At 40.9% G+C, this 59189-nt stretch overlaps 1 protein-coding gene across 2 annotated transcripts; it reads right to left on the bottom strand.

The window, feature by feature from the left end:
• Positions 1–22221: 22221 nt before the first annotated feature.
• Positions 22222–53150, bottom strand: TMEM19 (transmembrane protein 19). 2 transcript variants are annotated; one of them, XM_030548730.1, is made up of 7 exons: positions 53026–53150; positions 52055–52202; positions 31587–31700; positions 29604–29741; positions 28987–29241; positions 27187–27396; positions 22222–25025 (listed from the first exon to the last, which is right to left on the bottom strand). In XM_030548730.1, exons 2-7 carry the CDS (start codon positions 52179–52181, stop codon positions 24862–24864), a joined length of 1008 nt encoding a protein of 335 aa, XP_030404590.1. In that variant the 5' UTR covers positions 52182–52202; positions 53026–53150; the 3' UTR covers positions 22222–24861. The 2 variants fall into 2 exon arrangements, with proteins under 2 accessions (XP_030404590.1, XP_030404591.1); XM_030548731.1 differs by lacking the exon at positions 53026–53150 and adding an exon at positions 52402–52582.
• Between the last annotated feature and the right edge of the window lie 6039 nt (positions 53151–59189).

The raw sequence follows: 59189 nt of genomic DNA on the forward strand, positions 1-59189 counted from the left end.
CAAGACTTTCATTGCAGCCTGTGGGCAGAAATACATTTACTGGTTTGCTCAGATACACTCATCCACAAGGTCCCTACCCTGTCTGTTTAAATGCTTGCCTACACAGGGCAATTTCCTTGGCATAGTTATACTGGTATCATTCTCAGTATGGGCACTCTTATTCTGGAATACAAGTGCCTTTTCTGATTTAGCTTATCTCTTAGGAAGCAGTATATGCTAAGCTGGAAAAGGCACTTTTCTTCTGGAATAAGTGTCCACATAGGGAAGTATACCTATGTAACTACTACAGTTTAATTATGCTGGAAAATTTTCCCCATGTGGACAAACATTTAGTCTCTCTCTTTCTCTCAAAACAAACAAAAAACCCTTCTGATGCACTGTTTACAGTGAATAGAGCTGATTTGTATATAAATTACCCGTTGTCATTCCCCTTCCCTTAACCTCTGTGTTCTTGTCTACCTGTTCTTTGACTGTGATTTCCCACCATTCATTTAACAATTGGAAAGCATCTAGCACACTGCAGGAAGTACTGCTAATCGCAATAATAGCAGTCACAGAACAGCAGTCACTTACCACCCACATACACATTGAAGTCCATCACTGTTCATTGCTACTTTTACAGATGCAGCCACTACCAAAATATCCTTTACAAGATAGCACGGGCACATGACAATGGAAAGACAATCATGTAAAGACAAGGTTTGGTACAGGGATCGGCAACCTTTGGTACACGGCTCGCCAGAGTAAGCACCCTGGTGGGCTGGGCCGGTTTGTTTACCTGCTGCGTCCGCGGGTTTGGTCGATCGTGGCTCCCTTCAGGCCAATGGGGGCTGCAGGAAGCGGTGCAGGCTGAGGGCTGTGCTTGCTGCTGCTTCCCACAGCCCCTATTGGCCTGAAGGGGCAAAGTGCAGCTAGTGGGACCCGCAATTGGCCGAACCTGCAGATGCGGCAGATAAACAAACCAGCCTGGCCCACCAGGGTGCTTACTCTGGTAAGCCGGTGCCAAAGGTTGCTGATCTCTGGTTTGCTATATGAAACCTGGAATTGATAACTGAGGCAGAGTTTGGTTGGAGAAAAGCTATAGTCTCTCCTTTTTGTCTTACCTTTCTGACTTTAAGATCAGGGCTATAGTGGTGAGAAGTTGGTATCTGATGACTACACAGGGACATGTGTGTAGTGAGTTGGTAGACTAGGTTCAAGTCCCGTTTAGTACTGCTAACACTAGTTTTGCTTTTGTCCTTGGAGTGACCATGACAGAGGACTGAAGTGAAGTGATGCTGCTGCTTTTAAAAGTGATGGCAAAGCTGTACCAGGAGGGTAGGATGACAATGGAGAACCAGTGCCACACAGCTTTTTTCAAATGGGCTTAGTGATTCAAGTACTGCCAATTGGCATAGTGGGTGAGGTAATGGCTCAGAGTACACAAGCTGTTTTTATTGCTAAAACTGGGGCATGCTTGTCATGCAATAGACAGGATGCTTATTGCAGGGATGATTCAGTTAGGAGATGGTTGCCAAGTTTCTGCTGAATTTTTATCACATCTGATTCTACTTGTGTTTGCATGCAGCTTGTCTTGTAAAATGATGCCAAACCACATGCCGAGTTTCAGCTCTCAAATGCTCACACATACACACCACATGACTAGCTCTCTTTGTACCGGGTACTGTTGCTTTCATGCTTTATTGTCCCATACTACCTGTAAGTGCTTCTGCTGGCTGTGGTATGGCTTTCTCACCAACCCTGTGCTTGTCAAAGGGATGGATTGATTAGTTATTCCAAGGGAGATAGCTTAAGGTCCAGCTGCTGTTCACCCTTACCCAGGGGAATTCTGTGCAGTCCTCAGATGGTGAAGGGACTGTGGAGGTTTCAAAAGGGAACAGGGTGGGACTGTCACTGTTTCTCAGGGCTTTAATGGAGCTGGGGGTGGAGGTAGAAATATTTTGAAGAATAAGAGATAACAGGACTTGAAGATGCACATAGTCCCAGGATTAAGAACGAAGCTTATGTAAATGTTTATATTTTACTTTAAAATCACCAGCTCAGAAGCAAATTTAGGGCCAAATAAATCCCTGCTGTATATTTCTTTGGAAATAGGAGAGTGACATTTGATTGATAAATCCACTTGTTGGTATTAATAGTTGAAATTAATATTCATATGGGAAAGACCAAACACTAATTGAATCATAAATTCCTTTATTAAATCCAAAGGCTGAAAGGCATGTTTACAACAACTGTATAAATACACCAAACTAATAAGCAATTTACTATGGCCAAAAAGTAACGAAATAGTTATAAGCATTTGATCAAGATACTCACAAATGGGCTAAACCCAGGGGGTACTTAAACCCATATTGATTGGCTCCAGTGTGGCCAGGCTGGTATTAGCAATGGACCCTTTAAGAGTTTTCCTTTTTAACAAGGAAATGATGTCATTGCCAATTAATCATTTTAGCTAAAACTCCATTGGAGACAATTCACCCTCTATTTCCAGTCTTAAACCACATCAGATTTACAGCCTCCTTTCTCCTCCAGGCCTTCCCACCCCTCCTTGCTGCCCAACAGTCTTTTTTCAGTTCCATTTGGGTTCACATAGTCTTTAACACTGGCATGTGGGTTGGGGAGGGCCATGTTGGCTCATTTTAAGACAGATTCTCTTTGTTTTACTTAAAACCATTTGCTCTCACCCGTATTAGTCAGAGGCCTTCTCTTTCGAAACTTCCCCTTATCTCATTAGCTACTCTTTGAATCAGACATCCTCCCTAAATTCATTACTGGCCTTATAACTTGTCAGTTTCAAGGCCTTCCTTCTAGTTGTTAGTTAGGGGCTTTCTTTACAGCCCATATACTTTCTTAAGATGACTCTAATTCAAACTTAATATTTATCCTACACCACTCAGACATAAGGTGTAAATTAACTGTAACTGCTAGGAAAGACCTGGGCATCATTGTGGAAAGCTCAGTGGAAATATCTACTCAAAGTGCAGCAGCCTTCCAAAAAAAAAAGGGGTGGTGGTGTCATAAACAGATAGTTAAGGGTTAATGTCTCTTTTACCTGTAAAGGGTTAACAAACAGGGAACCAACCAGGAGACAAGATATTTTCAAATCTCGGTGGAAGGAAGCCTTTGTTTGTGTTTTTTGGGTTTTGCTTTGTTCTCTCTGGGTCCTGGAAGGGACTGGACGTGCAACCAGCTTTCTTGCCAATCTCCCTGCTACAGTCTCTTATATATTCAGAATAGTGAGTAATTTAGTAAGAAAGGCGGTTATAGTCTTTTGATTGTTTCTGTATTTGCAAATGTGTAGTTTGTTGGAAGTATTTTAAATTGTATCTTGCTCGGGGGGAGGCTTCTTTCTAGTTTCTATAAGCTGACAGACCCTGTAACTTTTTACCATCTAAATTGCAGAGATAAACTTTTACCTTTTGTTCTTTCTTTTTATTAAAAGTTTTGCTTTTAAGACCTGTCTGATTTTTCCCCCTTGTTGAGACTCAAGGGAATTGAGTCTGTACTTAACAGGGAGGGAGGGGAGAAGGGGGAATCCCTTTGTTTTAGATTCACGGAGCTTGAATCTGTTTTGCCTCTGAGTGAGGGAGAAAGGGTGGGGGAAGGGACATTCCTCCCTGTTTTAAGATTCAAGGAGTTTGAATCACGGTAATCTTCCAGGGTAACCCAGGGAGGGAAATCCTAGGAAAGGCAACGGTGAGGAAAGGGGTTCACTTTCCTTGTGTTAAGGTCCAGGGGGTCTGGGTCTTGGGGGTCCCCAGGGAAGGTTTTGAGGGGACCAGAGTGTATCAGGCACTGGAATTCCTGATTGGTGGCAACTTATCAGATCTAAGCTGGTAATTAAGCTTAGGGGAATTCATGCTAGTACCCATATTTTGGACGCTAAGGTTCAGAACTGGGAATTATATTATGACAGGGGGCAAACACAACGTTAGGAGACACATAGAATGCAATGAAAAATATTACAAGGACATAAGTCAAATGGTATTTGCTCTTCGAATATTTGGTTCAGTTCTTTCAGCCCCTCTCAAACAAAGTTATAGCACATAAAGGCAGGTTCACTACTGAATAACCATTTAGAAGTTTTTCCATCTTCTAGTTTAAGAGTGTGATGTTGCACTCTATATGATTTTATGAAAATATGCTAATGTAACTGGAAAATGCTTCATGCAAAAGGTCTCTTGTAAAGTATCATTACAAACCTTATAATCTGCTGAGTGTGATCATCCCATTTGTATAAATGTATCACTTTTGAAACTAGAAATATGAAATATAACTCTGAGGGCCTATTGTAATTTTGCAAAGTGTGGGCCGTTAATGGTGGTTTGGAATCTTGATGGCTCCCATTAACCAGGACAATTGACTGCAGATGACTCTGTTTTACTTGTAAGTCTTCCTGTATATGGTGTGTGTGCTGGCAAGTGTGTAATGAAGTCTTACAGTGACATGTGATCATGTCACCTGAACTGGAATCCATCTTTACCGTGGTGCTTTTCCATTGAGAAGGGTGGGAGACCCAGAGGGACAAAGGATTCCCGCCTTTTGCAAAACATATATAAGTGGGTGGAACAGAGAAAAGGGAGAGCCAACATGATAGCTACCACCTGAGCTGGAACAAGAGCTGTACCAGGGGAAAGGATTGTGCCCAGACTAGGAAGGTGTCCAGTCTGTGAAAGAGACTTATTGAAACATCTTTCACAGTGAGATTTTATCTGTATTCAGTTGTATTACTGTACTGGGCTTAGATCTGCGTGTTTTATTTTATTTTACTTGGTAATTCATTTTGTTCTGTCTGTTACTACTGGGAACCACTTCAATCCTACTTTCCATATTTAATAAAATCACTTATTAATTAACCCGGAATATGTATTAATACCGGATTTATTTGGGTTTAGACCCCTTTGGGAGTTGGACATCTGAGTGTTAAAGACAGGAACACTTTTGTAAGCTGCTTTCAGTCAAATCTACAGCTGTTAGGGGACGTGGTTCAGATCTGGGTCTGGGTTTGCAGCAGGCTAGCGTCTGGCTCAAACCAGGCAGGGCACTGAAGTCTTAATCTGCCAGGGCAGGAAAGCAGGGGCAGAAGTAGTTTTGGCACATCAGTTGGCAGCCCCAAGGGGGTTTCTGTGATTCAACCCGTCACAGAAAGATTGAAAAATTTGGGGTGGTTTCACTTTATAGCGGGAACATAGTGAAGAGATGCACAATGAAGAGTGATAGAGAAGGTAAGTCATATGATCCTCTTTATACTTTCTCATAATAAAACAAGAGGGCATTCAATGAAATTGAATTAAACTGGATTTAACAAAAATCCTTTTAACACAATGTACAATCAACCTGTGGAATTCCTTGCACAGAGTGTGAGGGAACAGAGTTTAGTAGGATTCCCAATGTATTGGACATGTATATAGATCTAGGAACATCAAAAGTTACATTATAAAGGATTAAAGACACCATATAAACCCTCATGTTTCAGGGAATAGTTCAGCCACTAACCCATGGGTGTTGTTAGTAAACTTCCCGTATGAACAGATTACTATGTAAGGCCCATATTTTTAAAGGTATTTAGGCATTATAACGCCTAAGTCTCATTTTTCAAGAGATTTAGGCACTTTTACTGTCAATGGGATTTTGGCTTCTAAGTGTCAAAATCCCTTTTGAAAATGAGACTTAGTCTCCTAAGTCTGCTAGATGTTGCAATGTCTAAATACCTTTTAAAAATATGGGCTTTATTTCCCAGTGTAGAGTTTCTTGCACCTTCCTCTGAAGCATCTGATACTGCCTGTCTCCAGGACAGGATACTATATGAGATGGATTGCTAGTCTGATCTTATATTATGCAGTTACTATGTTCCTAGAAAAGTTGGTACAATACCTACAGTATGTTTAACAAACAAGCTCTAAAAGATCCAAGAAAGCACTGAATGGTAGCTGAGTAATTTCATATGTGAGAGCCAAGAGAGTTATGGGCACTGATCCAGTACCTTCCAGCATCAGGACCATTATGTTGCTCTGCCCAGTTCTGGGGTGATAGACCCCTCTATGGTCTGCTCAGGAAATGCTCTGTTACATCTCTAAATGTCACTTCTGCACAGGGACCTGCATCCCTCACTCTCAAAGGGAGATTAGATTTGCAGCCCTCCGGCCATTCAGTGTGATTTCCTAGCAGGTCTGACCTAGCTCAGCCCCTGTAACTTCATTCTCATTCTGCAAGGAGGGTTACAGGGGTTTTCCTGTCACCAAACTGCTTCACAAACCAGAATACCTTTATTTTAAGACAATGGCATTACAGAGACCATATAAAAAAATAAAAGGTCCGAACATGTACTTAAGCTTACAAGAGGTCCCTCATCTTTCCTATGGAGACCCAGGCAGGTTCCAGTCCTTCAAACCCTTTTAGCAGGATTTGCCCCCTTGGTCAGTTTGTTGGATCAAAGTGAGGGCCCTCAAGTCCACTTAAAACTCAGTCTCTATACTCCAAAGCCTCTCTTCTTCCTCATCTCCTGAAACAGGTAAAGCCAGTCGCTGCCCCTTTCCCCAGGGGTGAAGCTTCAGCGAATGGGAAGCTGCATAACTGGCACTGGGATTGTGCATTAACTACTCCTAGGGGATTGCAGATTCCACAGGAACACACACATACGCGCACACATATGCAACCCCTGCTTGTTTGTGGTATTTGGTCCCCCTCCAGTGATGGCAGCTAAGCCAGTCAGCACTTGATGAGCCTGCCAGAGCTCTGGCTAAGCAAGAGGTGTCTTTTAGCTCATTCAGTATATAGCTTGCAGTCCCAGGTTTGAAGCCTGCCAATGACATCAAGGTGGTCAGTGTTACACATATAACCTGTATTGATACAAAGTTCTGTGAATATTCTACAGCACATATCATCTGGCACATCTCAATACAATAGACTTTTAAGTTTTCATGCTTTTAAGGTCTGGCTCACAAAGAAGCAGATAAAATCTATAAAGTAGAAACAATAGTCTCAAACTGATGCCTATGTTCATATCTGACAGGCTCCATGTTTGGCTAAAACAGTGTGACTGTTTTAGGGGAAGAGATGCCAAGAAGCAGAAAATAATCTCATTTCAATTTGCCAGATCTGGAATACTCCAGAAAATCAGAGCCTCAAGGCACTGAGTAATGCCTGGGTTTCTCCACTGAACTGGAGTGGGGAGGCGGAGTGTTGGATTATCTAATACAATCTGAACAATTTCTTGGCTTCCTTTTTTCAGACAGTCTCATAATTTTAACGGCAGATGGAGTTGGGCCCCATCAGTGTCAACAGCTAATTTAAAAGGCAATTGCTGAAACTGGCTCAACCCCTAGATGAGTTGCTTTTCCTTTGACTGTATGCATTACTGTGAAGTACAAGTATACTTTAATTTCATAGACTTTCAACAAGTCTCCTCTGAGTTCCCTGAGACCTTAGAACATTTTTCACCACACACAGGCAGTTTTCAGGCTTCCTGTGTTTCCTGCAAGCAATACTAATCCCATAATTTAATCAGCAATAGTGCAGGGCCTCAGGGAAGTGGCTCATTGGGACAGCTCAAGGTCCAGGAACTCTGATTCAGCACATCTGGAATGGTAACTATGCAAAAATTCTGCAAACCCCACTGTTTGAGGTTTTCAGGGAATGCTGAAAGAAATCTGATCATGCAACTTTTCAGGCAACAGTTTATACTTCAGATAATACTTAGAATAGTTTTTCATCATTGTAAAGACTGGGATTGAAAACAGAATAACTGACAGCAGATGCACCTAAATGTGAGCAGCCAAGTTTGGAGGATCAACAGCCTACAGCGGCAAGAAGCCAGAAGATTCTGGAAGAGCTGGAGCAGTGGGGGAACACTATCTTGGCAGGAGTGGGAGCCTCAGTGGAAGGAAAGAGGACTCCGGTTGCTTTGCATGCAGTATGTGTGAGTCCAGGGAAAGAAGTGTGATGGGCAATGCTAGACAGGAGCTGGTGGTGAACACTCTGGACTCAGACTTGCATGTGTCCTCAGGACAGGTGAAGGCCAAGGAGCCACATATCCCACCAGGCAGAGGTCAAGACTGAGCAGCCAGCAAGCAGCTACCTCACCAGCCTAGTGCATCTCAGCTCTGTGTGTACCACTGGTGGGATTAGAGCCCTTGGAGGTGAAAGTGGTAAAAGGTTTTGGGCACCACCAGAGTTTGGGGAAAGGATTGTGCTTAGTTTTTTTAAAATAGTGTTTCATGGTTGCTGTGAATTCCCGTCAGTCTCCCATTCCCTTTCGACCCATTGGTCTGTACCATCCCCTTGCTTAATATTTGTTTTATATAAATGGTCTCAGAACATCTCTGTGCGCACTTGGGTCTTTGTGTCAGGAGTTTCTGGCTCCGTGTAAGCAAAGGGTGGGGGGAGAGAGGGAAAGGCTGTGCCCACCCTGAAAAGAAAGAGGTGCAGGCTCACTACCTTAGGACATCTACCAGCAGCTGTGTCAGCATGGGTCAGGAGTTGGTACAATATTTATATAGCTAATTTCACTAAAGTGTCTAAAGCTGTCTACAGTATTCAATTTACACTTCTTTACAACAATCATGTATATTAACCAATTTTCCCACCAGTGACATTCAGACACCATTAAGGTATAGTAGATGCTAGTACCAGTTTAATATTCTACACAGTTAACTAATTCTACACAGTTAACTAACTACAGAAAAGCTTGTAGCAGTGTTGTTCATTTTCTATCCTAGGTTCCAAATATGGGAACAATTTGAGGTAATGATCCATCTGGAATTTGTTCAGGAACTGGAGCTAATACCCTGTCTTTTCACAAAGTGCTATGGGATTTTTAATTACAACAATTTGCATATACCATCTCTACAACACATTGCTTTATAGTGTGCAACTCTCTCATGTCCATGGTTCACTCAGCATAGGAGAACGAAGGTGCTATTGCAAATCTATTCATGGCATCAGTCCTGTCTGGGTCCTAGTATCAGTTACAGCAGCCCACACCAGTGGGAATCAGCATAGCAGAGCTCTCTGACCTGCTCTCTCCTTCAGCATGCCCTTTATACTGGGAGGATCACCTGGTATAGGGGCCACACTTCCACCAGATTTATTGAGGAGGACAGGAGGGGAATTCTCTATTGGTCATTTACAGCCAGAACATGGTGCGGAGTGGCCAGACAGTAAAAAGGAATCTGGCCCCTACTGTTTAAATTCCCCGACCGAAGAAATAAAACAGTCAAGCTACTTGAGCTAAAACAAGGAAGCAAAGATCTTCATCTGAACTTCATATGAAGACTTTCAAGATTCAGAAAAGTCTGTATAACTTTCCCCTTCTCCCATTATGTAATTTTCACTCTGCACTTCCTAATGCCTGCAGGACCAGAAACAGAAGTCTCTATAAACTGTTTTGAGAAAGGATGCTCCTATCTCACGGTATTTTCCGTTTGACATGAAGCAGGAAGGAAGTTGGAATTAAAATAGACCTATTGTGTCCCTAGACTCAGCCAGATAATGTGGCATGGGATCACACTCAAGTAGGTTTCTTTGCTACCAGAATTAGATGGCAAGCTCCTGGGGACAAACTGTCGTATTTATTCTGTAAACAGCTGGCCTTGTACAAATAATAGAATATTTTTTAAATGCAAGTGTATACCTAGCAGAAATTGATAGGTTCACCACAGAACTGCAGGCACAGCACAAAACTATCCCAATTTATAAAACTGGTGTGATATATACAAACTCTCCAACTTAGGTGGGAAAAACCCTCAGTTTTTGAAGATAGATTGAAAAACTTTAGGACCTGTTGGCAGGGCAAAGACCGCAAAGTGCTACCAGCAACAAAATGCAGTTGTTCCATATTTGTCTCTCACTACAACAACCTGCAGTGGATTTGTGTTTTTTTGAAGGTCAACAAATATAAACTCTGATGTCACTTTGCTGCAGAATGGGTTGGGAGTGAATGTTAAGAGAGGCCACTGCTTTGAAAAAATGGTGGTTGGATGGATATGTGTCTCTACTAGTTATTCATTTGGAATGGGATCATCCTTTTTCAAGCTGAAAAGATAATCCTGCTGTGTTAGGCAAAATCTTCTTTATCAATAAAACAACTTCTGCTATTGTTGAGCACTTAGCGGCTGCTTCGTTTGCCTCCAGTTGCTCTGATCTCTTTGGAAAATGTGAGTTATCTACAACAATGATACTGTACAATATTTTCCTGTACCATTGCTGCATGTCAACTAATTCCATGTTTAAAATAAAAAAGATATTTTAAACAGGAAAGCAGCAATATCAAACCAAATTCTGTTCTTTTCTACTGCCCCACCCTAGAGGCAAAACAGAATCAAAGCACTAAGCATTCCAGAAGCTTGGACACTTTAGTCCTTATGGAAGACTTAGAGATTTTTAAGTTTATTTATGGAGTCAAAGCTTGTTGAGGATACATCTCACTAACTGCAGTACAGCACCAGGAATGGTATTGTTATAAAGGATATGGTTTTAGTAATGAAATTCTGTAGCAGGTCACTCAATAAAACATGGTCTGGGTAAATTGTCTGAAAGATGGATAATTTAAATATAATTGACACAGAGTTAAAGCCAGTAGGCCTTGTTTGCAATGAGGAATTGTTACAGAAATGATTCCCATCATTAATATCAAAGGTTCAGCTCCATACATAGGAGAAACTTTGGGCACCATAATGTACACCTGTGGCTGACTATGTTTCTACCGTCAGGTCACATAGACTTGCCAGCCATCGCAATAAACATCTGCAAATCTTCCTGGGGCTGAAAGCCTTAAGCTAATTACAATTGTCACATCAATGCAATTTTGGAATAAAAAATTGAGAGCAAATGAACGAGCTATGTCTAGCAACTGGCATATTCAGAGTAAACAAATGCCCCTTTGGATTTAAACTGTATTACTGTCAAAAGACATCAGATCAGGTATTGTCAACCTTTGACATGCAGCCCGCCAGGGTAAGCACCCTGGCGGGCTGGGATGGTTTGTTTACCTGCTGTGGCTGCAGGTCAGCCGATCGCTCCAGGCCAATGGGGGCTGTGGGAAGCGGCACAGGCCGAGGGATGTGCTGGCTGCTGCTTCCCGCAGCCCCCATTGGCCTGGAGCGGCGAACCGTGGCCAATAGGAGCCGTGATTGGCCAAACCTGCAGCCGCGGCAGGTAAACAAACCGGCCGGCATGCCAGGGTGCTTACCCTGGTGGGCTGCATGCCAAAGGTTGCCGATCTCTGCATCAGATGATTATTCTCTGTAAAGGGAAAGATAATCTTGACTCTTTAACATAGGAATGAGGAGAGGGCTAACCTGGAGTAGATCTGTATGTCTGTGTGGAAATGACAAGTTTCCAGGAGCTAAGAGAAGTGGAACCAAAGGAGATTTGTAGAGTATAAAAGATAATGTTTAGATTTTGCTGCTTATAATAAAATTTATCCTGTTGTAACATGCAGCCATTAAGCAATGTCACCCTCAATGTGAGCTTATAAGGGAAATCAGATGGGCCTTGCTAACTATTGCCAGGAAACCCTCACAGGCCAAATCCAAGTGCTTCAGAAAGTTAGTTGTGTAGAATATTAAACTGGAGCCGTTGGAAGGTTGTTTGAAGACCACAGAATATGCTCTCAGGAGAAAGTCGAGAATATATACCTTAACACACTTAAAACCACTTTCACCATATAAGGACGCTCCACCAGAGAAGTAGATCATATTGTGGAATAGGCCACCCAAATGTCCCAAGAGTACCTGCTCAATACAGAAATAAAACCTCCTCTGACCACGTACCCCCTAATTGTTACCTACCACCCCACCTTGGAGCTCAGACTGGGTATTATCAAACTACCACCATCCATACTCAATGGGGACCCCGTCCTAATGGAAATCTTTCCTGAAGCCCTACTTCTGCCCTTCAAAAACTCCATAGCCTTTCCTTATCATCAGAAGCAAGCTCTCACAGACTAGTATACACCAACTCAAAGCAGCACTAGACTCTGCCAGAAAAACAGATGCAAAACCTTCAAGCATATCTCCTCTTCTAAAATGACCTACATGCCCACAGTGCACCTTTCAAGATCCATGGATCCTACACATGATTATCGCACGAGGTACACCTCCTCCAGTGCACTAAATGCCCCAGTAACAACTATGTGGGTGAAAGCAGACAATGACTATGCTCTTGAATGAGCTCACACAGTAAAATGATAAAAGACAAAAACACCCTATCACCTGTAGGTGAGCACTTTTCATAAAGCAATCACTATATCTGCCTATCAATCCTCATCTTCAAAGGAAACCTGCACAACACTTTCAAAAGATGAGCCTGGGAGCTTAACTGCATTACTCTGCTAGATACTAAAAATCACAGACTGAACAGAGACACTGGTTTGAGCACTGGCCTGCTAAACCCAGGGTTGTGAGTCAATGCTTGAGGGGCCCTTTAGAGATATGTCTGGGGATGGGGATTGGTCCTGCTTTAAGCAGGGGATTGGACTAGATGACTTCCTGAGGTCCCTTCTAATCCTGATATTTTATGTGTGACCCAATTGCAGCTGTTTTTCCCATGAACAGTGTGGAGAAAAATATTCTCCCTCTTCCCACTCCCACTTTTCAAACAAGCAAGATATTTAGCACATAAATATTGCAAAACTAGCAAAACTTTAAAGTTCATAAATGGCTAGGCTTCAAAGACAGCAGTTTGGGAAGTTTGAAATTTCTTTAAAAATTAATAATGGCAGAAATTATTAAAAATTCACTTTCATGGCTGCACAGTAAACATTTTCTAGCAGGATGTTACCATTATGTCATTGTTGTGTATACAAAATAGCGCAGTAAAATACGTAGAAGCTGCACAAAACAAATGCATAGCTTCATAGTAGAGCAGCAAGGGTGATCTTTCCAAGATTGAAAACAACATAGACATTAAATGCAAAACCATATGCAACATATGTGTAACAAAATAATTTATTTTTGCATGTAACAGTACAGTAACAGCATTGCACATGTGGCTTTTTCAATTAGTGAGTCTGTTTGTAAACATAGCTAAATGTGCAATGTGGCTTAGTTAACATTACAGTTAGAACCTTAATTTTTGCATTTCCTACCTACACACTGCTGTGTATGTATGGAAACTCTTTCTGAATTGGTTTGCAAGACTATTACTCCCTCTTCATTCAACTCTCTCCTAAGATCTCTTCCTGTTGCCACAGGCACAAAACATGAGTCAACGAGACATTTTTGTGTTATCAGGCATTTTATACATTTATTACATCCAAAAACTTATGTTAAAGGAATGTCAAGGTTACAAAGTCAAGCATTCAAAAGTCAGGAAATGCCAGAATTTGCCTTTAATTTGCCCCTCTCTTGGATATGTGCATTACAATACTGTCTTTAATACCACTATTTTCCCCCTATGGGATCCCTGCCTCTTGGGTGTTTCTGTGGTGTTCTCACTATAGTACCTGAGCGTCATGTGCTGAGGTGCAATGCAGACCAGGACAGGGTTTTGTCATCATCTGCCTTCAACTGCTCTGCTGCTATAGCTCCATTTTCTGGATGCTCCCAGTCAGCACACAAGCATGCACCGAGGTCTGGGCAATAAACAGCCCTGGACCAGCAACTCTCACTCCAGCAGCCTGTTACACCACAGCCACACTCTACCTTCCACCAGCTTTGGATACACCTGGCAAGATGACCCCAACACACCCGTCTCAAATTTTCCCAAAACGGTATGCTTGGCAGTGCTCAGCCCTTTCCTGGACCATTCAGAGCAATAAGAATGTTCATGTACTCAGCTAAAGAAACATACTGCACAGCTTATCAATTTAACTGGAGTTAACAATCACTTCAATTCAAGCACAGCACTGGGTTGGTTTAGATTAAAACAAGTCTGTTAACAAAAGGAGGCAAGATTTTGAGTCCAAGCTTAAAGGATAGAGTTAGAAATGGTTACAAGCAAATAAAAGTGAAAAATGCTTTGTAGACTTGACAAAACTACAGTCTTGGTTCAAGATAAGATCTTTACCACACTATCTTTCAGCAAGATGTCTGACCATCCCTCTGGTCAGGATCTCCTAGGCAGTCTAAAGTGCTTAGTTCCTTTGTTGTCTTAGGTCAAAGACAACTTGAGGTTCTTGCCCCTCTCTTTTACAGTCCACTGAACTTTTGAAATTATTTTTCTGGAACTTATTCCCCTACCTCCACCCCCAAATAAAGTTAATTCAAGCTGTAAGAAAGGCATCAGATGAGAAGGAAAGTCCATGCTGGTTTCTTCTCCTGCTGGTGTTTGCTAAAATGCAAATTGATCAGTTCCTGCCCTCTCCAATGCAAATGATTGGCCATTTGTCATGGGGTTGTCAATCAACTCTGATGACACCTGGCTGGAGGTGTCAGCTTGTCCTTCAGGAAAAAAATGTTGACCCATTCCCAAGACTTGTCTGGTAAACACATTTTAGTTCAAAATTTCCTTCATACTTGTGTGATCCCTTGGGCATTTACTGTGCATACATGGTAGAAGAATATTAACGATCACTGTTATTCATTTTCCATTGATACTTTATTTGACACAGTTTAGGACGTTAATGAACTGGTCAGGCCAGCGGAAGCTCATCACCAGATACAAGGGAGTGCCTTGCCCTTTTGCACTAGGATGCTGTCAGAGTCACACTGTGTGCTTCAAAAACATTAGCAAAGTTATCTTCACTGCACCCATATGAGAGCGGGTGGGAAAAATATCCCTATTTTACACATGGGGATCAGAGGCATAGAGAAATTAAGGCCAAAATTGTCAGACATGACCACTAATTTTGGGTACCCAATTTGAGACACTTAGGGACTAATTCTGCAGTGTACTTACCATTATTGTAACACATTATGTGTTCAAAGCACAAGTCCAGTTGACTTCAGTTGCAGTTGCAAGCATTCATCACTTCTGCAAATCTGGCTCCATACTCTCATGTCAGGGACCCAGAAAGTGAGGGATACACAAGCTGTGGACATCTAGGTTTAAATGACTTGTCCAGCATCATGTAGGAACTCTGTGGCAAGAGGCAGAGATAGAATCCAATTTTCTGGGGCAGATTTTAACCTTCTTAACTATGAGATTATACTTTCTCTTTCTGCAAACCCCTGCTTCATTCACTACTCAACTCAGAAACACTGTCCATCTTGTGCACTCAGTTAGGCAGGAGTCTTACAGAAAAAAATAATTTTGATCACGTAATTACAGGCTATCATAATGAACACACACAAGGGACCCAAATTAAGGTTACAAGGGCAACATGCACTCTGGCATTTCCTAATTGTTGAGTGCTTGACCTTGCAGCTGTAATGTTCTTTTTAATGTATTTTTGATGTAATTTCTGAATTTAAAAAAAAGTGCCAAAAAAAATTCCACTACGTGTAACCATATTTGGTCACAATTATTAGCGAGTGCTAACATACCACTTTCTTGTGATGAAAGATTTTTGCAACATTTCAGTAAGATCTATATAAAATCTCATTCAAATAACGGCAACGCTCATGTCTGACTCTGTGCTCAGGGCCCCAGACTTTGACAAGCCATTCCTAGTAACCACAGATGCATCTGAGCGTGGTATAAGAGCAGTGCTCATGCAGGAAGCAACAAATCACAACTTCCATCCTGTCGTGTTTCTCAGCAAGAAACTGTCTGAGAGGGAAAGTCACTGGTCAGTCCGTGAAAAGGAATGCTACGCCATTGTGTACGCCCTGGAAAAGCTACGCCCATATGTTTGGGGACAGCGGTTCCAGCTACAAACTGACCATGCTGCACTAAAGTGGCTTCATACTGCCAAGGGGAACAACAAGAAACTTCTTCGTTGGAGTTTAGCTCTCCAAGATTTTGATTTTGATATTCAGCACATCTCAGGAGCTTCTAACAAAGTAGCTGATGCACTCTCCCGTGAGAGTTTCCCAGAATTCAGTAGTTAAAAAGTCTTCTTGAAATGTACAAGTCTGTTAGTTATATACTTAGTGGTATATGTAAAGGTGCATGTGTTGTATTAATCTGTTTATTTTCAAAGTTCTAGAAGAAAATTGCCGCCAATGAGCTTCCCCACTGTCTGCAATTTGGGGGGCGTATCATAAACAGATAGCTAAGGGTTAACGTCTCTTTCACCTGGAAAGAAGTAATCTGAACCACCTGACCAGAGGACCAATCAGGAAACAGGATTTTTTTCAACTCTGGGTGGAGGGAATTGTGTGTCTGAGTTCTTTGTCTTCTGCCTGTATGCTCTCTCGGATGAGAAGTTTTTCTATTTCCTGCTTTCTAATCTCCTGTTTCCCAGTTGTGAGTACCAAAGATCAGATAAGGGATTTATATGTTCTTTGTATTTACATGTCTACAATTGCTGAAGTGCTTTGAATTGTATTCTGTTTGAATAAGGCTGTTTATTCAATATTCTTTTAAGCAATTGACCCTGTATTTGTCACCTTAATACAGAGAGACCATTTTTATGTATTTTTCTTTCTTTGTATATAAAGCTTTCTTTTTAAGACCTGTTGGAGTTTTTCTTTAGTGGGAAATTCCAGGGAATTGAGTCTGTACTCACCAGGGAATTGGTGGGAGGAAGAAGTCAGAGGGAACTCTGTGTGTGTTAGATTTACTAGCTTGATTTTACATTCCTTCTGGGTGAAGAGGGAGGTAATTCTGTTCTCCAGGACTGGGAACGGGGAGGGTGGAGTCCCTCTGCTTAGATTCACGGAGGTTGCTTCTGTGTATCTCTCCAGGAGCACCTGGAGGGGGGAAGGGAAAAGATTTCTTTCCCTTTGTTGTGAGACTCAAGGGTTTGGGTCTTGGGGTCCCCAGGGAAATTTTTGGGGGGACCAGAGTGCCCCAAAACACTCTAATTTTTTGGGTGGTGGCAGCAGTACCAGGTCCAAGCTGGTAACTAAGCTTGGAGGTTTTCATGCTAACCCCCATATTTTGGACGCTAAGGTCCAAATCTGGGACTAGGTTATGACAAATTCCACCAGGATTTTTTTCAAAATTGTTTTGTCATGTTTCTAATCATGTTAGATTACCTATTGGCAGGGTTCCCACTCTTGCTTGTGTAGGGGAATACTTCCTAATTTTGAAACAATTATTAGCAAGTGCTAACAGCAAGGGAGGTTTAGGTTGAACATTAGGAAAAAGTTCCTGTCAGGGTGGTTAAACACTGGAATAAAAGTTTCCAGCTAACACAAGCATAAGTAAAAAGGAAAGGAGAATAACAATGCTGCTCTCTAATAGTGAAACAACCATGATTTAGACACCCTTTTAGATACCTGAAAACTGCTATTATGATTTAGAAAAGTAATCTCTCAGATACATCATATTCCTCATTTCAAATGTGTCTCGTACCAAAGAAATCTCCTCGTAATCTTGGTTAGGTCAATCAAACTCTTTGGCCTTGATCACGGGCTAACTACCTCAGGACCCAGTCTGTTAAATGAGGAGACTACTACTACTTTTACCTTACTTGGGATTTAGGAGGATAAATTAATATATTCAAGGCACTCCAGTACTGTGGTGATGGGCACTATCAGAGATACTGGGTCAAAAGCCACTCCTGAAGAAAGTCTGTCTCTTAGTGTTGAGAATTCCATTGTGCGAGAGGAGCAGAGCTGTCAACCGCTGTTTTTGTCCCAGAACTTTAGCTGATCTTTTAGATGTCCAGGGCCCAGGCCATCGAGCACTTTGAAGAAAAGCTTGAAACCTTGAACTTGATTCAGAATTGTATGGGAAGCTAGCATAGAAAGTGGAGGACAGGTCTGATATGTTTTCAGTAGCTTGTGTTGGAAGTAGGTCACGGTCTGTTATTTTCCCCCTCCTCCCCCCAGATCCATTGTGTTGCTTTCCAGGTTTTCTGATAGTCCCTTGTTATGCTATACCAATACCTTTATATGAGAAAATCTAATAAATCAACATAACCATACAATAACTTTACTTCACTGACCAGATAGATGATGTAGCCAGATAGATTCAGCTTGGTGACATCAAAAGGCTTTGGATTCCATAGCAATATGGGTACCAACGGAGTAGAAGGAGGATGAAATTAACCAGTTACTTCTGCAGGACTTATCTGGTACAGTTTTACATGGTGGAGATTCTGGGCTTGGTCAGCTAGCACTAACTGGGGAGATATGATAGTTATGCAAAACTTGGATGATCAGTAGTGGCTGCAGAACTTCAGGTTGTGAAAGGCTGCTTTCCTAGCGATCTGTGTAGAGGTCACCCTGGAGCTGCAGCAGCACAACAGCAACATGAGCATTTCCTTCACTCTGGAGAAGTGTGTAGCCAGTGCCATTTTGAAGCTTGCCAGCCCGATTCCTACAGGTCAGTAGCTAATCAGTTTGGCACTGCTATATCAACTGCCGGGGTTCTTTATATGGAGGTTTGTGATGCTATTAAGGGGGTGCTGTCGTAAAGCTTGGCAATGCATAGGAAGTTATTGACAGCTTTGCATAGGTGGGATTCCCACAGGAGCTACTGATAGGACCCCCATGCCTATTCTTTGCTCCCCACAGCATGCCTCAGAGATTATCAGAAAGGGTACTTCTCCATGGAGTGGTAAAGTCCAGGTTGATCACGGTGGAAGGTTCATCAATATGATTACCGCCTGGCCAGTTTTTAGATTGCCTTGCTGATTGCCCTTTCCCTGTTTCCCCATCCTGAGGGCAAAGGGAAAGTTCAGCAGAGACTTCTCATTGGCCAATCCCTCATCAGAGCCAGGCCTCCCTGGAAGACATCTGCCTTCCCCTCCTTCCTAAAATGCTCCACGGCTGGCCAGATTCACTCGTTGCCATCGGGGGGGGAGGGAGCGGGAAGGGAGGAGTGAGTTTGTTGTGGTGGGACTGCATTTCCCACTGGCTACTTGGAGGCCTGGAGCGCAGCAAGGGGTGGGGAAAGTAAAAGGCAAAGAAGCCTGGAACCAGCTCCAACAGCCTACCTGCACCGTCACCTGTGTCAGGCAGGTACCGGGTGCGCAGGCTGGTGTGAGTGGTGCCTGAAAGGGGAAGTGGAGCCCAGGTGGCTGGGGAACAAGGTTGGGCCATGGCTGGTTTTTCTGCATCTCCGAGGTGGCAAAGAGAAGAGCAACAAGAATGATTAAAGGTCTTGAGAACATGACCTATGAAGGAAGGCTGAAAGAACTGGATTTGTTTAGTTTGGAAAACAGAAGACTGAGAGCGGCCATAATAGCAGTTTTCAGGTATCTAAAAGGGTGTCATAAGGAGGAGGGAGAAAACTTGTTCACTTTAGCCTCTAAGGATAGAACAAGAAGCAATAGGCTTAAACTGCAGCAAGGGAGGTTTAGGTTGAACATTAGGAAAAAGTTCCTGTCAGGGTGGTTAAACACTGGAATAAATTTCCTAGGGAGGTTGTGGAATCTCCATCTCTGGAGATATTTAAAAGTAGGTTAGATAAATGTCTATCAGGGATGGTCTAGACAGTATCTGGTCCTGTTATGAGGGCAGGGGACTGGACTCGATGACCTCTCGAGGTCTCTTCCAGTCCTAGAATCTATGAATCTATTCACCAGTGTCAATGTGGGGGTGATGCCAGGGGGCTGACTGTTGTGTGGAAAGGGTCTGCCATTAGGAAGATTGAAATAGGTCCCAGTATGGTGTGTTCTCCATAGTTTGCAACACAGTGCAAGGTTGGGGTCCAGCCTTTAACTTTGTAACAAAAGGTGTTCCAGCATGTACTCCCTTTCCAGGCTTTGTGGTTGCATCTACACCTCTGCAGGCTGTCCTTATGGTGGAAGATGTCACTCTGCGGCAAGTCCCCAGGAGACAGAGAAAGGTCTTGTTCAAAAAGGCAACAGGCAAATACAGCACTGCTATTTACCAGGATAGTGTCCCCCCAGATGGTGCAGGGGTGGTAGAGAGAGACTAGCTCTACAGGCAATTCTGAGAAAACTCATTGCCTTAGAATGTCCATGCCAAAAGAAAGCTCTAATTTGCCTTAAGGTCTCTTTTATGACACCCTCAGATGAACAAAGTGCACTCCAAAATAAAGAGAACTCGGCAGTGAATGAATGCCTTACAATCTGTTTTGAAATCTCTTTAGCCTCATTTGGGCAGTTTACTTCACAACATAAATTAGCTAAAAGTTGACGGTATTAATGAAACTGAGCCACAATGCTTTGGCTATCGCTTTTAGTCTGTGGCTACAACATACCCGCCATGCAGGTTTTTTTTTGTTTTTTTTTTAAACCAGGCCTGTGTTGCCAACATCTGAGCAGGGGTGAGTGAAAGAGAGCAGGAAACAGCTCAGGAAGGGGACTGCGGAGGCAGCAAATGGGACCAGTAGCAGGATTTGATACTGCAGGGAAATAAAACTTCAGAACTTCTGGTGTAGTGAAGTTAAAAGCTAAGTAGGCAGGGAAAGGCTCTCCGAACACAACAGCAGACGGTTGGTACAAGGAAAAACATTATTTAACTCTCCCTGTACACTTGTATTGTAATACATACAATACAGTACAGCATATAGTACTAATTGGTACGGCTCCCCTCTGTAGCATTTTCAGGCTCATTTTTGTAGCGCCTCATCCATAGCAATTTCAGGCTGGCTATCCATACAGCGTTGTTGTGTAATCTCTAAATCTGCTGTGTAATACCGTTTTTGGCTGCCCAGAAAAATCTCCTGTCAGACTTCCTGATATACATTGGGTCAAAGGGCACCTATTATGCTATCTAGGGTGCTTTGCGGAAAACGGTCTACCACATCATTCTTAAATGCAGTGGTGGCTTTGATCGCAGAAACAGTCCAGGTCCTCAAGGTACTGGCACGTAGTGAGAGCTTTACCAGAGGTCCTGTTCCTGTCCCTTGCCTTCAGCTACTTCTGCTCAAGATTCTGTGCTCTGACTGCACTGGAACCAGGTATGGGAGTGCCCTGCTCTTCATTGGTTCTGCCAGTGTCTTGCAGAAGTCTGCCTTCTGGTGACTCTTCTCCAAGCACTGAACATGCAACTCTCCAAAACAATCCAATCTAGCACCTCTCCGCAGGAGTTCACAAATAAACCTAGAGAAATGGGAAGCATGGGTCCACAGGGAAGTCTTGGAGGAGGGAGGGAGGGGTATGGCTATAACATATGTGACTCCAGGTGTGTGAACTCACTACTATCTGGTATCAAAAAGAGGCACAGGCTAGCCAGCATTCAAACAGGGAGGTGAGATCCAGTCAAAATGACCCCAGAGCCATGGTGGAACACAGACAATCTGATCCAGGTGTGAGGCAATGCACTGGGGAGACTGCCAGAAGTATAGTAGTTAGGAGTGTGTATATGCAAACCTTACAGCAAACAAACTCATTGCAGAGTTGCTTCTCTTACGAGGATTAATTACAGCAACGTAAGATGCCAAATTCACTTTTTAAAAGGTTATGTATAGATGCAAGGTACTTTAAGGCAAACTAAAGGTAATTGGATATAACATATCTATGTAGACACGCCCTATTACCAATCCTGAGCCATCCAGTCCTAAACTTGTTTCATCTTAGAAAGGGCATCAGTCCATTTCATGTGTTAATCTGGCATCCAGATTCAATAAGATGCAAGCTTTCATTTTTAAAAAAAGTTTCAACCCTTTGTTGCAAAGACAACCATCTGAACATGAATTAGTGTGGTCCTATCCTAAACAGCAGATAGATGGGAACTCTCCCATTCAACTCTATGAGTTTAACTCCCAGTGTTCACTATGAAGCCAATAATGGATACTTAGGAATTAGATTTGAAAATAATGTAGGTGTGCAATTTGCATACACAATTAACTTCTCACACACACCAGTTAACTGCATGCAGAAACTGCCAAACAAAAGGCAGAAGTAGTAATGATCCAGAAAGAGCCATGCAACACTGAAACCATATTCTATCTTTTATCGCTGTTCAAAGGATTATCTGGACTCAGAGTAATAATTTAAAAATCAAAGCAGTGAGCCACATTTTAACATGTAATTGGGCCATCTCCCCAGATGGTTTGACATCCTTTATTTAGTGGTTTTAGCTAAATATGTCTCAGTGAACTGTGGTTTACCACTGAAGTGCTTGCACACTTAACTACGGTGGATCTCTCAGGCACAAACAATGCTCATTTAGGACACTTAGTAAATTAGTACAATTATAAAGCTGTATTCTGTAAATAAATGATTGCACTGTTGTATCCTTAAAAATGCTTCAGATTGAAATACCAGACCAAGTGAAAGTTTTTTCAGCCAGAAACAAGATTCAACAGACAAAAAACAATTGCATTGTGTGTTTATTAAGAAAAACTGCTTCATATTTATATTGAAAAACTGTCATTGTCTTGAACATACACAATCTATAAAACTATACAGATAAGGCTCAACTGACCTCCAACTGGAATTTTTCAGTTTAAGGAAATCTGATCAAAGTATTAGAGAGGTGATTTGTGAATTTTCATGCTGTTTCAGTAAGAAAAAAAATGAAATTAGTGCCAGGTAAATGTCAAATTTAAATTTACAGGAACAGATTAATCTCTAATACAAATCCACATAGAGACATTGAGGCAAAACAAATATTCAAATATTTTAAACAAAGTGTAATGTAATTGTTATTCTGCTTATTTTGCCTCCTTCCCTTTTATCACCCGCCCTTTTACTTTTGTCTATTTTCTCTGTGCCTATCCAGACACCTTCTAGTGATCTCAAGTATTAACATTCCATCGGCTTCTTTCTGGTCCCAGTAACTACACTTAGTGACATGCAGTGGTTTACAGGCACTAAGTCACATACAATTTCCCTATTTATATTTCTCCTCCTCCTCTCATAAGGGCTATACTTTCTGCACAGCTACTGTGTAAAATACAAAAATCAAAGGCAACATAATCTGCGCTACTATGTTCTGTTCAATTTAACAGTATCTTGTCCAGTGTAATTATATCCTGTCCAGAGCTGATATTATTTAATAAAACTAACGTTATAGAAAAGGCGAGAATCATTCTTTAAATATGATTCTGTACACTAGAAATTTAATGGTGGGAAATTCAAAAGCACTCAGTGTTGGCCTAACTCTGCTCTCACTGACAGAGGAAAGTCAATACGCTACACTTTTGAAAATCTCACCCTTATCTGCTAGGTGCAAAATTGCTTGTTTAAAATTTAATTTAACAGCAATGAAGGCATTTCATATTGCTATGCAAAGTTTTTTTTTTTAAAATGTGTTATGGATATATGTTAAGTGTTGTGTTGTGTTTTAGTCCTGGGATCCATATTAGATTACAATGGAAACTTGGCTAAAAGCGTCCTTAATCTCTGAAAAGATACCTTTGATTCCTGCAACATAATATACCAAACAATACAAATATTTAAATTAAAAGCTAAACCCTCTCAAAAGTATGTTTTCACTCTTTCTTACCGAACTCACCATAATCTACTTTTTTCTTTCCAAGAGCCTCTCTCTAATGTCTACTGGCATTAACAAAATAAAAAATGTGTTAGCACAAAATCCTAACTATATAAAAGAAAAACTGATTTATTTACAGCTAAATTAAATATAATTAATCAGTAAGGGCATCTGTGCCTTCTATGTTACAGTGCTTTTCAACAAGAATATTAGGATGCAGTGGTCACACTTACTTTATTCTCTTTTGAAAGATTCTGCCAAGTCTCCTATACTTAAAACCGGGAATATCACTGGAACTGGTAATCGCTCTCAGATTGGAACAAATTTTTTTTGAGTCACACATTATGAGTCATATCCTGCAAATGGATCCAAGTGGATGATCTCTATATGGACAAAAGGATCCACACATGCAACCCAGTTGCAGGATCCGATGCTATATAATAAATACTAAGTTGTTAACTGAAAAAACTTTTTAACCTGTCATTTAATGACAAAAGTGAAAACCCCGTAATAATTTATCAACAATAGAGGCCTCAACACTTTAACATTCCAGTGAGCAGTAATTCATAAAGCAAAAAAGTAGTGTTACTGAGAAAGAACATGAAGATCCCAACTTGGTGAATATGCTATTAAACTCAGATTATTAAAGAGTAATTCTACAGTTACAGAACAAGTTACATCTTTTCTAACCAGCTGATTTTGAATTAAAAAAATGTAATCTTTACTTTAATATCAGTAACTTAATCTAAGAAGTACCTTATAATGCTGCTCATATGAGCCTTATATTCTTGTTTTGCTTATTGGAAAAGGGTTAGTTTTGATTTTAAATTTAGTCATATGCCTGAGACATTATGTTATAACATTACTTTTTCCTACCCATTGTCAAAAGCATGGCAAAAACGTAATACAACATGGAATAGGCAACAATGCTTATTAAAGTACATTTTTTTAAAGACTTCCATACATCTCTATAAAACCTATAAGGTGGAGCACACAATGGGAAATGTATACTAAACTAGAATTCAGTGATTTTATCAATACTACTATGCTCTTTATTACAGAAAATATATAGTATTTTGTTTGTGGCTTGGTGAACAGTGTTAATAGTAGTTGTATGGCAGACCCAGATTAGATTTCTAGTTGTATTCTCTCACTCTCTCTCTTCTGCCAGGAGTTGGAAATGATTTGGAGGCCAAGCATTCAGCTCCAGAAGGGAAAATCAACATTCAGATCCAGAAGGGAAAATTAAGTGCTTCATGTTACAAAGTAGCAATCTGTGTCCAATTAAGGAGCAGCACTGACAGGTTATTAACAGAGCCTCATCGGGTCCTGTTTCTCCAGAAAGATGGTGGCTGCCCATAAAACTTACAGCCTAAGGAAATTAAGGCAGTGAATCCTTCTGGCTCTGAAAAGGATGCAGATGACTCCTACAAATAAGCTAAAAACAGTGCTTTGGGAGAAACCTTTGATTCACATTAAGTGCATTTGAACTATGTATTAAAAGACTTAAGAAATTTCACCCTCTTGGCCAGAAACCCCATGCCACACCAGGAAGTAACAAAGCAATGACTACAGAAGAAAAGAGGTTTACTGCATTGTTGTCCAGTATAGGTTTTCCAGATACGTGCTTTGAGTCTTTTGTTTCATAGTTGACAATCATGCCAATACGTGTGTCAAAACCTGGGGAAAGTAGTAAATAAAAGATAAATTTACAATACTATCACAGTTGAGAGGAAACCCACTACTACCAAGTCCTCAAATGTACATGACTGCCTACAAGTGCTTAGTATATGGCTGTTGAGTCAAACACATACAAAAAGGACAATTAACTAGCCAATAATGTTTAACTATTATTCTAAACTAACATTAATAGTCTCAAAGAAGGGAATCTAGATTCTATACTTTTAATTACTGTTAGTGAGAAGATTTTTTTTTAAATGTAGTTACTATTTCTATGAAATCTACATATGCAGTCCTATAATAAGAAGCTAATAATAGTGCTAATCAAGAACAAAAAACTAAAGAGTTTTGATATGAATGATGCTGTTGAACAAACAAATGGTTAGAAACAAAGTATGTCGGTCAAAAAAAATTAATTTTCAATGATAAATGGTGTAAAGAAAATGGTTACTCTATCTGATGGCAAGTCTACTCCTCTTGGATCAGTGGAGGAACATTTGCGGAGGCACGCAGGGAGACCCCGGCCAACCCCTACAAGGGGGGGGGTGCAGAGAGAGCACTGCCCAGCTCCAGCCCCGCTCTGGCCGCAGCTACGGCTTTGGCCCTGGCCCCAGCCCAACTCTGCCCTCATTCCCCCTCTGCCCCAGGTCAGCTCTCCTTATAGCCCTAGCTCTTCTTCCCCCATTCCCAGTTGTGCCTTCAGCCCAAGCTCCTCTGTTGAGCCAACTCTGCAGTAATGAAAGGGGAGGCACAGACAGATTCCATTCCTGGTAAGGGGTGGCCACTACAGGAAAAGTTTGGGCACCACTGTCTTAAATACGGAAATAGCAGTCACTAACATCTCACTTCCAAGCTAGCTGCATGGCTTTCCCCCCACCAACCTAGCTGTTCTCTACTCTATGTTGTTCTTATGTTGTTGTTATTACTCTAACTTTGTATTAGCAGCATTTTAACACTGTTTTTCCATTAGCTATTCCAGTGTGCTCCCTGTCACTCCACTATTTTTTGTTCTGTGAGAAATGTACATTTCTAGAAAACTGACATATGAGGTGTTTGTGTGGGGAACAAAGGAAGGAAGCACCTCAAAGCAGACCAGACCAATATATACTAGTATTTCTCTCGTAGCTTTTGAGTATCTCCTAATGCCCAGCATGTCAAAAGATAAGAGTATTCACCCTGAACTTCTGTTTTATTGTAAAGAGAGGCCTGCAAACACACCAAAGACAACTTTTCTTTTTTTAAAGCCTGTTTGGGAAGCAAATACTTAGCAGTGTTGTTGCCTTCCAATCTCTTACTAAACTTAGGCCAAAACCAGAGTTCAGTGGTGAACAGGATGAGGCTACAGAGGTGAACAGGATGAAGCTACAGAGGCACTAACTTCATGCTGAGGTAGCCTAACTTTTACTTAATATGTGCTATGAAAAGCCAAGTCTCATGTTTATTTTCTAGATTACTTGCCAAACCCAAGAAAAAACAAAGGAAAAGACCTTCTGCTCCCCATATAAACTTCTTTAGTGAAAGCCACAATTAAAACCCAAATGCACTGCACAAGGGCCAGATTCTGCCTCCCGTAATCACAAGTAGTATCTGACTCTACAGCTACTATCATTCAAATCAAGGTGACTATTTGCAAAGTAATGCATTATTCCATGTGGCAAGGTGGGACAATTTGGTTTTAACTTTACTATGTTTGTGATAGGATAATAGAAAGTAAAAAGGAAAGTATTGTCATACAGTATTACACACACTTTGGTTTGATAGCAATTCAGTGGAACAAGAAAAAAAGTACACAAAGCCAGTGTGCACTACTAGGATCTGACATATTCAAGCAAGGCCTGATTAAAAAAAAATACTACCATTTTTTCCCATCACACCATTTCACAACCATTTTGATGACTCAGAGATGATAGCAGGCTCAGAAAATTTTGAAATGCCAAAATCAAAAAGTGGGGAAAAGAACGAAGATGGCAGAGCATAAGGGTCAAGATAAATTGCCTTTTCTCCTATCTTCTTTCTGATCTCAACCATTCTATTTAACTTTCTTTGACCACTGTGGTAATCCCTCCATTCTTTCCCCATTTTCAAAACCACTTCCCCAGCCTCTCTGGAGTTAAAAGGGAGCTTTTAAGTTAAACAGAAAAATAAGCAGAACATGACTTACCGGTGTATTGCATTGTAGCTCCTATATATGAATCAATAATTGATCCCAGTAAACCAGCCATTGCACCAAACACAACAAGTGGCCACTGTGGAGCAGATATATCCAGATCACTCACAAAAACAAGCTGAGTAATGAAGTAAGCCACACCTACTAGCATGCCACCAATGAGACTTGAAATTAGGCCCACTAACGTAACACCTCCATTAGTACCTAAATCAAAGAAAAACGGAGTTGAGTTATAAACCATTTCAGAAGATGTATTAATTGGCTTTAATGGTTTACTTGACAGTGAAGATAGAACTACCCTCTCACTCCCAGAGGCACTGTTACACTAGCCTTTGTTTCTCTGAAATTTCCAGTAGCGACCAACAGATTGTCTACACAGATGGTCTCACTGTTGTTACTGCTAATGGAGCTGCAACCAGTATTAGCAGTGGTGAGAAATGTTAGAAAATAAAGGCTAGTGGAGACAAGGCAAGACCTGATCCTTTCTGACTGGCACTGTGCTGGGAAGCTTACCCTGCAAAGTTGCTGCCTATGAATTACCACTTCAGTAATCAGATAACTTCAGTGTCCATGGCTATAAATCCAGAAACTTTCACACAGTTTCAGTATTACTTAGACAATTCAATTTTTGGAGTAGACTGAGTGGAAGATAAAGATACCCTCCCAATCTGTACATGTAACTCTATTCAGCCAGAGTGTCTACTGTTCAAACTTTCAGAAATAGTTCATCAAGATATGTTTTGCCCAAAAGATATTTAAAAGAATTATCTAAAAAAAGCAACACGTTTAACTACTTACTCAAAAGGAACCCAGTAAGCATTTATGGTGTGAAAAAAAATGAGGCAAACTACTGTCCTCACACAATTTAGAAATCAACTTACAATATTACAATCACCAACTCAATGTAGGGATCGAGATTTCTTTGCTCCAAGAAAACTCAATACTCTGAATTGTTTAAGAGTTAGCAATGTCATCAATTAAAGGAGACAAGGAGTGGTAAAGACAGCAAAGCAGGAAATGAATTGATTATTTGGTTTAAAAGTGCATTTTTGTAATCTTTACATTTAAAACACACATTCTGCAACTAATTAGAAATCTTATCTAGCTTGATTTTCACTTCCCCTTTTTTAAATCAAGTCAGATGACAGTTACCATTCTTTAAATTACATCTACTGCAATCTGAACACGCTAATGGTAGTAAAAACAAAATAGTCTTAGAATTCTGTAAGGGTTTTATCTCACAGGATGATATCTAACTGTAGCTACATAAAGTTTTTTCATAGTAGTAAATCTGTAAAAAATGCATTTTTCAGGTCACAAACTATTTGCAAAATCAGTTCAAATTTAGTGACTAGTTTTTTGGATGAAGAAGTCAGAATTTTTTTTTTTAAACATCAAAACAGTTTATTTCACACCATTTCAAAAACCAAAATATTTTATTTTGACTCTTTGGTTTCACAATTTAGATTTTTTTTTTAAATAAAAAGGGTTAAAAACACCTGAAAATGTCTTCCCCCCCACCCCGCATTTTGGAAAGAAAAAGACTGCTTCAGTTTAAATCAAACGAAAAGGTATTTTTGAATTTTTCTCTCTCCACATGCTATTTTTTTATTTACAGCCCATGACAAACAGAATGTGGTAAATACTATGTCAAAGTACTAATTTTTACCAAACAAAATTTCACAATGCTAGCAGAATTTGTTTTATTCTTTTTATGGATATGATTATGTTAACAGTCCCAGACAGAAATGACACAGTATTAAGACAAGAATGCGTAAATCAGTAAGCCCTTACCTACTGGAACCTTTTCCCATGTGGTTATTAACCTTGGCTCACTTTTACTCCAGACACTGCCAATCTCTGAAGCCCAAGTATCTCCAGCAGAGCAGGCCAAAGCTCCCAAAAGGGATAAACACATCCATGATGCAGTATACTGCTTGGAAAAGTCTATTGGAATTTCACCTGGTCCATTTTCTATCATATATAGCAGAGCCAGCTCTGTAGGGACACCACCGTTACAGAATACTTGCACCCAATTCCTCTGCCCACCTCGAGTAAAACAAACAAAAATATTTGAATATTTTCACTGTAGCAGAGAAACTTGACATTCAGCCACATCATACAGTAGCAAAAGCAAATTAAAAAAGCGCAAAAAACCCTAAACCCGCACACACACAAAAAACAACACGAAAATCAAGTCACAATCACTACCCTTAGTTTATTACTGTTAAATGAACCACTAGCAAGCACACTGCGTCTAGTCCAGAATGGGGATAAAAAGGATAAGAACGCTTTACAGTGTTCTCTATTCTGTGTACTACTATATAATATCTCCAACTTTCAAAAGTATCAGGTAAGATACAGTATCTCTTCTTTACAGATTGTCTGACAGTATAATTCTTAGTGTTTACCTTGTTTGAATTCTGAATCTATATGCTTCTTCACATCTTCTTTCCACGTAGTAAGTTTTGAAGAAGTAACAAAAAACATGAGCAAGGCAATGAAGAAGCTGTAATTTGCAATTGTTAGGATAAACCCAACCACTAATGCTGAAGCAAAAAAAAAGGGGGGGGGGAAATTGAGCAAGTTTAGTTCACGCAATCATCTTTTCAAAACAATTAACAACAGGAATCTCAAAAATTATCAATGATTGAAGGTTTATCATGAAAGAGTGACAGTGCAATTAGCTAGATCATTACTGCAGTACCTGAAAACTGTTTACACAATTTAAAAAGAGCCAACCATTTTGACTGAATTTTTTTTTTTTAGGCCTTTTTTGCTTCGATGTTTTCCTTTAAATTCCTGAATCGTCCACTAAGTATTTGGACAGTATATGGTTTCTGAAACAGCCATCTGATATTGCCAGGAAACAGTACCACTCATCTACGCAAGATGCAAAGAAAATTTAACAATAAGATGAGGCCAAATGACATCTAAGTGAAAATCCCTGGATATACCCTGCCTGGAGTATTTTATTGTTTCTAGGCAGAAAGCAGACAGAGAACTACTGTTATGTTTCCAGCCACTACTATCTGAATGCTGACCTTAAACACATCTTTTCATGACTTGGATTTATTTATTTATTTATTTATTTATTTTTTAAATAGAGCCACCTCTTTGGATTATTTGACAGGTTGGGCATTCCCACCCCCACATCCATTCATATCATGTCCTGACAGTTGCTAATCTGTCTCCTTTTTTCTGTTAATTTTCTCTCTTGCTTTTTCTCTTCTGTGTGTTATTTCTTTTTTGCCATCCTTCTCTTTGTTGCTTTTTTACATGTTTGTTTTTGACTTTTCTCCTACTCACTATGTATGCTGGATCCCCCCTACTTACTCAACTGCTCATCAGAAGCCACATTCTGCTAGTAAAAAGAAGACAACTGGTGCCACCTGAGGCTCAGCTAGCTCAGTGTCACTGCAGTAGAGAAGATTGGCCTGATTCGCTATATAAGTGAGTTACTCCTCCAGCTGGTTACAGTAGGGGTTACAAAGAGAGAAGAAAGGTGAAGTTGGTGGCTTTCAAAGTGTTGCCTGACATTTTACCTGCAGATGAAGTACCATATTTGCAGTGTGATATAAAAGAGGGGAAGATTTGGGGTTGTGCTCTTTTACCCTTCTCCCTGACACTAATCCTCCTTTCTGCCCTGTGCTTCATGAAATGGACTAGCACCACAGTTACAAGGTTTGCATCAGAGTTTGGTAATGCTGCTCTACTGTACCTTGGTGTTTCTCCAGCTAGTCAAGAAAAGCAGACTTGAACAGATCATTACTTTCCTTTTTATTTTTGGGAGGCAAGAAAGGAGCACTGCCTACCCTTCAGCAAAGGGAACCATAGAGACCATTCTGGGTCTGTACCACATAAACTGAAGAATCAAGCAGACAGGCTCCCCTATGTGTCTCAGATTGATGGAATTGCTTTCCAGCAGCCTCCCTTCCCCATACTCCTTCCACTCTTCTGACTATGCATGGATGGAAATAGACTGCAACCATCAGTCTCTCCATGAGACTCCAGATACTGCAGAGTAAGATGGTGTATGTTATCTCTTGTCTCATTGCCATTATTGTAGTGGATTTTATATTTAAAAACAGATTGATATATATATTGTACTGAAACTTAAAAAATAATTTTATATATTTAAATAAGTCTTACCGGCAATATTAAGAGTGAGTTGTAGTTACAGTAGGATAAACTGCTTGCTTAAAAAGTATAAATGACACCCAACATTAAACCAACATGAAGCCATGACAGATACTGTATGCTTACACTTCTATGTTATTATTACTGAATTGAGAGTAGGAAGTCCTTAAAAATGCACAGAAATGCAAAAATTAAGAAAGGCACTTTAGTTTATATATTAAATAGTTCACTTAGTATTCCCAGAAAATACATACCCCCTAAAGCTCCACTGTGATCCAGGCTCTTTTTCTTAAAGGCTCGTGAAACAATCATTAGTGGAATCATAACTGAAAAAAGCCAACGCCATGGAGAAATAGGCCGTAAAGTACCTGAGGAGTTAAAATAAGTATTAAATAAAATGTTATATACTGGCCTTCTGAAGGATAGAAAATGGTCAGAATAGTAATCTTTACTAATATGCACTTACATTCTGAATGAACAAATCAGACTTGCTTTATTTTCCTCACACTTTTTACAATTCAGAAGGGAAATACTTTAGCCCTCTTTTAGAACACCACATTGAAATGGACTATTATAGAGTTCTTTTTTCCTTTTGTTTAGCATTCACATAAATTAATCCACATAAAGACAAAGTATTCAGATTAGTAATAAAAACTTTACCAATCAGAAAAAGAACCAAACTGCAGGGAAATGACATTATTTATAAATCTCTAAAAGGGAATTACAAACAGTGAAAATTAAAATTCAAAACTAACTGAAGCCTGATTTTAATTTTGGTAGAATGGATGATGTAATTATGATTTTATAACAAATACATAAAGACACTAATGGACAAATGACATTATGGGATCTTTTCTTCCTAACTTCAAGTAAAGACATAGAATAATATAAAGCCTAGAAAACTTAAATTTTCAAAATATTATTATTACTTTTATGCAGAGATGGCAGGACTACATCTGAATAAATAAACTAATACACGGAAATCTTTGGAGTACCTTATATTCTGATTGGCTCTCTAGAACTATATGAAGTAGTTTTAACAATAAATTTATAGTACATTATGCAATGAATACAAATGATTTTGAAAAACATTTCAACTAACTAAAAATTGCTTTGACAAATAATCTTGGCAATTTAGTGAAGTATCCTGAAAACTAGTTAAAACAAGTAAAATTAGAATTATAAATATCTAGATGAACATGATGTGGCAGAGGTAAACCAACATGGTTTATGTAAAGGAAATTTATGTTTCTCGAAACTCCTAAAATTCTTTGTATATGTCACCACAAGAGTAGATAAAAGAGAACATACAGATAAATTTAGTTGGACCTTCCAAGAGCCTCTGACATAGTCACGTACAAAAAGATTATTAAGGAAAGGAAATATTAACGGAGTGGGAAGTAAAGTCCTGTAATGCCCATGGATCAGAAATCATCTAGATATAAAACATGTAGTAGAAATAAATGGCCAATTTTAACTTTTCCTCTCAACATATATGAACTTTCTATATAAGTATTCATGGTCTATATTTATCTACAAAACATTCATTTGTATTTGATCAAACTCTTATTATCTTAGGGATTTATTTTCTTCAGATCCTGTGGTAACCCATACATTATAAAATCTACTTGATCCTAATATAAAGCTATCATTTCTTGCACTGCAATGATTAATCATATTTTTATATGTCTATGCCACTAATGTTGGGGAGCTGCCCTTTTCCAAAAATGAGCTATCATACATGTGGCTGGAAACACTAATTGTGTTAGCAATGAATTTTTCCGCAAATCAATAACCTCCTTTGGACTATTACATATATAGAATCATTGTTGGTTTTGGGGTAGGCCTAATCTTGAAAATTCTAGCATTTTCCTCCAAAATATCATTATAGGGGGTCCTCACTATAACTCTCCCCCTTATCCGTTGTTTTGCCTAGCCATCACTCATCAATAGGGGAACATGTTCCAATTCATGCTGGTCCCAATCCACGTATCCATCATTTGCAATACTGTACTGTGTAATTTGCAAATGAGAGATACGTCAATCAGGACCAACATAAATCAGAACATGTTCTCCTACTGATGAGGGATGGATATGCAACAGATATGTGTAGCCATGGTTGGGTCGTGGCTCACTCACTTAACATCCAGGCCCACCCTTCCCACCCCCAACCCTGCTCCCACTCCAGCGCTTGCCCCACACCACCCACCTGGCGCTTCAGCCACGGAGCGGGGTTTGGGTACGAGGCTTGCCCAGATGCGGTGCTTCAGCTGCAGAGCAGTATCAGGGGCTTGCCCCACTCTGCTTGCCCAGCCCTCCTGCCAGGGAGCGGGTCAGGCCATGGGGGCTTCCAAGCCCCTGACCCATCTCCCTGGCTACAACACCAGGCGGAGTAGAACAAGCCCCCACACACCAACCCTGCTCCCTGGCTGGAGTGCCAGTGGAGTGGAGCAAGCCCTCGCTCACCAATCCCACTCCCCGGCAGGAGCACTGGGCAGAGCAGGGCAAGCCCCGGCATCCGACTCCTGCTCCTCAGCAGGAGCGCCAGGTGGAGCGGGGCAAGTCCTGTGCAGAGCGGTATGCACATTTTTACGAGCTCCCACCCTTTTTTTTCTGGTAGCCCCTAGCCAGAGCAACTATCATCCTCCCTCCCTTGGAAGGCCAGCTGGTGTGTGGGGGGGGAAGAGATGGCCAAATTGCTCCTACCCCTCTGCCCCCCCCTTCATAGCCCACCCAAGTGTCCCCCTCCTACCTATGCCACTGCTGTACCAGTGGGTCCCCAGTATACATTGTTTCGGCATCCCGGGCCAGGGTGGATAAAAATCAATGATTTAAAAAAAAAATCAGATTTTTTTTGATAAAATGCTTTTTGAGGAAAAAACCTATCAAGATAATTTAAACTAAGAGACATTATAGCTCAAAGACATCTCATCATGGAATAGGGATTATAAATTCTAATTCTATAGTATGAGACAATATATTCATGTAATGTTTAAGAAAACTTTTGTAAATCAATTCCAATAGTTCACAGATTAGGGACCAAATTTTACAGGGTTCCAGGAGCTTCTCTATAGATTATTTAGGTTAATCTTTCTATTTACCCAATGGAACTCAGTGCTCAACCTAGAAGATATCATCAGAGATGCTTAGCTTTGCAGTTCTCAAACTGTGGATTTGTATCTACAGAGATAACCTGCTTGTTAACAGCAAAAATGTTTTTAAATAAAGAAATAATTAATATATAGAGGTGAGAAATGACAGACCTCAACCTTATTGTCCCTCTGCAAATTTGTGTACACAGGGTCAATCCCTTACCTCTTTCTAAAAGTGCAAAGTTTCAAAAAGTTCAATGATTAGAAGATTGTTTGGGGGTGGAATAGATCTGGACAAACAGAAGTCTGGAGTTAAATGTGAGAAGCGAGGGACAGGCAGTAGAAACAAAATTGAAACTGTTTGAGCAGCATATTCCAGAAGTCTTTAGGTCTTTCTGAGTGTAGACTTCATTGATTTGATATCTACCATACCATTCTCTCACTAGAAGGAAAAACGGCAGCAGGCCATAAAAGAGATCCAGCTTGGGAATATTCTAATGAAGTTCCTCTACCTGTGGGTAAGACAGGCATGCGTGCAAAATGCAAACAGCGCAACAAGTTGCCCGAATGAAACATCATCATGAGAAGTGTTTCTTCTCAGGAGGATGTTGCACTGAAGATGATGAAAGGAATATATGTCTGAACATGCAGGATCTTCAGGTTGGTAAACTTTTATTTCATACTTTTTTCTCAAGGACTGTCTGTCTTCCTTCTGGACTGTTCTTGAATTCTCATGTCTGAGCAAAAAATATAGTTGTTACTCTATGGTACTATCATTTTAGATGCAGTTGTGATAAAAAATAAATAGCTGAAATAGGCAGATCTTCCTTTTACAATTTTACCTTTAAAGTAGTACTGAGTGTTAATGAATGCAATGAGTAATACTAAATGAGTAGTATGGTAATAATAATTAAATAATTGCATTGACTTATTTTGTTTAGGAGAAACCACCCTCAACATACTGGATTCTGAAGACTATCCACCTTCAAGATCACCATTGTTTTCTATAGTTTCAGAGTGATCTGCCAATAATAGTGTTTCAGTCATACCATGTATATCACATAGCCACAGTATACTACGTGTAGCAAAAAAACAAAAACTGCATCATGCAGAAACAACCATAGATAAGTTTGTGATAAGAACCCACAGATTACAAAAAGAGGTAATTGATGAAAAAATTGTCTGTTTTGTTTATGCAATGAACTTTCCTTTCTGTATGATTGAGAACCCACACTTCATTAATATGGTTCAGTCATTAACACCAGGATACAGTCCACCCAACAGAGCAGATGTCGCAGGCAAATTGCTGGATAAAGTGTATGAAAGAGAAATTGAGCAGTGTGCAAAAGGTCTAGAGGGTAAAATTGTTAACTTGAGTCTTGATGGGTGGAGCAATGTCCACAATGATCCTGTTGTACATGCTTGTGTGACAACAGAAGAAGGGAAGGTCTTCCTTACAGAAACAACTGATACATTAGGAAATGCACACACACAGCAGAATACTTACAAGAAGTAGCAGTAAAAGCTATAACAAACTGTGAAAAAAAATTCAAATGTCTACTATGCAGCTTGGTCACAGACAATGCTGCAAATCTATCCAAGATGAGAAGAAATTATTTAGAAGAGAGCAAAGAGTCCTAAGCTAATAACATATGGTTGCAGTGCTCATTTGATGCACCTCCTAGCCAAAGACTTCAGCGTTCCAGAAATAAAGGTTAATGTTGTTGAAATTGCAAAATACTTCTGTAACAACAACTTTGTAGCGGCTGCTCTGAAAAAAGTGGGAGGAACCAAGATAACTCTCCCACAAGACATGCAATGGAACTCAGTAGTGGACTGTTCTGAGTGCTATATCAAGAACTGGCCTAATCTGATGACAGTTTGTGAACAAAATCGTGAAAAAATAGATAGCACTGTCACAGCCAAAGTTCTCAACATTGGGCTTAAGAGAAATGTTGAACACATGCTGAGTACTCTGAAACGTATTTCTGTATCCTTGAACAAAATGCAGGGAAATAGTTGTGTTATTGCTGATGCTGTTGAAATTTGGAAGGAATTGAGGGAGATCTTAAAAAGAGAAATATGCAATGACAGAGTTAAATTATAAGCATTAAAAAAACGAATGGAACAAGCACCATTTCCAGCTCATTTTCTTGCAAATATTCTCAATACTTGGTACCAGGGTCAAACTTAACTGCTGAAGAAGAGGAGTAGGCTATGACATGGACATCCAGCAATCATCCCTCTAAGAGGGTGGTGAAGCACTGGAATGTGTTACCTACGGAGGTGCTGGAATCTCCTTCCTTAGAGGTTTTTAAGGTCAGGCTTGACAAAACCCTGGCTGGGATGATTTAGTTGGAGATTGGTGCTGCTTTGGGCAGGGGTTGGACTAGATGACCTCCTGAGGTCACTTCCAACCCCGATATTTTATGATTCTATTCTACGATAATGCCAACTATAATTCAATTCAGAGGCAAGGGTGAACCATTCAACTAATATGTGTTTGCTGATGATGTTTTAAAGAAAGTCACACCAGTGAACTGGTGGAAGTTACTTAAGCACTTGGATTCAGACACTGTTGAAGTGATAATCTCACTTTTAACAGCAGTAGCTTCTTCTGCTGGTGTAGAAAGAATATTTTCTTTCTTTGGACTAATTCATTCCAAATTGAGAAATCATTGGGACCTGAAAAAGCGGGAAAGCTTGTTTTTCTTTTCCAGATTATGAACAAACAGGAAAATGAAGGTGAAGACTACTGAGTTAGCTGCAGAAGCAAATATTTTAAATTTCTCATGTTGACCTGGCTGACAGTCAATTAATTTTTTTTAAATATTTCATTTAACTATTTTAGTTAACAACAATTTTAACAAAAACAAGTCTGATTTTAAAAAAACAGAATTTTTAACTAAATTCAAAATTCCAGAATACATAATGTTGTTGTTTTGTTAAATAAAACAATTTAAATGTCTGTCTGGTGCTGTTCTCCTCCTAATACAGCCTGATAAGAAAATCCTCCAAATATTAATGATTAACCTGTTCACCACCCAATGACTTCATAAATATCTGCTTCAATTACCTTTGGTAAATGAAATAATCAAACAATCATTTATTTTCTGGTATAGCTGTAAAACTAATCTGAAAAGTTTTCAAAATAAATAATTTTTAAAAAGTATAGTGTGTACTTTCTAAAAATGAAACCTACATCTATCTTTGAGTTGTAAAGAATATGTATTAAGGTTATAACAACCAACAATAATGCACTTTTATGTAGAAATCCATGATTAAATCAAGTCTTCCTGACTAGTGATTTAAATCCAATTTACCCTGTCCATGGTCCTTTTCAAGAACACAACCCTGATTTATACCAGGGACCTGCTGTATCTTAGGACTTCCCCACCAGACATGCACCCTTCATACCCTTTCCAGCACATAAGGAAAATATATACAAAAGAGAGTCTTATTTTCAAGATACCACAGTAACAATTCATTATATAAAGCAAAGACCAGACCCTTCAAGTTGGTCTTTCCCATAACTGATGTTTTTATTCTCATTACTAGTCTGAAATTCATGCTTTCTACATTGGATTAGTGTTTTAGTTGCAAATAAGACAAAACTGATATATTAATATTCCCCATGAACTGATACAATTATGGAATACTACCATTATAGATAGCTGTCTGATGGTTACCCTTTCTCATCCTACACATTATATACTGGATTAGATAATCCCAGTGGAAATTCTGGATTGTATCTGATGGGTGTAAATTGGCAGGGAAAGGGACTAACTCTTATCTGTAAACAATTCCAGATCCAAAGTGTCATGACATGGATTGTTCTCCATGTGTTGATCTAAATCTTTTAGGTTATTAAAAAAAAACAACATTCTACATTTATCTTTAAAATTCTGTTGTTCAATTTCCACCCAGTATTTACTGGCACAATGATACCAGGCTAACAGTGATCTTAACTGAGCCACCAAAATAACATTTTAATGAATTTGGTACTGCCAATCATCCTCCTAGATTAGGTCTATATGAATTTTCTCCTTTATTCTTGGGAATTTATGGTCACATACAATTTAATAATTATTGTTTACATTTCTTTGAGTTCTTTTTGATACCCATACTGTTTGGGCCTGAGATAGCATATTAATTTTTGACAACCTAAAGCCAAGCCAAGATAAATATAGTTTTTCCCAATCCAACTCATATTTCAGTTTTAAAATAATGGGAGGAAAATTAATTTCATATAGCTGATTAGGAAAAGTATTGACTACTAAGAACCATATTTGTTTAGATCACACAACCTCAAATGTATCTTGCAGCTGTTTAATTACAGATTACTACAGCCCTGTATTTAATATTTCAGATTTAGTATAATTATATATATTGATAGACAACTGAATTCACTAATTTATTTTAGAATGTAAATCGTAGATTGTACAGATTAGTAACCATTATCATCATATTGCTGGCATACAGCATTATTTTATGTTCCACTTTAATAGGAATAGGTTATGCAATAATTCTAACATTTTTCTGCCAGGGCTCCATAAATAGGGCAAACAATGGAGACAGAAGATTTGTTTGGCTCCTCTTTGTAGTTGAAATACTTTGAAGTGTACTACATCCACTTTTATCCTTGCAGCTGGAGAGTCATAATACATTTATTCAAGTCTTCATACTGCTTCCAAAACCCACCTTCAATAATGTTTTTAAAATAAATCACACTACTTTATCAAAGGCCTTCTTAGTGGCTAAGGATAGCAGTAGACTTCCTTTTTTTTTTTTTTTTGCAGGCAATGAAAGAAATGGACAAATATTAGCTCAATATCCTTGGAATAAGCAATGGCCAGGGACTGACAAAAAGTGATTTAAAAATTAAAAACAAACAATATATTCTTGGTAGGATTTTTTAAGGATTAGACATTTATTATTCCTATTGATACAAATAATGAGAACATCCACAGTTGCAAAAGGATAAAAAATAAAGAATGTAAACCCTCATGTTTCAGAACATAAACAACCACTAACTGACATGTGAGAGAAAGAAATTTCCTGGTGAGGGAGATTATCTTATAATTTGCAATTTCCTCTGGAACATCTGTACTGGCTACTATCAACAACAAGATACTAGACTAGATCCGGTCTGGGAATTACTGTTCCTATCTCAAATGGTACATTAAGATATATTTTCATGTATATTTTTGAGAACTTACATTATGCATTCTGTATGTCTGTTCGACAAGAAATACCTACAACGGAGCAAGCAGCCTCTCTAAAGTTTGTTTTTATGCCATCTGAACTGTCTTACATTTTATGAACTCTTTTTAATATAGTGGAGAATACAGAAGTACTCAGTTCACACAAAATCATGTTACAGGTTGTATCAAAATCACATTTGAAAGTTCCAATGACCAGCTCTTCTTTTCCCCTATTCTTAAGAAATGCATTCTCATTATTATTATTATTGCAAATGTTTCAGCTGACAGGAGTCTTTTCATAAAGCATTGTGGCTTGTGTGGACACTCAGATTTATTTATACTTCAGGTTGAATAGTACATGAGGGTTTTTTTGTGTTTGTTTTTAATCAATAATGATGAACCTCCTTTCACTTTACCTTTTCAGGTCAAAACCTCCTATCAAATTAAACACACATTACTACTCAAACTTTTGGCTATAGGTTTACTTGCGCCCAAACTCAAATACGAATATAGAATATTTCATTGATTAATTTTGCTGTTTCTTTGTCTGGGCATCAAAATGTTAATTCCAGAAGAATTAGCTCTGGCCACGAGGGCTGAAGCCGAAGAAGTCACAGAGGTCTGTTAAAGTCACGGAATCCATGACCCCTGTGACAATGTTGGTGTCACTCTGGCAAAACCCTAGGTAACTCGGAAAGGGGGTAGACCACAAATGTCAATGAAGCCCTCCTGTGATAGGCCTCAATGAACCATTGTTCCTCCATGTTAAACACTTTGTAACCTAATGTACTAATAGCTGCAAAAATGTAGTGTTAGCAGTTGCTGTTACAACCGAAAACTCAGTTCTCTGCTGCAATACATTGAAGCTAGGCTAAAGCCCGCTCAAGGCCGCTTTAAGATACTGTATACATGTCTCAGCAGCGGAGAGGGGGGAGGAAGGGGGAAGACAAAAGATTGAATGAGAAAAGATACTGCAGCTGGATGGGAAAGGAGGGGGGAGTGAGAGATTAGCTAGTCAGCACGAAAAAGTTTTGTAGTAAACAACTGGGATATAAAAGGAAGAAACTGCTTGTTTTAGGGGGGCAGGATTTGAGATTTTCTCCCTTGCACCTTATTTGAGCTCAAATAAACTTGGTTTGCTTCTCCACCCTGGTGTGTTTATTGGCGCGGCACACCAGGCGACAGACCCCCCCGCTGTTGCTTGGCCTCAGGCAGTTATCTGCCGGCAACAGTTCTTGGCGCCCAACAGTGGGCATTGAGGCTAAAATTAGCCTTGCCTGGCTCCCTTCTGGTGGTCGACGGATTGCGGCGACGACCGACACCCAGCGCGCACTGGTGACTTCACCGGGGGCCTCGGCGGAGACGCGGTGTGAGCGACTCCAGAGGGAACAACGATGCAACGTGCTCGAGTAGTGGAGAAGCAGTTGTGGGTGACGGTGAGGAACCGGTCCCTTGAATAAGGTAGGAACAGTACAGTAGTATGGACTTAGGCCCGAGGCTGGGGACGCCCAGTCGTTGTAATTCCCATTAGACGATAGAGCGTCATATAATGGGTCAAGGGCATGGTATGGGTCGCCAGGTAAGGTGTACACCCTTAGAATGCATTCTAGTGAATTGGAAGGTGTTTGGCTCGGATCCGATGACTAAGAATAAACTGAAAAAGTTCTGTACAGTAGACTGGCCTCAATATCAACTAGAGGACCAGAAAAGGTAGCCATCGGAAGGATCACTTAGTTATAACACGATCCTCCAATTACTCCTGTTTTGTCAGCGAACGGGTAGCTTCTGAAGCTGTTTGTATGGAGAGCTCTTGTAAAAATCCCCCACCGTAGCTCCTGTTCTTCCCCTGTCTGGCGGAGTGCAAGGATTCAAAAGCAGGTTAGGGATAGTGCAGGGACAAAGGAGGGACCTGTCTAGAAAGAGGAGACCCTATGTCCTAGTGCACTCTCTCCCTGTTGTAGCTAAAAAGCAAGATCAGATGCAGAATGGTACTGGGGGCCAGTGTGAGTGACTGTTACCGGAAGACGCCCAGAGTACCCTGTGAAGCAAAAGCTCGTGACCAGGACTACTCTAACGCAAGCCCAGTAACTAGTGGATCTTTAGGAGGTCCGACCCATGGTGGGCTGACTCGGCCTGGCATCGTCCGGTGAGGAAGCTGCCTGGGTCTAGGAGTGTGTGTACCCATCTTCCCTCCCCCTTTCCTTTCCGTGTGGGCTACTGACAATCTAATCATCTCACTGGATGCAATCAGAGTAAGCAGCGCCGTCTCCCAGAGACTGGCTGACACTCTTTGCTGAAGGGAGGTATAGGAGGGTCATGGCCATTCTCATTAGCCTCTCCTGTGTGAGTACCCTGTAGGGAAAAATCCTTAGTTTATGAGCCGCTAGCGCGGACAGGGCACCCTCCCTGTGTGTGTAAGTGGAAAATGGGTAGGGGGACAGTCTAAACATTCCACCTCACCCGCTAGGGTACCCCAGCATATTACATGTACGTACATTATGGTTCAACAACCTGCAGGTATTTAGAGAACTGGAATATTTACATGCGTGAAAATCCATCTAAACAATGCCCACTAGAAGGTACTTCAATCTAGATAAGATCATACATCTAAGAGGAGCGTTTAATCACCAAAAGGCCCTGACACAGCGTGAGCAAATTTGTCTATTGAGGAAAGGAACGGGTTAATTCAAAAATCATCTTGGCCCAGGGATGGAAGGGGGGGGATTTGCTCTGCGTTCAGGGTCAGGAATCGGCGCGGACTGTGCTTGGTGAAGGGAGGGGATGCTTTCAGCCCCAGCGGGCTGTGAAAAAATATAGACAGAGGCGAACCAAAGGCAATACAAGTTACAGAACTAAGATACATTTGCAAAGCTTAACTGTCCAGTAAGATCCAACAGTGTGCCTTTGTGACCCCGGAGCCGGTGTGGCTTTGTGACACCGAAGAAGCCACAGGCAGCTGACCTGGGCTGGAATCTCTGAAAGAGACGCTGCAGAAGATTCCAGGGTGTAAGAGAACAGCCCTCCCAAGAGCGGAAGCATGTTAGAAATTCTGGACAAGCTGTATACAGGATAATCTCCCATCCACCTCTCCCCTCTTCTCTGAACATTATACACAGAAGTGGCCAGTCTGGACGTATGTGTGTGGGTATGAAAGGGGCTTGGGGCATTAATATTTTCCTGAGTGATGTGGGAGTGTTCCCAACACTCTCCGTTGTTGTTTTATTATTTTATTAATGAAGCTTTAAAATACAGTTATATGGTGTGTTTTCTTTATTTTCCCCCAACGATTCTGTAGCATCAGCCTGATCACCTGACACGAGGGATAGATTGGTAACAGAAATTTGTCACAGTTTGGTGAGCAATTAAGAAGGGGGGAGCCCTGCAGAATTTACACCATCTATTTGTTTTACCCTTGTTGTTTTATGTTTGCTTTGCATGGTACTGTTGGTGTTATATGTTGAGAATTGCATGATTAAAAGTGAGCCCTAATAGGATAAGGAAATGCTATCTGATTCTGGTTCTATTCTGTTTAACCGGTTACTGTTGTTTTTTTGCTCTGTTCATTTGGGCGTTAGGAGTGTGGGCGGAACTGAACCTCTCGTTCGTAATTCCTCGGAGTGGAAGCCATGCGTGCGAGGAAGCTCTGAGGTCGAATTGAGATCCTTCTGTCCCGTCCCCTGTAGCGGTCAGTGTATAGAAGTGGGAAAACCTGGCTTAAACTGTAATTTCCTCTGCTCTCTGTGTAATTCTCTCTTCTGTTTAAGTGTCAGCAGACGGATGGGTCTTTGGGTAAAGCCTCTAAAGGGGGTTGGATTATATGTTAAGTAAATGGCCTTTGCCCAATGGGCCATGTTTTTTTGTCCAGGTGACAAGCCTCACGAGGGAGGACTCGGGTAGTCTTGTGAGTAAGAATGTTTAAGGGAAGAGACTAGGAGGGGTGGGGGCTAGTTGAGAAGCCTACCCTCCTAGCTAAACTGGTAGTGGAACAAGTTGGTGCCCATGGAAGGGACGGTTCAGCAAGAAAAGCAGGATCGGGTCCAGGCGGGCAGGCAACAGACAAAGATTGGAAAATGGATTGGAAAACTTTAAGGGTGTAGTGGAAGGAAGGAGTCAGTAAGTGTAAGCATGGGGATTTCAAATACCCAGGACTTACTTGGAATGGCGATTTAAGTTGATAAAAGTGGCTGTTGGGAGACAAGCAAGTGATTTAAGGGAGAGTGAGAAGTTAACTCTGTAGTTGCTGGAGGGAACAACAGTTGAACTTTGTAAAAATGCTAAAGAAAAAAGTTCTTGGTGTCTGTGAAATGTTTGTAAATAAATTCAGGCAAAGAAATTATTGGATTGCAATCATTTGGTTTGGCTATGAACAATTTAGTTAAATTAGCTGAAGAATGTATACAGTGTTATGTAATTGAAAACCTGGGCTGCCTATGAAACAAATACAAGAAACTATGGGGTAATTCCTCTGTTTTGCCTGAAGTCAACAAGGGTATTTGTATATTTTAAGCGATGATTGTCTGCCCAGAAAGGGTAGACCTCTGTTTTTTTGTCTTTCAGATAATCAGAGAAAACTGATGCCAGCTGAACAGCATTCAACGTACCATGCATTTACTGGCACAATAGGAATTATGTTTTGTGTTCTATGTTCTGTCTTGTGGTGTTTGTCTTGTGGCCGGAATTTTTGTGTTTAATATTTTTATAAAATAGTCTAGTTTAAAATCAAACAAAAAAGTTAAATTAAAATGCAGATACTTGTTTTGTTCAACTTGGAATACAAAGTGTTTGGATAAATCAGGAGAATGTGATATACTAAAGTCTAATGCATTTCCTCAAGAAAAAGAAATTTCATTGGCCAAACTGTTATTTGCAAAAATTGTTGTTAAAATTTGCATACCAATAGTCTTTAAAAGCAAGGACATAAAAGTTAACCCACTTCCCATATTGTATATGGGATCTTTCTGGCTACCTCAGATTTCTAGCCAGAGGGCTGGGGATGGTGGGAAGTTATTGGACTAGAGGTTGAATTGAATAAACGCCTCAAGTGGGTGTGCTTGTCCTGGCTTGTTGCTCCAAAGTTCTGTAATAAGGTTATTTTAGTGAAAGGGTGTGTGTAGCATATATTAAATAATAAGACTAATGTACTGTATAATGACAATGTTTATGTCTTCATTGTTGGAAAAAAGGTGTATAAGTAAAAAGTGGAAGTTTCCTTTGCAGGATAAAAGAAGCCAAGAAAGGAAGAAGGACAAAGAACAGAATGAGTTAACTGGAAAAAAAGAATTAGCTAGCAAGCTCAGGCTATAGATAAGACACTGACTCCATTCAAGGACACTGCTCACAGTTAAGACTTGGCTAACAACTAGGAAAAGGAGGGCTTGAATTTGCCCACACAGCAATAAGGTTTGCAAGACACTGCCAGGCACTAATGAAATGTTAGGTTTCTTTTCTCATAGGTAAAGAAGAGCTACCCAAAGACCCTAGGAGCCCTGCCACTCCTTGGAATCAGGAAACTGGATTGATGTAAAGGTCCACCAATGAAAGTCTGCTCTAGCTCCACCCTGGAAAGGCCCTTAAATCCCGGTGACTACCAACATCGTTGTAAAATGTCAAAGACTGATTGCTTGGACCCAAGATTCTCACTGCAAAAAGACCCCTCCACATCGGGAGAATTCTCCTACTGATGATTAGCCTATTTCACCTTCTAGCTCCACTGTGCCTTCTGGACAGTAAGGAAAAAGTACAAGGTGAAATGCTAGTAACCTCTCTCTTGTCCACTGACAGATCTACTGTGCCTTTGAATTTTTCTAGAAGAATCAAAAACGTTACAGGGTGATGTGCTAGTAACCTCTCCCCTACAGGATGGTGCACCACGACTGTTTTGGGAAAGAAGAAGGAACACTCGCTCCACTGAAATTGCCAAAGTCCAGGAATTCCTGACTAGAAAGGACATTAAGAACTGACCCTGGTGAAGAAACAAAGAATTATACACTGGTGGGAGGACATTTGTGGGACTCATGTTTGGGAATGTGGTATTAATTGGATTTTAGGGTTTATTCTACAGGCTGTGCCCTGTGTTCTAGATAAATCCTTCAGCATGTATTGCTCTCTCTAATTGGATTTTAAATAACAAGTACCCAAAGAGTTTGTTCTGCTACTAGAAATTTTACCCGTATTGAAATCATTCCAGTGACTAATAATGTATGCTATTCAGGGGAATGCCTTTTGACAGTACCTGAGAATAGTTAAATAACAGGTGTATTATAGTACTACACCAAGAAAAGATGGTATTGAATATAACTGAGGCTGGGAAGGCATTGCAGTGGGATCTAGTATGTTTAGGAATTCGGGATTTCCTGAATGACCAGCTGATGGCCATTCGGAGTGATCTTGAGTACCAGACTTGGCCCACTGCCCTTACAGATGCATCAGGAATACCATCTGATCTGTGATCATGGAGACATATGTGGACACTTCCAGGGTGGAAGTGTGGCTTCCCAGGGCGGGGTGTGCGCCCTTATAAGGGATGAATACTGTACTTATGTCCCGGAAAGCGCACAGGATATTAACAAGCACATCCTGTCAGCCAAACAGGCTTTTGAACAGTGGAAGGCCCAGGAAAGGAAACCTACTATTTTTGATTCCCTCTGGGGCTGGTTACTCAATCTGGGAGAACTAGAGGAAGGTATTGTTCACCTCCTGCTCACTGGTGTAGTGTTGTGTATTGTTACTCTTCTCTTGCTTGCTTGCTGTAAAGCACTCCAGCTCCCTAGAGCTTAATCACATGTTATCCTTTAAATGTGAGAACACTCAGCCAAAAGTTTGTTGAGTATTCTCAAAAGAGGGAGTTGTTGGTGTCAATCTGGCATAACCCTAGGTAACTCGAAAAGGGGGTAGACCACAAGTGTCAATGAAGCCCTCCTGTTGTAGGCCTCAATGAACCATTGTTCCTCCATGTTAAACACTTTGTGTAACCTAGTGTAACCTAATGTACTAATAGCTGCAAAAATGTAGTGTTAGCAGTTGCTGTTACAACCGAAAACTCAGTTCTCTGCTGTAATACATTGAAGCTAGGCTAAAGCCCGCTCAAGGCCGCTTTAAGATACTGTATACATGTCTCAGCAGCGGAGAGGGGGGAGGAAGGGGGAAGACAAAAGATTGAATGAGAAAAGATACTGCAGCTGGATGGGAAAGAAGGGGGGAGTGAGAGATTAGCTAGTCAGCACGAAAAAGTTTTGTAGTAAACAACAGGGATATAAAAGGAAGAAACTGCTTGTTTTAGGGGGGCAGGATTTGAGATTTTCTCCCTTGCACCTTATTTGAGCTCAAATAAACTTGGTTTGCTTCTCCACCCTGGTGTGTTTATTGGCGCGGCACCAGGCGACGGACCCCCCGCTGTTGCTTGGCCTCAGGCAGTTATCTGCCGGCAACAAGAAGGATGTTAAGAAAGCTCAAAAGCCTACTCTTGGATACAAGAGAAGGAAAGAAATTACTCCTACTCCTATCAGATCAGTTACTGTGTAACACTGTCTGATAGATTACCTTGATGATCACAAAGGAAAAATACTACATGGGGTAACAGTATTATCACTTACCAACGTCTCTCAATATGAAAAGCATAAATACAATGCATTTAAGCTAATTTTTCAAAATATTCAAATCAGTGCCCATGGCAGACTAATGGCTGACCAGTTAACTTATAAAAAGGATCAACTTGTACCCATTCAGCTAAACATGGTTTTCTACAGTGACTTCAAACATTTTACTGAAACTGAACCCATTAACAGTATTTAGCTACAGCACCCAGGATATTCAGTCAGGATACAACCTCTAATAAGGCTACTAGATTAGCAGCAATGTATCAGCAACCTTCATATTCTCTTATTACTGTCTTGTTTTGATATTAAATTGGAAGTCCAAATTCCATCTTAAACACAGTCAAAAAAATTGAAGTATGATGGGAATCATGTTGCTAGAATAGCATGATATATGAAGCAATTTCATAGTTAAGAATCAAGAGATTTGGCTTGAAATTATTTTTGAAATGCAACATTTAAAATTTTACTCATCAAAACTTGGCATTTAAAGTTTTGGGTCTCAGTGCTGCAAGAACTACTGCATGGACACAGGTATTTTTAGTAAAAGTCACTGGCAGGTCACAGGCAATAAACAAAAATTCACAGAAGTCTGCGACTTGTCCCTTTGTTAGTCCCAGCCCAAGCCACTGCTTCAGGGATGCTGCTGTGGACACGGTGGCTGAAACCAAAGAAGTCACAGAGGTCCGTTAAAGTCACGGAATCTGTGACAAAATTGTATCCTTAATCATGACCTTGGACATCAGCTCTTAACACGAGAAAAAGCAGTGCCTGGCAAGCAGAGCTCAAAGTTCTGCAGATGCAGGGGTTCCTGATCCCCAAGGGCTCAAGGTTATTACAGAGCAGGCACATTCTGCAGTGATGTATCTGAAACCTGCCATGAAATAAGTAGTTAACACATGGAGGGAGGCCTCATTTCCTGGAGGATAAAATTAGGGAAGTAAACAGATCATTAGGCTGAAGTAAACAGGTCACTAGGCTAAAAAGACAATGTCTGGGTCAGCTTCAATAAGAGGGAGAACAGCCATCGAACCATTTGCTAACAATGGACAAGATAAGTTAGGACAGTAAAAAGAGGATGAGAGTTCACAATGCATGGTCAGAGAGGCTGCAGAGGGACTGGTTCTTGCAAAATAACCAATCCAATCAAAAAACACATGATGCAATGTATAGTCAATGTAACGTGTAAATGTATATAAATGAAGAGGTTTTTGTGTAACTTTGGATATGTTGTAAGCCCTATTACCCCTCCCCCATCCCCCCCTTGAGTCTGATCAACTCTGCATATATTCGCTGTACGTCAAGTAAAGGGACTTGAATGATTAAATATGGAGTCAAAGGAGGTTTTTGGATTCCAGAGAACTGAATGAGGTGTTCTCCCACAACTGGACAAACTGTTCTGGATAAGTAGGACCTTTCATTTTTGGCTTTTATTGTATTTAGTTTTGCCTGGGAATCCACGAAATGAGTTTGTCGTGGGCAATGATGTGAATATTTTGAAAAATTAGCTTAAATGCCCTGTATTACAACAACAAAAACAGGTGAAAATTGATGGAAGGAGCTATTAATTCTTCTGGGTAAATATTGGGGTTTATTTTGATGGACGGAAGGACGGGGGGGAGTATTCAGTAGATTAATGCTTTGATTTAATGGAATTCAATGTGGTTTGCTACAGAACTAAAATAAAACTCAAAACATAGTGAATTTAACAAAACAATACATCTAAACCCAAAATAAAACTTTTTATTTGAACAGTTTACTGTTGTAGACTTAGAACTATTAGCCTATAAATATTTACATTTAATAACTGGGTCACGCCATTTGCAGTGCACACACTTAACTTCATTCTTTTCTCCTGTTTTTGTTTTTTTTCCAGCTTTTGAATACTTCCTTGTGTTCTGAAATGTATTCTGATACAGATTTTCATTTTCTTTCCATTTTAGAGGGAGATCTTTAAACCATTATCTGCTAACAGCTTTAAATATGTACATGGTGGGTGTGAGATTCATCAGTACTTTCAGATGCACATGCACTTCAGAGCTTATGTGCGTGCCTACTGTTTGTATCTTCTAGACCAGAGGTTCTCAAACTGTGGTCTGCCAGCTCCATTCAGGTGGTCCATGGATAGTTCCCTCTAAGGTGCGAGCCTGGGTGCCACACACAAGAGAATGAAGGGCCACCCACTTAATTAGTGGAGCCACACAGGCATGGCTCCACTAATTAGGTGCTTGTACCCTGGAGAAGACACACATGTAAGGTGAGGTGGTGGCCCTGGGGGGAAGAAGGGATAAGTGGGAGGGGGCAATAGGGTGAGAAGAGAAGGTGGGGGGAATTTGGGACATGCATGGCTGTGGCAGCCACAGAAAGTGGCGAATGCCTCCTCCTCAGCCCCAGAGCTGAGGCTGCCACAGTGGGGGAGAGACCCTCCTTCTTTCCAGCCCTAGTTCAGGGGCTGCCACAGCTGGGGAGAGAAGGCACATCCATTGCATTAGAAAAGTAAGACTACTGATATTAAAATATGAATGTGTGCTTTTATTTGTAGAACAAAAAAACAATTACTATTAAGGTGTATTTTTATATAGTGCTTTTACCCGAAGTGCTTTACAATAGTTAGCTAATGGCACAAACAACATTTGGAAAGATCACTAAGTGGTCCGCCAAGACACTCAGCATGTGGTCCCTAAAAAAAAAAAAAAGGTTTGAGAACCATTGTTCTAGAGCAGGGGTTCCCAAACTTGGTTCACGGCTTGTTCAGGGTAAGGCCTTGGCGGCCCGTGAGAAGCTTTGTTTACCTGAGCTGTGCAGGCCAGGCCCCCGCTTCCCACAGCTCCCATTGTCTGGGAACAGTGAACCACGGCTGCTGTGAACGGCTGTACCTGCAGATGCTCAGGTAAACAAAGCGTCTCATGGCCCGCCAGGGGCTTGCCCTGAACAAGCCATGAATCAAGTTTGGGAACCCCTGTTCTAGACTAATACATAGCCTTACTTCAACAGGCAGCTTTGCACATACACACAGACTAATGTGTTATCATAATACACATGTCATGCAATGTATTCTATTTTCCTAATATCAGAGGGTAGCCGTGTTAGTCTGGATCTGTAAAAGCAGCAAAGAATCCTGTGGCACCTTATAGACTAACAGACATTTTGGAGCATGAGCTTTCGTGGGTGAATACCCACTTCCTCAGATGCATGCATCTGAGGAAGTGGGTATTCACCCACGAAAGCTCATGCTCCAAAATGTCTGTTAGTCTATAAGGTGCCACAGGATTCTTTGCTATTTTCCTAATAAAACTAGTTATTTTTGAGTGATATAAAAGTAGAGTGAAAATCATAAATAACTGAATAATACTTTCTGTAAAACTTGAGTTTTTTTCAGTAAAATTTGGTTTAAACTGAAAACGAAGGAGCTTATGGATAAGCCAATTGGAAAAGGTCTCAGAGGGAATCCCAACAAATGATGCATGTTTTATGGTATGCAAAAAGATTCGTAAAACAGAAGTACCCCTTCTCCTCTGTACAAGAGTGCAAAGCAAGTGCTTTGGGAGATGACAGGAAGGGAGCCTTGTTGCTGTGGACCTCCTATAGTATACACAGGAGAGGAGCTCCACCTGGGCATACCTAAGATGTGTAAGAAACAGCCTAGTACTTTCCAGCATCACCCAACACAAAATTTTCTATAGAGACATGTATGGGTACTGTGCATGCCAACTGCTTTTAAGTTTACAAGGCTTCTTATATTTCTTCTGAGAAAATAAGAAAATTCCCACATAAAAACTGTTAAGTTAAATTTACTAAATATACTATTACTCACAGAGTTCATACATGTGGTTAAAGGCAATGTAAACACGTGGCAGTTCACTTTACACATTGCGGCCACCTTAACTCAAAACCAAAAGAAATACTTACGAATTTTTTCAGCAGTGTTTGAAAGTCTTTGTAATTAAGTATATAGTTCGTGATGCAGATGTTGAAAGAATCTGCATGTTGTGATTCTCAGTTAAGGTAGCAGTTGGTAGGTGTACAGTCACCAGAAATAATGACTAAAATGATAACAGAACATTTATGTAAAGTATTCTTTAATACTCTCCTACTACAAGGATCCTGACATGTATTTTGTCTAAAAGTAAGATTTCTTCAATCAATATTACAAAACTGCAAATTAACAAAATATGATCTATTAGAGGATTGGCACATCTTACTTCTGAAGGCAGAGCTCATTGCCCACACTGCTTGAATTCCTCAATTCCCCACCACAAGCTCCCAGGGCCACCCTCCCACGTCCCTCCATTTAAGAAACTCCATACAGAAACCTCTCCTTCACGCCAGGGGCCCCATGTGTGCTCCCTTTCCTCCCTTACTAGGGCCCCCATTTTCTTCCTGTACCACTCGTCTCAGTGCCACCTGTCTCTGTGCCCCTACCCTTATGTTCCCCCTACACAATTATTTCTTTTTTTCTGTCTGGGAGATAAGCCATTCAGGGAAACCACATTTTAAACTCTACTGAATCAATGGGCAGAGCTCAGATGGGAGGTACTATGCAGGAAGGCATTAATGGCTACCATCAACTGGTTCTTTGATCTATAGACCATTAACAGCTCTCACTGAAACTGATGGGTCTCTAACTACATGCCAGGGGCCTCTATATGTCCTCCAATGGTTTTTCAATTTTCATCAAAATCCATAGGGTCCCACTGATGACTAGAACATCCTCTAAAAGCCTGGACTGACTGGAGGCAGTGTTCAAACGTTATCATTTACTATCAGAAAAAAGCCATCAAGTTGAGCATAAGGCTTAGCTTTGCTCAGCCACGTAGGCTGGTCACAGACTTACCATAGTATGTACTTGCTGTCATGGACACAATCCAGAAAGATAATGAAATACAAATAAGCAAGCTCAAAATGACAATATTTGTCATCATTTTGATAGATTCTTTGTAGTCCTCCTGCCGGTATGTCATGGGAATTCAGAGGACAATTACCTATGGGAGGAAAAGAACAAAAAGTATCAGACAATTTCAATTAAATAAACATTTTTCTTAAAAACAAAGTTTAATGCAGGGGCTGTGGCTTGGGCCCTAGCACTGGGGACCATTCCTCAGATCATTGCTAAGTTAAATACAACTACACTCCCACATGACAACGCCCCGCCCCACAACAAGGGAGCATCTGGAAACTAACCCAGCAAGAGGGAGCCTCTCCCAGCGCGCACACGCAAGAGACACCAAGTCCATGTCACCACCCGAAATAAAAGAGGGAGCGTCAGAAAAGGCAGAGCAAGTTTGTGATACCCCGCCCCTGGGAACGTGTCAGTTCTGCGGGCCTTTATCCCCCACGTGAGGGCAGTGGGGGGGGGTCGGGTGTGCGGGCCTTTATCCCCCACGTGAGGGCTGTGTGGGGGGGGGTCGGGTGTGCGGGCCTTTATCCCCCACGTGAGGGGTGTTGGGGGGGTGTCGGGTCTGCGGACCTTTCCCCCCACGTGAGGGGCTGGAGGGGGGTCGGGTGTGCGGGCCTTTCCCCCCACGTGAGGGGCTGGAGGGGGGTCGGGTGTGCGGGCCTTTCCCCCACGTGAGGGGTGTTTGGGGGGGGGGTCGGGTGTGCGGGCCTTTCCCCCACGTGAGGGGTTGGAGGGGGATCGGGTGTGCGGGCCTTTCCCCCACGTGAGGGGTGTTTGTGGGGGGGGGGCGGGTGTGCGGGCCTTTCCCCCCACGTGAGGGGTTGGGCGGGGTCGGGTCTACTGGCCTTTCCCCCACAAAGTGGCGGCCCGGCTGCGGCGGCGCCAGGGAGGAGGGTTCCGCATCTCACCCTCGGCCACGCACGGCGGACTCGCTGTCCTGCCCCAGCCGCTGGGCGAGCCTCATGCTCGGCCCCTGGCGCGGTCGGGCACCGGCAGCGCCAGAGGGACCCGGGCTCCGCGCGGCCTCAGGGCTCCGGCCGCCACCCAGCCGCGCATGCTCTGTGGACTGCCTACTGGCGCTTCCTACCTATCTGCCTCCGCTCAGGGAAAAACCTTCCGCCACAGGCGCAGCACCGTGACAGCGGGGACTGAGCCCCCCCCGAGCCCGTGACAGCGGGGACTGAGCCCCCCCCCCGAGCCCGTGACAGCGGGGACTGGCCTTTCCCCACTTACTCGGCTCTCCCCCCCCCCGCGCCTGTGACAGCTGGTTCTGACCCCTCCCAGAGTCTCCCCAAGTACGCCTCCCCCATCCCCACACCTGTGACAGCAGAGACTAATCCCCCTTCAGAGCCTGTGCCCCATGCTTGACAGTGGAGACTGACCTGCCCACCGAGCCCAAGCCCCCTCCTGTGACAGTGGGGAATAACCCACCCCATCCCCAACGCATTGAGCCCATGCTCTCCTTGACTGTGAAAGTGACCCCTCCCAACCAACATCATTCCTGCCCATCCTTGTGGCAGTGGGGACTGACACCCCCACTGAGCTCATGCGCTCCACACCCACTAGTGACAGAGGCGACTGCCCCCCATGGGCCCAGGCCCCCTTAATCTCTGAGACAGCAGGATCAACCTCCACCACAGAGCCCATGCCCTCCTAACAGCAGGGACTGCCCCCCACACACAAACACCCAGCTCCTCACCCTGTGATAGCAGGATCTGATTCCCCCCTACCACTGAGGCCATTCCCGAAACCTCTAAGTAACAGTGGGGACTACCTATCCCATGGAAACTGTTCCCCCCCAAACTTACTTACAAATACACACACCGCCAGCAGCCTCCTCCCATCAGTTACAGCTTGGGCTCCAGCCCCAGCCCCTCCTTGAAACTAGAACTGAGACCTGGGGCAGTTTCACCCCACTCCAGCATGGAACCCATGACCTCCCCCCTCTCTTCAACTAAGCATCGAGCCTGTGCCTCCATCAGTCCCTTCAGTGAGAGCTAAGGTTGTGCTCCCCTCTCTTGCACTGACTATATGCTCTCCCATCCCCTCAGTGACAACGGGCTGGGTCCCCACATCCCCTCTATGAGAGTGATACCTGGGGCTGTCTCCCACCCCACACTGAGCACTGAGTATTTACCTTTCCCAATACTTCAGTGAGAACCAGGACTATGTGCCCCACTCCTTGCGATGAGTCTGTACTCTGTACTGTCTCCTCAATGAAATCTCCATCCACCCTCAGACCTGGGCTGTGTGCCCCATCCTTTGCAGTGAATATTGATTCTATGCCCAACCCCTGCTCCACTCACGAAGCACCAAGTCCGTGACACCACCTGCTTTGTGCACTCCCGTTCAGTCAGTTCTGGGGCTGGTCAGTACTGGCTATACAACTTGAAGCCAAGGAGCTATAGAATTCCGTACATTATTTATATTATGGAACAATCAAAAATTAATAGGTAACAATCTCACTTACCGATTCACAGAATAACAATGACAGGATGATGGCATCAATGTAAGGATTAGAGCATGAAATCATGGGGGTAGCAGTGATATCTCCAAACGTCCTGAAGGAGATTTTAAACTTGTTGAAACGCAGCAAAATCCTATAGTGTCAGAGTGAAAGACTTTAACACCGCCTTACAATTAGTTTCAGATGAGTGCAGACCAACCCAGTCTGGCAACTTTTCTGAGTACATGCCAGAATTGTTTAGAGAGTGCCAGATGATCAGCAAAGAAGCCAAAAGGAGTTATTAAGAGAGGTGCTCTGTGACCACACATATTGCATGGGCGGGGACCTGGATATGAGTGCATCTGACTCCAAGTATCAGACACTTTGTACATCCACAAAGCAAAGAAAGGTATGAAATTCTAGAACCTTCTGTATATTCTTCTTCCCTTTTGGGGCAGATAGCCATCAAATGTACAAGATTTTGGGGATTATTCTACAATCTACACAATTCTGAAGTATCATTCACAGATTCTACATTGTTATATACACAGCCCATATGCTAAAAGGCCTATATCCCACAAATACTTATACAGCTGAGTAACTGTAAACAAACAAAAACAAGGAGGGGTCCTTGTGTCACCTTAGAGACTAACAAATTTATTTGGGCATAAACTTTTGTGGGCTAAAACCCACTTCATCAGATGCATGGAGTGAAAAACACGGTAAGCAGAATATATGTTATAGCACATGAAAAGATGGGAGTTGCCTTACCAAGCAGGAGGGCATCAGTGCTAACAACCAATACAATTAAGATGGAAGTGGCCTATTCTCAACAGCTGACAAGAAGGTGGGAGTATCAGCAGAGGGAAAATTACTTTTTGTAGTGACCCAGCCACTCCCAGTCATTATTTATTTATGTGATGGTGTTCAGTTTGCAAATTAATTCCAGTTCTGCGGTTTCTCATTGGAGTCTGTTTTTGAAGTTTTCTTGTTGAAGAATGGCCACTTTTAAGTCTGTTATTGAGTGTCTAGGGAGATTGAAGGGTTCTACTGGTTTTTGAATGTTACAATTCTTGAGGTCTGATTTGTGTCCATTTATTCTTTTGCGTAGAGACTGTCCAGTTTGGCCAGTGTACATGGTAGAGGGGCATTGCTAGCACATGATGGCATATATCACATTGGTAGATGTGCAGGTGAACTAATCCCTGATGGTGTGGCTAGGTCCTATGACCTTGAATAGATATGCAGACAGAGTTGGCAACAGCCATGTTTACATTTTTGTTAAATTCTGGTGACTTAGAAGGGATGGCAATTGTTTAAAAATCTTAGTTTTGGAATTAAAATTTGGAAGTTTTATGTAATATTTGATCATTTCCCTGAAGAACTACACCATTTAAAACATTTTTAGCTTGAACAAGCTGGCAGGTGTCATCTATTGAGGCTTTGGTGCATGTTACATCAAGTTTCATTCAGCGTCTGCTACAGTTTTTAAACAGTACTTACAAACACAGCTAAGGCCATGGCTACACTCACACTTTACAGCGCTGCAACTTTCGCGCTCAGGGGTGTGAAAAAACACCCCCCTGAGCGCTGCAAGATACAGCGCTGTAAAGCGTCAGTGTAATCAGGGCGGCAGCGCTGGGAGCACGGCTCCCAGCACTGCACGCTATACCCGTAAGGGATGTGGTTTACATGCAGCCGCTCCGACTACACTCACACTTCAAAGCACTGCCGGGGCAGCGCTTTGAAATTCCAAATGTAGCCATACCCTAAGACTAGGGATCCTCTGGCAATAGTTGCAAGAGCTCAGAGGTTCTTTTGTTGTTGTGGAGATGGAGGAATGATTAAACGGCTGCTTGCAGGCCTTTCTGTTTTATCTACATTAGGGGTCTGATCCAATAAATATTTACATGCATGCTTAATTTAATTCAAGTCTATAGGACTACTCTTGTGCTTAATGTTAAGCACCTGCGTAAGTGTTTACAGCATACAGGCTCTGGTAATTTTAGTGAAAAAATTACCACTGATGCCACCATTAGGTCAAGTGTTTCAGACAAGACTCTGGTGACTTTCAGCCTATTTGCAACCCTCTTTTGTGGTTATAAAAGCCAGCAGCCATTGGAATCTTCTCTGCATTCCAGCCCCCACAAATGCTAACACTGATGTAGCTGAACTAGCTGTAGTGTTGCTGTCTTTCTCCCCCTACTTCCCCCCCGCAAAAAAAAAAGAAAAATCCATCTATAAACATGACTTTATTTGCAAACAGCTAACATGATTTTGTTTTTATCAGTTTAACCCTACAAAAAAGGCAATTGTTTAAGGGCCACACTGAAGTAACAATGCTAGAGTGCACATATATAAATACTTAACAGAATCTAAATGACCTAACTTTTAAAACAAGGCAAGATCATGCTTATTCAGATCAGTAGTCTAATAAACCATTGCCTAATTAGTGGCAATCAACTCCCTAACTTATTCATTTCAATATGAACTTATCTATCTGCAATATTATTTTTGTTTGTAAAATATTAAAGTTAGTGTAAACTCTTAGAGTAGCACACTGAAAAGTTAAGAGTTACTACTGGAGCAAAAGGGTGTTTTTTGAGCTGTGCTCATCCTGAACAAAAGACTGTAAAGACTCTAAAGGATCAGCTTTCCAGAAAGATTTCAAGTTGTAATTTTATCTGATTATAAAGAAAGTTGGAATCACTAATTCTGTAATGATGATTGCATATATATATTCACCTTCTCTTTCTTTCAGTTTGTGGGGCTTTGGTCCACAATCTGTCAAAGCCTGGTTTGGTTTGCCCCAAGCATCTTCAACTATGATAATCCAAAATATATGCCTGTTGGGTCCAGGATTAAGAGGTAATTTGTATAATACACATGAAGCAATATGATCAAGATTTTTAAAAAATAGGAACCTAAAGCTAGGGTCTTTTAGACATCTAAATAAGTAGCCAGATTTTCAAAAGTGCTAAGCACTTAGCAGCTTCTAATGAAGTCAATCCAAATGCTAACTTTAGTGTCCTATTTTTTTATTTTTTAATCTTGGCTTGTGTTTTTATTAGCACCTGCAAAAGTTATACATGAGTTCTGGATCCTGAATTTGGTACTATGCTTGGGGAAACAGGATTATATATTATAATTAAGGATTATAGAACAGTAAAACATCAGACATACCAAGCAAATAGCACTAAACAGTTGAGAACAAATGGAATTTATCCCTGTAGTTCCTGACCAAAGAAGAGAGAGTACAAAACAGTATAGAAGAAGTAAAGGTCTGTATTGTTTTTAGACTCTCACTCTATAATTATTGTTCTTATGCAATACAAATTTACACTACCTTTGTTATGGACAAAGATTTAAATAAAATATATTAAAATGTTCACACTATCTGGTTTTAAGAATATTGTTCTTCAATATGTGCTTAAATCAGTAAAAAAAAGTAAAGTGCCTTCCATGCTTAGTACACAGTGTTCAACACCTAATAACTAAATTTCTATAAATATAAGCAGCACACTTTACTCATTCATGCTTGTAAAATTTATAATCTGTATATTTTTAAATAAACCATGAGCCATTCAGTGCCAAAAAAGCAACTGAACAATTTTCTTAATGGTTTGGAAAGGTCTTTTCTTTCAGCTTTCCTAAATAAATGCCCTTCTGGTCTAAACATCATGAAAAGTTTCAGCTAAAAGTTATCTTTTAAAAGAAGGTGTATGCAACTGAAAGCAAAGGTTTAGAACTGAAGGCCTTCTTATCTGCAGTTACAGCACACCAATCATAGCACTATAAACCAAAACTGGTTTTGAGTCTATAAGTTCCTACACTGCAGTACCATCATAAGAAAAAGGAATAGGTAAAGGAAATATGATGTTTGAAGATACTAGCATTCTACTATATACAGTATATTAATCACAATGCACTCATCTACATTCTAAAATTGAAAAAATCCCAGAAATATTTCAGGATTTGGCATTTTCTAATGTAGGTTTATAATTTCAGAACATAAAATATTTCCTATCCCAGAGAGCTCTTGAAAATAGATTTTGTTTACTGCTTTCCCCCGCCTTCCCCTCCTTTCTTGTACCCTCTAATCTAGTATTTTGCATCTCCTTTTCTTCACCACTTCTCAAAGTAAATTCATATCCATGATCTCTCTGTTTCTGAAAAGACAGTGTTTGTATCACTGTTCAGATTCTTTCCTTAGGGCAGTAAAATCAAGAGGGAACACTCTCATTATAAATTAGTCAATTTTTACCTGTTTGTGGATGTTTTTAAATAACAGGAACTATATTTGTTTAATCAAGGAATAACAGGAAGAGCAGAGGGAACTGAAAGCCTTAACAGGTGAGCTTATGTCAATTAGGGGTGGAGCTGAGTCTATATAAATACAACTCTAGGCCTGCTGATATAGTTATGTTGAAATTAGTTTGATAGTAAATTTTAGAAAACTTAGAGTGTTCTTAGTTACTTAAGGGTGTTTGGTAGTTCTGTGTACATTTTATTCATTTTTACTTAAAATATATCTCTATTAGCTTGACTTAGAGCAAAACTTTATAATCAGGAGCGGCCTTTTACATTGCTTTTATATTTCTTCCATAAAGGCAATATTGATGGTTG

Source organism: Gopherus evgoodei, chromosome 1, assembly GCF_007399415.2.
Source record: "Gopherus evgoodei ecotype Sinaloan lineage chromosome 1, rGopEvg1_v1.p, whole genome shotgun sequence".
In the NCBI taxonomy this organism is placed as follows: Eukaryota; Metazoa; Chordata; order Testudines; family Testudinidae; genus Gopherus; species Gopherus evgoodei.

Coding starts and splice junctions, on each gene's coding strand:
- TMEM19 (XM_030548730.1), bottom strand. CDS start 52,181: ATGACATACCGGCAGGAGGACTACAAAGAATCTATCAAAATGATGACA. Junction 29,742..31,586: donor TCACAGTGGAGCTTTAGGGG/GTATGTATTTTC, acceptor TTTTTGCTTCAG/CATTAGTGGTTGGGTTTATC. Junction 25,026..27,186: donor AGCTACAATGCAATACACCG/GTAAGTCATGTT, acceptor TACTTTCCCCAG/GTTTTGACACACGTATTGGC.